At 39.5% G+C, this 72,089-nt stretch overlaps 2 protein-coding genes across 2 annotated transcripts in view; both read left to right on the forward strand.

Moving 5' to 3' along the window:
* Positions 1-14,201: 14,201 nt before the first annotated feature.
* LOC149300126 (prolactin-releasing peptide receptor-like) lies at positions 14,202-42,361 on the forward strand. The gene is made up of 2 exons (XM_089485750.1): positions 14,202-14,617; positions 41,728-42,361. The coding sequence occupies exons 1-2, from the start codon at positions 14,202-14,204 to the stop codon at positions 42,359-42,361; spliced, it is 1,050 nt and encodes a 349-aa protein (XP_089341876.1).
* Positions 42,362-71,826: 29,465 nt separating this feature from the next.
* Positions 71,827-72,089, forward strand: part of LOC149300127 (rab11 family-interacting protein 1-like) — a 22,682-nt gene continuing 22,419 nt past the window's right edge. Inside the window, exon 1 of the mRNA XM_089485562.1 lies at positions 71,827-72,089. This exon is cut by the window's right edge and continues 87 nt beyond it. Coding sequence (XP_089341688.1) covers positions 71,827-72,089 — 263 coding nt within the window.

The following is a 72,089-nucleotide window of genomic DNA, read 5'->3' on the forward strand; positions in this document are numbered from 1 at the left end:
ATTAGTAAACAAGAACACCAATCAGGAACATAAGAGGAAACATCTCAAAATAAAGGGAGGGAGGGTGGGACAAAAACACAGGGAAAGCTGGTGTAATAAAAATATAGGGCCAACACAAACTCCATATAATTGGAAAACACATATATATATATGTATGTGCGTCAAAAATAGGCAGAGTCACTTAGATGCAAACAAAGGTAAAACATTTAATACGAACAAAAATAGAAGAAGAATATAAAAAGTAGATAACAAAAATAATACAAAATAAGTCTTACAAAACCTTGGAGAGGAATTTAGTTCATGACATATGTCCTATGCATTCCTGAGGATAGAGGGAGGGAGTGTTCGGGATGTGAAGAGTCCGTGGATGGCAAGTACATCTTCCCTCTACCTCTCCTCCATGCCTCACAAATGCCTAGCTTATATGCGGTTTAGATAATGATGTCAGTCTATTGGTCTTAACCTGATTGGGTGTTCAAACATGCTTACTAACGTCTTTACACGTCCAAACCCTATTTTAGGTGGTCACTGTAAGCATATTGTAATGCCCTTTTACAGTCACAATTGTACCATGCAAGTTACTACCCTATCTGCTGTTCAGCAAATCCTTCATTCCATACTTAAGGTCAAGGAAACCCTGAAGCCTATTAATATATCTTAATGATCATTTATTTATGACCAATGGTTACATATCTTTGACTATTGCCTATACCAATAATTACATATGGTCCTTTTAAATTATTGGGGTTAGAAGCAGTGGCGTCGGCAGGGGGGGGCCAGAGGGGGCCATGGCCCCCCCTAAATCATGCTGTGCCCCCCGGTGTGCCCCCCCAATTGAAACGCCGTCTTTTTTTTTTTTTTTTTTTAATAGATCCGGAGGAGAGAGAGAGAGGCGCCGAGCGGTCGCTGAGGAATAAGTTCTCAGCGACCGTTCGGCGCCTCTCACTCTTTTCCGCGACCGCGAGGCCTCTGCCTTGGTCGCAGTGCCGGCATTTCAAGCCGAGCGCCGGTATATGATGTCATATCCGGCGCTCAGCAATGAAGCCGCGCACACTGCGGCAGAACCAGGAAGACAGAGACCTCGCGATCCCGCCGCTGGACTTCTACAAGCCCAAGGTAAGTGAACTTCAAAGGGGGGGAGGAGGGTAGAAAGTTAGGAGGGGGTTAGAGAGTGAAAAGAGGTAGATAGGAAGTGAGAAGAGGTAGATAGGGATACATTGGGAGGGAGAGAGGGGGTAGATAGGATAGATTGGGAGGGAGAGGGGGTAGTTAGGATAGATTGGGAGGGAGAGGGGGTAGTTAGGATAGATTGGGAGGGAGAGGGAGATATTAACATATATTGGCAGCAGGGGCTAATATTAATATTAATTGGCAGCAGGGTCTAGTATTTATATTCATATTGGCAGCAGGGTCTAGTATTTATATATATATCAGCAGCAGGGGCTAATATTAATATATATTGGCTGCAGGGGCTAAGTTTATATATATATTGGCTGCAGGGACTAATAATATATATTGGCAGTAGGGGCTAATATTAATATATACTGGTAGCAGGGTCAAATATTAATATATATCGGCAGCAGGGTATAATTTTTATGTATATCGGCAGCAGGGTATAATATAAGTATATATCCGCAGCAGGGGCTAATATCAATATATATCCGCAGCAGGGGTTAATATTAATATATATCAGAAGCAGGGTGTAATATTTCTATATATTGTCATCAGCAGGGGCTAATATTAAAGAATGAGAAATAACTGCCTAACGCGTGTGTGTATATGTGTGTATATATATATATATATATATATATATATAGTGTATATGTACCGTTTTATAATTGGCCCCCATACTTTGGTTCCTGGCCCCCCATGTGCCCCCCCTAAATATGAAAGCTGGAGACGCCACTGGTTAGAAGAGATGTTAAATGTGTTAGAATTAGACTTGGGCACCAGGGGGCTCTTCGTGTTCGTCTTCGGGGGAAAAAAAAATCTTCGTATTCCGCGAATATTCGCCTGTTGCTGTCTTCTCTTCGGGCGAATATTCGTGGACATTCTTCGTGTTCGGTTTTTCTTCGTTTTCCCGGTTAAGGGGTTAATACGGGGTTAAGGGGTTAATACGGGGTTAACGCAGCTCTGGCGCCAGGAGTTTAAATGTACGTATGAGCAACTCTATTGGTCGTCAGCAGGGGGCTCGTCTGCCATTGGTTGATGGCAGACGAGCCCCCTGCTGGCGACTAATAGGGTCGCTCGTACAGACTGTTAAACTCCTGGTGCCGTAACTTACCCGGCAGATCCCACTGGCCTCCCTCCCTGTTCAATTAGTTAAATGTCCAATAAAGTCGCTCGTACGGACATTTAACTAATTGAACAGGGAGGGAGACCAGTGGGATGTGCCGGGTAAGTTGCAGCATTGGGGTTTTAACCCCAATGCTGCAACTTACCCTGCAGATGCCACTGGAAATCCATAGGTTCGCTGTCAGGGGTTAACTTACAAAGACCGTGCGAGTGAGCCTATTGGTCACCTGCAGGGTCTTCCTCTGGCATCAACCAATTGGCTCATTCGCACTGCCCTGTAACCCGTGACTGCGAACCTGCGGATTTCCACTTCCGTGAACTGCCGCGATGCCGCGAAGACAAGGTAAGTTAGAAGGGGGGGGGGGAATGGTAGACGAAGACGATCACAAAGATCTTCGTGGTGTGTGTCTTCGTCTTCGCCTATGTTTTACCGCCGCCGTCTTCTCTTCGGCACGTCTTCGGAACAAACACGAAAACGCACTCTTCGTGTTCGTTTTCATGTTCGCCCGAAGACGAATGCACAAGTCTAGTTAGAATCTTTTACAGCTGGCACAACAAACTGCATGGGGGGGGGGTTACACTCCAGGACCAGAGCAAGTTTCATGTTTTTAAGTATATCTCTGTTCAACTGTAATATCTTTTAAAAACATGTTCATAAATGAAAGACATTATTTTGAATAAAATTTTAAAAAGGCACTTTTCACAGTTGTCCATGAGTGTGTGTGTGTGTATATATATATATATATATATATATATATATATTATACACATCCGGAGCTAATTAGAAAATATACCTAAAATATATTCATTAACTTGCCCTGGTTTGGAAACCACCCTTTGGTCCATCTAGCCAGTTTATCCATGTGTAAGATATTATTCTGTCCTTGGTGTCATCTTACATTAAGGATAACCATATGCCTATCCCATTCATGTTTAAATTCCCTCACTGTATTAGCTATTTCTTCTGGGAATCTGTCCCGTTTATTTACCACCCTCTCGGTAAAGTAAAACTTCCTTACATTACATATAAGCCTCTGACCCTCTAGATCCATCTTGTTCTAACAATTCTTCTCCCCACCATGCCCAGTGTTAATCCATTAGGACTAGATGAGAGACCGGCCACACAGATGCAGAGTCTACATTACCCTAAAGGCAAATAACACATTTGGCAAAGTCTCCAAAAGAGTGATTATGGAGTAAGAATGGCTCGTCCACAGCAGGTCCCCACTATAGTGAACTGAGACGTGTCCAGGAATGGGTTGACATCACATAGCCCTTCAGGAAAACTATATATATAATATAAAGTACAGGTCCTATCATTTTTTATTAATATTTATATTTAATGTGTGTCCTGTGGTCATGGAGCTTAAGTGCAACTTAAAATTATATAGAGTTAAATATTTAAAATCGGAGTATGTGGAATCACAGTAATAGTAGAAGGAGATTAACATTCATATATGGTAGAAAACTGCTTCACAGATTTCTTGTTTTTCTTAAAATTACATCTACATGCCGATCCTTTGGAACATGTCATTGAGCATGTATAATATCAGTTCTCACTTATGTCCTGGGAAAATAAATTTGCCAATTTTGCACTATAATAATAACACAGTAATACAGTAAAAAGCAATTTGCGCATGCCTGACAATAAATAATTAAATAAGTCATTAGCGGCAGATATCATTAGTGCTAGCATCAAAGCAGAAGCACATCAAGATCATAGGATCCTGAGGCAACACGGTTGAATCCCCAGAATTTTTTATTAGGGGGGACAGTCAGAGGATGACAGACAAAGCTAGAGGGACTAGCATGTAAAGCAAGTTCATTTCTTACATTCTGCAGAGTAAATTTAAGGAAAAGGCAAGAGTTACTTTGTCAGGATCCCTTTGGGATAATAACTTCTAGTAGCATGTGAGTGGAGAAGAGTATCTTAATTACATGGATTTTCCTTTTATTTCTTTAATATTTAGCACTGTTTCTTTTTTTATATGTTACTATGGATTGGAGTATGCTTGTTTAGTGTGCAGACAAATATATAAATCACATAGCAGTAAGTAAGCAACAATTAGGTGTCTCTTTCTATCAGGGGCAGATTTCCTTTTTGCCCTCTTATAATCCCTCACTCACCTGCATCTCTAGTTATGTTGGCATGCTGCACTTGTGTAGAAAGTTGACCAGCAGGGTGCCAGCAGAGTCTTAATTCTCCTACAAAGTGGCACGTGAAGGAGGGCATATGGAACCCAGGCACACTACATGTGTTATGTGACCTCATGGTAGAAGAGCAGCAGCTCTCACACAGCATGCGTGCTTCAATGAAGAGGGGGCTCTGCGTGAGATAAAAGGGAGAAAGGGGAGCCAGGAAGAGCAGCAAGCTGTATTGGAGTGAGATAGGAGAATAGAGGGGAGAGGAGTTAAGGGGCAGAGTGTGTATATGTATGTATGTGTAAGTGCATATGTATGTATGTGTAAGTGCATATGTATGTTGTTAGCATGTCTGTTGGTGTATAGTGTTGGAGTGAGTGACTTAGTGTATCATTATGGAGAGTGCTTATATGTTAGTGTATGGTGTTAGAGTGTGTCTGTGAGTGTGTGGTATTAAAGCTTGTGTGATACTCTATGGCCTTAGAGTGTGTGTTAGGGTATGGTGCTAGTGTGTGTGTGTGTATGTGAATGTGTGTCTGTCACTGTATGTTGTATGAGCATGAGTGTTAATGTATATTGAAACACAAGTTCATGTTAGCATGTAGTGCTTGAGTGTATGTATGTTAGTGTATGGTGTTAAAGCATCAGGGATGAGGCTAGTGGCATGGGGGAGATGGAGATGCTGGAGAAAGAGACAGTGTGTATATGTATGTGTATGGTGTTAGAGTAATTGTGTTTTATTGTATTGTGTTAGGATGAGTGAATATTATAGTGTATTTGTGAAATACTGCACCCAGACGGTACTACCCAGGCTTCCACAAATTTACAAGAGGATTGTTTCCCTTCTCTTTATAGTTGATATTGAAGTGATGCTTTCTTTACATAATGAATGCACACAGAGTCTTACTACATTATGAACACAAATTATGGAGATCAAAAACACTGATTGAGATCCTCTTATACTAAGTGCAGTAATTGTAGCAACCTCTTATGGTACAAGAACATAAGGCAAATGAGTTCTCGGTGAATGATTTTTCATTCTTCTGCTTTATCACCATGCTTAGAGGCCATGTAGTGCAAGCCTGCTCAGCCCCCCACATTGTCTGGCCATTCTGCCACCCAGTGTTTTTCCCATGCTCAGGCGTGCTACATTGTCTGCATGTTATGGCATGCTTGCACACCCGGTATTATATCTCTGAAGGTGATATGCAAATTATGCATTAAGAATCAAAAATCACAAAGTGGCAGCGTTCGTACTTTAATCCAAAATGGAGAGTTTTAAGAAGAATGTAGCTCACACATGCTTTAAGAACTATGCTGGAATCTCTATTATCTAAACAATGCATGTGTTGTAAAAATCCAGTGTATTATGTCAACTGGTGTCAATAAACATATTTTTTTTTTCTTTCTGCGAGAGCAGAGGCAAGTACTTCTGGCATTAAATTAAGCCTTTTATTTTTCTGCAAAAATCCAGACAGCTGCTTGTATTTATAGAGGGTAAGTGTAATTGCTTACATTGGAGAAGTTACCCTTGAATGGGGAAAGCCGTCCTGTAACCAACTCCACAGAGGGTTAAATTGTGAAAGTTCCAATATTGAACATTTTTGTGCTTTAATTCAAGCTCAAGGGGCATTTGTTTTAAAGTGGGAGGGCTTTTATCTTATGTTAATGTTGTTGATATATTGTTTAGTTAAATAAGCTAAAAATTCTTTAAAGTTGGAAGATCTAGTGGTTGATGCTTAGTGTCCAGTGTATCATGAGGTGTTCACTGTACCCATTTTAGTTGGAAGAGCTATTATTGGTATCTGGGTTACCATTAAAAAATATATATATATATACTTGGCTGGCCTAGTGACAATGTAATGAGTTTTAGTCATCAGAGTATGGAAACGTATTTAGTTCTGGAACTCTCAAGGAACAACAAGGCTTTGTTGTATGAAGAAATGCTGAAACACTGTGTGGTGGACTTTGAGCATTGGGTTGTCTAAATATGCATCTTAAAAAAATGCTTGATAAGTAAAATGTCTCATTAAGATGATTATATCCCAGTGGCAGCCATACTGGCTCCTAAATCCTCTATAACCTATCTATGACTACGGATTATGAGTTACAGTCAAACAATCATGCACCTAAGCCATAACCATGCTTTCAGAACCATAGAATTTGATGACAGATAAGAACCATTCGCCCCCATCTAGTCTACACATCTTGCCTGATGTAAATTCCTTCAGTGTTTTAGCCTCTTTCGCTTCTGCTGGGAGGCTGTTCTCAGTAAAGTAAAACTTCCATTCCAGTAATCTAATAATTTAGGAAAAGTATGGAGTTTTACTCATTACTACAGTGGTATAATTGTCTTTGCATTTTCCAGTAGCTAATGATACATCTAGTTAAACCATTAGTTGTACACATACAGTATGTATATTATCCGTTAAAAGAGAAATATGTATAACAGGCACAAATAAGCATATAGGAAATCTGCATTTATTATGACATATATGTCAGAAAAATGTATTCAAGTATAAGGTAATGGTACAGTTAAATCAAGCAAGCAAAATGTGTTAGCAACAGTGTTTGAATTTCCATGGATAATTGACCCTGTTATAAGTAGAGAACAGATTTTGGGCACAGACACAAGCTGCCATTAGCCTAAGTGACATGTTTGTCATTCGGTAATTAAGAGCTGAAATAAATGAACATGCATTAATCTACTTGAGGGGTAAACTAAGCTTTGTGTTAGCGCAGACAGCATCGTTACTATTTAATAATCTACAGTGTTTTGCTCATCCATCTGGATTCAGAGAGTTTTGTACATTATGGTACAAAGTTTGTCAAGTCCTCTTATCACTATAGTAACCAGTTGGTTAACAAATAAAATATATGCTGACCAGGGTAATAGGACAGTGCCAGACCAGTCTGAGCTATAGTGAGGACAGGGCTCCTGAGGAGCTGTGAGCATGCTGCACCGATGATAGTACTGGGATAGAATGTGTGTGTATGTGTGTATGAATATATGGTGTTTTACTGTAAACCTTCCAAGAAAAGAATACAATGATAAATCTGCTAAGGTGTATTTGCTTAGCATACTAAAGAGCACATTTAATCTTTTGTCTACATGGAAAATGCAACTTCAAATTCCAGAAGCCCCTCAAAGTTATATAATAATAATTCAGAGATGATGCCAAGATTTTAAGGTAAGAAGAACCCAGGATATTGGAACAAATAAGTTAGGTTATAGTGTCCAGACATATTGTGTATAGAGTGATACATTAGCGTTTTTCTTTACTTGCCCCACTTAACCAAATTGGAAGAACTGGATATGCATTGTCCTATGGTAACAATCGTAAAATAGGTTGTTAGGCCATGATTTTTATAACACCATTGACTGCAGTAGACATATTTTATGGTATTTAAACTAGACCAGTACATTCAGATTCACATGAATTTTTATTTTAACCAAAATTTGCCAATTTCTTTAATTCATATACAGGCCCAAAAACTAGGAAGGACTCCACTCTCTCTCTCGATGTCTTTCTACCTTCTTCGCAGATTGCTTACATGTCTCCGGCTCAGTGTCTTCTCTTGCCTCTTCTTGTTCTTCAGTCTTCGTTCTTCATCTGCTTCTCCCCAGCAGTGCGGAAGTACTCTGAGAGGCCAGAAAAATAAACACAGATTTGCAGGTGCAGAAACACTTCTCTTATCCACGAATCCATCTGCATTATTCTGTACACTTGGAGTACTTCCAAAAGTCCATGGGGACAGCCTCTCCTCATTTCTCCATTTGAGGAGAGTGTGTGTACTTTTTTGACAATTAATGTAAAATAAAAAAGTAAATCTCCAAGATGACAGACCCCCTCTGTGAAAAATCAGTTTGTACAAGCAATTACCCAGCCACAAAATGAACTAAAAAGGTGTTGTTGGTTGGTTGGGTTGGTAGCCATTTATACTGCGCAAATCAATACTTGAAACCCAAACAAAACACACAGAAACCAATAAAATGCCTTTTCTGGGGGAAAAACATAGCAATAAAGGTGGGGAGTAATAGAAAACCTAACACCTTACTTGAACAAATCTTTTTCATTTCATGAACAAAAATAGTTAGAGAATTTTGTTTTTCTAATTTGCACACCACCATTCTTGCAAGCTATTTCTATTGATCACCATTTTTACAATTACGATGTATTTTTATACTTTTGTTATTTGAGCAACAGCGATTAAACAGGGATGTCCTACTAACACCAAAATAATAATAGTATGAAAGACATGTCTTTTAGGTAAATTTTCAAGAGGATGTACAGAATATTAAATCATTTTTCACTCTCCACGCTTTCACTGCTTGGGCAGTCTAACGCTTGAACTTGTAAGTGGTTATTATATTCCCTTTGCAATGTGCTCATAAAAGGGAAAAAAGAAAAATGTCCTACTGCGTTTCTTTGATTTGGAAAAGTTTGTGGCCATATGTTTGATTAGTCTAATCCTTTGGGAAAGATTTTCAGTGGACAGTAGGTATTGAACTTTCAGCAGTATTCTGTGTGATTGACACATGTGTCTGATACTATATAGTCTGATACTATATAGTTTGTACCCCTCCATGGATTATGTCATGATTGTGTTTTTGTGTAGTATGCTAAAGCAGAATATTACTGATTGCAGACATCCTTTTTTAATTCAACGAGTTGTAAATATGAAACACACAGCCAGAAGCTAGAAATAATATGACTTAAATAAGGCAAATTAGAATAAATGTAATGAGTCCATTTGGCAGAGCTCTGCAGTAGATCTTTAATAATGTTTCCCTAATTGTAATACCTGGAAACTGTGTGAAATGAAATATCAAAAAAATGAAGTCCATAGTATTTAATAACATTGCTAACGGTATAACTAGATAATAAAGAGATTGAAAAGCATTTTATTACTCGGATTCAATATCTTGATTGCATATATGTACGTATATATACCGTATTGGCTCGGATATAGGCCGCCCCTGTATATAGGCCACACCCTAAAAGTTTGGTGCTTTTTTAAAGAAAAAGTTTTTTTCTTTAAAAAAGCACCAAAAAAACATGCTGCTACTCTGTCTCCCCCCCCCGAGATATGCTGCCACTCCCCCCTGAGATATGCTGCCACTGTCCTCCTCCCCCCCGAGATATGCTGCCACTGTCCTCCTCCTCCTCCCTCCCCGAGATATGCTGCCACTGTCCTCCTCCCCTCCCCGAGATATGCTGCCACTGCCCCCCCCCGAGATATGCTGCCACTGTCCTCCTCCCCCCCCGAGATATGCTGCCACTGTCCCCCCCCCCGAGATATGCTGTCACTGTCCTCCTCCTCCTCCCTCCCCGAGATATGCTGCCACTGCCCCCCCCCGAGATATGCTGCCACTCTGCCCCCCGACTTACCAGAGGAGACTCCCGGGTGTCTTGCGGGGCCGGCGAGGAACATCTACGCAATACGCGTATACAACTTCCGGTGCCGGCACTCAGCGGATTTGCCGGCACCGGAAGTTGTATAGGCGTATTGCGTAGATGTCCCCCGCCAGCCCCGCAAGACACCCGGGAGTCTGCTCTGGTAAGTCTTGGGGGCAGAGGTAAAACGCATCGTGCGGACAGTCACCGGCCGCGGCGATGCGGGTAAACAACCTCCGCAGCCGGTGACCGTCCGCACGATGCACTTAGAGAACCTCCCGTGCCGGCACCCCCCCCCCCCCCCGTGGAAAGTGCTGGCAGGGGAGGCTGTCTGAGCGTATCGGAGAGTAGGATGCAGGTTCCCCTGCACCTCTGCGGGGGATCTGTATCCTAACCCCGCTGCCTGCCCGGCGCCCGGGACTGCTAGACCCCGAATATAGGCCGCACCCCCACTTTAAAGACTTAAACTGGGGGGAAAAAGTGCGGCCTATATTCTAGCCAATACGGTATATATATATATATATATATATACACACTATACCCTATATACACTATATGGACAAAAGTACACCATTACACCAAAACGGAATTTTATGACATTGCATTCTAAATACATAGACAATAATATGTCCCCCCCCGTGCAGTTATAACAGCTTCTCTTTTGGGAAGGCTTTGGAGTGTTTCTGTGGGATTTTCACTCATTTATCCAGTTGAGCATTTTTGAGGTCAGGGCCTTCCCCAAACTGTTCCTATAAAGTTGGAAGCAGAATGGATTGGTCCCCTTTAGCATACCAAGACATTTGGGACAATGCTATGCTTCCAACTTCATGGAAACAGCAAATTGAAAACCCTTGTTCCATTAAAAACAGGAAAGCAGAGTAGTATATATATTGGGTTTATTTTTAAAAGAGGAACTATAGCCTTATCGGCACTAACTAGTATGTCAGTGCTGTATCTAAAGAACAAAATGTGGAATATTTGCATAGGACAGAAAATGGCTAAAGATAAAGTTAGATGTGACAGATTCAGCAGTCATTTTCAGATGTACATATTAGACTGTCTGTCAGCTTGAGTTTGCCATAACAGAAATATGTTGTAAAGAGAGAGTTGTCATAAAATAAATTCTAATATTATTAAAAAAAATTATCATAAATTACCATCATAGACAATTTTTTTATGTGTTTCTAGATTATGTCTGGCCTAATTTATATTAGTGAGTTCTGGACAATTTAAAAATGTAAAATTTCTCCTGATTTGGTCTCTTGAGTGAAGTCCCTACTGAGATTAAGTGGGGACTCAATTTAGGGACTGATTAAAAATATTGCCATGTTTCTATTTTTTTTTAATATAGTCAATAATAGTGTTACTTTTTATGTTAGTGAAGATTTTTTAGTCACTCTCTAGGTGGTTTAACTTTGAATCATAGCACGAAATCTTCCTCTGTAACTTTATCTTGAGATGGTATATGAAAGAAGAAATGATGGTGTTGGATGTATGCGCATTAAGGCATACACATGAACACTTTAAGTCAAGAACACCTACCAGCATACACACCAAAGCTGTAAGCACGTTCTGTGACTTTTTCCCTGCTGGGAACTTTATTGCTTTGAAGGTCTAAAATATGCAGTTAAGCATTCTGCACAAGGACCACAATGCTGTTGCCCTGCATATATAAATAATCCCCTGTGTATTATATATATTTTATGTTTCTTTCTTTTCTTTTTTTTTTTTTTAAGTTTAAGTGATCCTCCCCCTTTAATCCCCTTCATTAGAATTGCTTGATTAACCAAATCCACCAAAAAGGGGTGCTTACGCAACAACAAAAAAACCAAACAATATATATATATATATATATATATATATATATATATATATATATATACTGTAATTCTGTATGATCACAAAAAAGAATATAATATGTGTGAATGTGCACTCACAAATAACTGTAAGGAGAAGTATATAAATATTTCCATTTATTTCTTGGCTCTGAAAAATAGTAATAAAAATACACCAATGGCGCAGTATAGCTTTAAAACATATAAAATAATGCAATCTATTGAACATGCTCACAGACTGGTACAACATATATGTATTGTATATGTATCTGGTGGCACAACATAGATGTACATTGCACAATGTATTGTGCAAACTGGGCTTCAATTAAAAAGTCCACCGGCTGTGTAGTAAAAGTCCTCCGTAAAAGTCCAGTAATTCCTGGCTTACTCAAGAGGAAAAAGTTCAAAACGCCAATGCAGTGAAGTCTCCCTCAAATGAGAATGGTTCTTAGCCAATGGTTATTCCTTTATGGATCAGCCAGTATTTAGATTAAGTGAAAGAGAAACTGAAGTTGTTAGTGTTTTTTCCTCATAGCCAGGGTTTTTGAATTAGCAGCAAAATAAGGACCCTTTTTATATTTTAATTTAATTTTTTGGAGTCACAGTGCCTGCATTCCAAGATTGTGAACCACTGAACAGTAGAATCAATTGAAGTCTGTCCTACAGCACAGACTTTTATTACAGCTCCCATGTAGCGAACACACAGACTACTTAAAAAGGATCAGGATGTATCGTAATATCACAACATTCTGCTTCGTCACAGTATGTTTTGTTTTGGTTCTTTTGAAGACTTGTCTCTGGCTGGCTTGGTTGTCAGATGTCTGGCTTTTGGCACAAGAAATGTTGGGGAGTTGAAAAAAAAAATAAAAAAAATATGGTAGTTTCTAAAGGTAAGTCTAATGAAATCTCTTAAGGAGACAGGTCCACTTGAAATCTATACATCAAAGGAAAAGTAAACATATTTTCCTTATGAAACGAGAATCTCTTCAAAGGAAAAACAGTAATGATATCCCTTTGCTAATACACCATCATTGATTCTCTCACACCACCAGTCTTCCCACATCTAATTAAACGGTGCATACGATCAATGGAGCAGACAAACACAAAGGATGGAAATGCCAATAGTAAATCAGTTAGGATAAGAAATGTAAGACTGATCAGGCTGAGTTGAAGAGTAGGTTTTCAGATGTTAAGCCCCAGTGAGCAGATGAGTTCTTTATGACAGTGAGAAATCCCTGTACACAGTTAATACAGGCATAATTTGGGGTTTTGTTTAGCTGCTCTCATGGAAACTTGTACTGAAAGGGTAAAAATATAACTGAATGGCAAACGAGTCAGCTATATTCCCTTGCTAGCCACACAGAGGAATAAATATTATTGCTATGAATAGTAGCCCATAGGTTAAAAAGGGCTCCTTCCAAAAAGAGGTCACAATGGCTGCAGAAGAAAAACCACTTGTAGGTAGACCCTCTTGAGAACCACTGCTCTAGACTCCAAATTATGGAATGAAGACCCTAATCATCCCACTATCCCAAATTGTTGCTGTATGACAACTGTAATCATGCTCAGTCCTAAATTGGGCAAGAACAGCTGGTGCTTCAATGGTTGCCTGCGGGTAGTTCATGGAGTACTGCTGCATTTCTAAAGAGATTAGCACCTGCCATGCTCCATCAACCTCCTATTGGATGAGGATGTATGAGAAAGTCAATACAAGCTGATGTTGTAACAATTGTAGATCAGCAACTAACTGGTATACTAAACAATACTGTAAAGCGGCCTCTACTTAATACTGGTGTAATTGATGAAATGTGCATTGCTGACACTTTGCGATATGCATGTTGACTACAAGCACACATGGAGTTGGTATCAATTCATGCTTTCAGCATTAGACTCCACAGTTTATCATTCCTTACGTCCTTTCTTCTAAGAATTAAACTGGATGTGGGTGTTGAGAACAAAATGTCTGGAACTGTTATTATGAAGATCTCTTAAACACATATAATTTTCTTTTACTTTTTATTAAAATCTATTTTTTGTGTTTTCTCTAGGAATGTAATTTTAAGAAGTTGTGTCAATGAAGGAACAGGAAGGAGCACCATGAACTAAAACCGAAACTGTCTGTGTTCTCAAGATATTTTTTGAGGAGAAATGATACAGATGAAATCTACATCAGACCGGATCAGACATATCGTTTAGACAGAAGTTGGCTGTTAAATGTAAATCTTAACTGAAGCCTCCTAATAATTGATTTGACAGTCTCAATACACATGTCACCAAATTGCCACGTTATACAAATTAAAGGTTCTAACAATCTTTTACATTAAGTCCTGTTTAGATAGCACTGGTAATGCTTTTAAAAATGAGTTCTCCAGTTTTAGAAACCAACATCTTAAATATCCAACTCTAAACTGGTCTTTGCCAACTATATTATGGGAGACCTTTTTATATAGTGCAGTACTAGGCTCCAAATGAGGAGACATATTTGAAGTTAATTAACTTAACTTTAAGGCTTAGTAATAAGATCTAAATCATGGAGTCCACAGGTGGTTGGAGTTATGAGCCAGGCAATCTCACTATCTACATGGTCAACCTGAACAGCTCCAACTCAAGCTCCCAATTCACCGGTGTTCAACTCATCCAGTCATATAAACCTCTTATAATACCATGCTACACCTTGGTGGTGCTGATTGGCATCTTTGGAAACTACCTGCTTCTGTATGTCATCTGCAGGACCAAGAAGATGCATAATGTCACAAACTTCTTTATTGGAAACCTGGCATTCTCTGATATGCTGATGTGTGCCACTTGTGTACCCTTCACTTTGGCATATGCTTTTAACCCGCAGGGATGGGTCTTTGGAAAATTTATGTGTTACTTTGTGTTCCTGATGCAGCCAGTAACTGTCTATGTATCAGTTTTCACCTTAACGGCCATTGCTGTGGACAGGTAATATTTTCTTGTTTCAGTTTTTTTTCATATATTTTTAGTTTATCCTGTAAATCTGTTGCATATGATCATTCAAAATATATTGGGGTGTTTAAAGACATCTCAAAAATGGCATATTCTTGTTCATATAAAAATTACACAGCATTGAAGGGACTTGTAAACTGTACAAGTGGGTTTACCATGTCTTGGTTAATGTTTTCATATGAATACAGATATATTAACTTTATCTATACAGTTCTGTTTACCCATCAGGGGTATGCTTAATGCACCAGTTCTTATATAAAATTATAAAATTTTCGCATTATGAGGCAGACAATATATAATTGCTAATGGAATATCAAGAAACATTTGAACCTTTCAGAAAAAGATCACATATAGCACTTTTGTTAATTTGATTTAACATAAATATTTTAAAGTAATAGATTAGCATTAGCGCATAACCATTCTGAACTGTAGAGCATTTCTGTTTTGTGCCTGCTTCATTCCAACGAGTTTCTTATTTTCCTTTTGCTCGTAAGATTAATCAGACGCAGCACGCGTGTTGAATACATTTGAGTGCTTTTGTGATAGTGAGAACTAAGGCCATCTGCAAAACAGCATGATACGTGATTCAGCTTGAAAATGAGGACCACAAATAATATGAAATTTTGTTTAGTGCCCGGATGGTGATGTATCCTGTTGTTTAGATATTGTTTGTTAATCCAATGATTTATGGGAAAATGTAATAAATAGTTCTATTTTAAAATAACCAGTTTCATATAAGACACATGTAAATTAGACTAGGGAACCCCTGAAATACGGAGACCACTCATACTCCTATTCCACGCTCAGACGACAAGTGATTAGATGTCATTGTTAATGGCTTTAATTAGTGATTCCAGTTTATTAGAATCACTAGCAGACAGCCTAGGACAACAGGTCCAGAGTTCAGCAGTCCTGCTGCCAGGCCAGGCATGTATATTACGTGATCAGGCTCTCCAGTGCACCACTGCCTAATGGGCTGGTTACAATGAATATCTCCCCAGCTGTCCTATTTTCAACGTTGAGAAGTGTGCCGAGCCGACACCCCATCCATAGAGTACTGCACACAAAACTAATTGTCCTGCTGAAGCTCAGCAGTAAGGTTGGTGGCTGATGTGCTACCCTGATACGTTGTGGATCACTGGTCTTTATTCATCTTCCTTTCTTTATACCAGTGCTAAAAGGGAATTTACTCCCCTAACCCCAGTTTTCAAATTAAACTGAGAAATAATAGTAGATTTGCGATGCCTGCTCTGCACACCTACTCTACTGATCAACTTGTCCTCTTGTAAGTACTGCTTCGTAGACGAATATTGATTTAGAGCTATCAAATTACTCCTTAGTATACACTATATACAGTAGAGACTGTATATACACTATCTCACAAAAGTGAGTATACCCTCACATTTTTGTAATTATTTTATTATATCTTTTCATGAACACTGAAGAAATGATGCTCTGCTACAATGTAAAGTAGTGAGTGTACAGTCTGTATAACAGTGTAAATTTACTGCCCCCTCAAAATAACTCAACACACAGCCATTAATGTCTAAACTTTGGCAACAAAAGTGAGTCCACCCCTAAGTGGAAATGTCCAAATTATGCCCAAAGTGTCAATATTTTGTGTGGCCGCCATTGTTTACCTGCACTTCCTTAACCCTCTTGGGCATGGAGTTCACCAGAGCTTCACAGGTTGCCACTGGAGTCTTCTACCACTCCTCCATAACGACATCACGGAGCTGGTGGATGTTAGAGACCTTGACAGGCCCAGACTAGGACACTCCCACCACCATGCTTGACTGTAGGCAAGACACACTCACCTGGTTGCCGCCACACATGCTTGACATCATCTGAACTAAATAAATTTATCTTGGTCTCATCAGACCACAGGACATGGTTCCAGTAATCCATGTCCTTAGTCTTCTTGTCTTCAGCAAACTGTTTGCGGGCTTTCTTGTGCATCATCTTTAGAAGAGGCTTCCTTCTGGGACAACAGCCATGCAGACTAATTTGATGCAGTGTGCGGCGTATGGTCTGAGCACACTCTGAGACAGGCTGACCCCCCCACCACTTCAACCTCTGTAATGCTGACAGCACTCATACATCTATTTACCAAAGACAACCTCTGAATATGACGCTGTGCACCTGCACTTAACTTTTTTGGTCAACCATGGCAAGGCCTGTTCTGAGTGAACCCTGTCCTGTGAAACCGCTGTATGGTCTTGCCCTCCGTGCTGCAGCTCAGTTTCAGGGTCTTGGCAATCTTCTTATAGCCTGGGCCATTTTATGTGGAGCAACAATTGTTTTTTTCAGATCCTCAGAGAGTTATTTGCCATGAGATGCCATGTTGAACTTCCAGTGACCAGTATGAGGGAGTGTGAGAGCGATAACACCAAATTTAACACACCAGCTTCCCATTCACACCTGAGACCTTGTAACACTAACAAGTCACATGACACCGGGGAGGGGAAATGGCTAATTGCGCCAAATTTGGACAGTTTTACTTAGGGGTGTACTCACTTTTGTTGCCAAGGTTTAGACATTAATGTGTGTGTGTTGAGTTATTTTGAGGGAACAGCAAATGTACACTGTTATACAGGCTGTACACTCACTACTTTACATCGTAGTGTCATTTCTTCAGTGTTGTCACATGAAAAGATATAATACCATATTTACAAAAATGTGAGGGGTGTACTCACTTTTGTGAGATACTGTATATCTTTGAGAGGCTTGTTAAAGTAACACCGCAGCCCTGTATAGAAGTAAAACACACATGTTGTGTGCAGAGCTCTGTTATCGTTAGTACTAATGAGTTATGCCATTTAAATAAAACGTAAAATGTGTTTGAATCTATTCTCCCTGTAAATAGGTCTGATAATAAGTCTGATAATGGGTAGTGGATTAAATCATTGTGCAAAAATACTGGCCACTAAATGTATTACTACAGTATAGGATGTTAACATAAATGAGACAGAGCAAGATTTTTTTGTTAAAATAAAATATATTCAGGTATAATGGGTCCATAAGACACTGTAGAAAACCATGCAAACCTGAATGGAGAGAATCAATCCAAGAGAATGACTGTGAATAAACAAGACAAAGCTTAGCTTTCTAAAACCTCATTAAATACATTTGAGACTCGGGAATGCAGCCAGTGTCTTTTTTTTCTATGATGTGCATTTAAAGTTTATTTTTCTCAAACTGTATGAAAAAGCATTTTATCCAGAAGACAAATATTTTAGAAAAACCTTCTTTAATGCTCTGCCATTAGATGAAAAACGAGAGAGAGAGCGAGATAGCGCTGATGGAAGTAATTGCCCGTTACTTAAGAGTAAACCACAGATTCAACTATGACAGAGTTCAGATTGTTTCTGTAATGTACTAAAAGTATATCTCATCAGCCAATTATGGTTCAGTTGCCTCTCTCTCTCTCTTAATACCATTAACAATTTGGCCATTTTCTGCCTCCTTAAATTACAGTGATATTAAATACCGTACTACATTTCTCCTAATCTAAACATAAACATAAATAACATTTAGAATAACATTTTTTCAATTATGATTAGTATAGTAACCTTGGACCCCCATTTAATGGGCGCCAAAGTGGATTATCTTTAATTACCGGGACTTCTGGTATTAATTGAGAAGTGGTATAATAAATGTTCTTCTAAAAGGACAGGTGGATGAAATAAATGCTTCCGTTAAACAGAAAAGAACATGTTATTCAGAAGAGACAACTGATATAAATGCAGTAAATGTATAATGAAGTGTAACAGAACATATGCAGCAGCCATGCTATCGTTTCCATGATGTCACTGCCGTACAACATACTGTTCTTGTATAGAATATCTAACATCTGACAGATAAATGCAGAATAAATCTTGAATGTAGATCCGTCAAAGTACGACTTTTTCATCATGGCTTAGAACTTTTTTAGTCACAAATATACCTATGGATGTGATCCCTGAAAGTTATTCTAAGTAAATTGTAAACCAAGACTGGAATAGTGGTCTTGTCACTACACTATTCAGCCAACAAATGACATCATATCCTAAAGCTAAGCATCTCTGAGCCAGGGGATCAAGATCGGTGGGGTCTTGGCAGACATACCCTACAGAGTCAGTGCTGCTCAGTCGTATTACTGGATTTCCTTTCTGCAGTTCTGGAACTTTTTTATTCAACCAAAGAGAGTCACAACATAATTTAGCCTGGGATTAGAAAGGTCCAGTCAGTGGGATTCCAAAGAAAAATATTTAAGCATACGGTAGGGGAACCACAGAGAAAGTAGGTGGAAGCATGCTAAGCAACTTTTGGTCCCCACAAAGCCCCCTAAAAGCTGTGCCAAGACAAATCTGCAAACAATTTTTTACATATCATCACTAATAATTACTATGATTTATGTATTTCTATGATTTTAAAAGAAGGCCCTTCTTGTCCTCAACAAAACAATGTATAATTTGTGTGTGTACATGCAATACGGAAAAGGGGAATCATTTTTAGCATACGCTAACAATCACATTGGCTTTAGTACGTATCCAAGCTGCCGCCTACTTAGACTATCTCTGCGACCGTGGCTGCAGACTTGTGCCTGGAGAATCCTGAAACAATAACTCTGATCCTTTCAAGCACAGAACAATGTACTTCATTGTAACATGTGACTGACCGTACCCCCTGCTGCAGGACAGGGTGCCCATGGCCTTTTTAGCCTCATTGTGAACTAGACTTTACTCCATGCATAAACATTAACATGATATATCCAAGATAAGGATAATTTACCACAAATAATAGTAATTGAGTATCTTCCCTGCTAGTCTACAAAGAGGTACATTCTTCTCATAGATTATTTTCTGCTCAAAGATGCAGGCTTTTTGTGCCCTAGGGTTTAAACTGATAATGTTTGATAAATGAAGCAATAATCTGACCCTTTGCCTCTTTTTGTAGCAACTAGAAATTGGAGTATATCTCATGGAGACAATATAAGGAGTAGAGACAAGGATTAATAGAGGACACAGATGTAGGAGAAGATAAATATGTTTCTACCAACCAGGGAAATCAGCTACAGAGAAGCATTTAGCAGGACTGCCTTTTCTAACAGCAATTATAGATTAAACTGGTGACATGTTCCAGTTGAATTGTTATATAAAAAGTATACCCGTAGGAATAGTACAATACCACTAATTTGTTACGGATGCAAGGTACATTTCAGTATATATATATATATATATATATATACATATATATATATATATATATATATACATACATACATATAATGTCATGACTGCCCCTGGGTTCCCGCTGCTCCAATCCGGCTCGCAGGAGTAGTGATGGTGGGCACGCCAGCGGCAAGCTCCGTTATCCCAGCAGGAATCAGCTAGCACCAGAGCATTAAGATGCCTTGAAGGGTATCATTACCTATCGCCTACCGAATATCACAACAAATGTTGAATACAAATTACTTTGGGGAAGAGGAAATAATACATTCAGAAATCGAAAATTATTTGTCTGTAAACCATAAATGAATAATTAATTTTAGAATTACCAAGACAGGGAATAAAGATGAGCTTCTGCAGACACTATAGGTCAAAATGCCACCATGAAATACAGCTCTGTTCCACAGGTCGCTTCATTCAAGTTTCCTCTCTATAGTTTAAGGCAAATGTATCTCTCTATACATATTAATTAAACATAACGATCAGACTAACCAAGCGTTCCTGACCAGCATTTTACACATTGGTGTGGTCAAGAGAAAAGTCAAGGTTTTAAAAAAACAAAAGCTCTGTTACAATATATTATACAATTGAAAAATATATCAACTGTATGTTGCTGGTTAGCCAAATATGCCTGGGCTCCAGCTACTCATACACCCCGAGCCCTAGTGCTCCCAGTGCCCTGGGCAAACAGTGTTTTAGGTGATCTCTTAAATAGAAAGAAACATCAAGACAGAGTGGTTACCTGCTCAAACCTGTTTAGTGCTATATGCAGTCACCTAGATTGCTTATATGAAGGTCATCACTAGAAAGTAGGTTATCAACATACCCGGGAATTTCCCAGGGCACGCTACAGAGAGCTCTCCCTTTCCATGAGGGGCCTCGAGTAGCTATCCATGGAGGCTGTACCAACCATTGGTGTGGAGCCAAAGCCTTGAGTAGGTGGAGAGTAGGGGGGACTGGACAGGGAGTAAACATGGGAAAATGCTGCTGGAGAAACAAGAAACTGACCTGGATAAGTAAGGCTTTGCTGGGAGACTATTGGTGAAACCTGGAGTGTTACATCCCAAGATGTAACTTCCATTATTCTTTGTAACTGTCCCCAGTTGTGGAGGCAAAAGAGAAAAGTTCTGTGACATACGGAAGCTTCACGTCTCGGTGAAGACTAACACAGAAAACAGCCAAGTTCAGGAAATTATTCTTTAAAAAAAACCATTCTGTAAATCAGCCTGTATTGCTCAGTTTATGTAAAGCCAGTAACCTACTTTCAATCCATATGTATAGGGTAGATGAGGTCTATAAAGATGCATTTTTATCTGTTATTTTATCATATAAAATAACAGTATACAGTAGTTCTTTCAATTTGTTTAAACAGACATCTTACTAGTTCAGTAGTAGGTCTACTAATATTTCTCTCTTTAGAATACAAAAGCAGTCAATCAAAGATGATTGCTCTTATTGATTTAATATAGGTTTTGTGATGCTATGTACAATGTGTTGTGTTCTCTCTTCAACTTGAGGTAACTTTGTGACAGTAATTTGTTTAAAACAATGGATTTTCAAGTGGTATTTGCACAGAAAAAGTATATACAACACAGTGTGTTTGTGTCTTTTCAGCTAGAGAGAGAATATTTTGTCAAAGGAAATAATGTAGCAGACAGCAAAGGCCAATGGTGTATGCATCTGGAATATAGTGTTTAGTTCACAGTCCCTTGGCATTTGCTCTCACAGATTGGATAAAACACTCCAGAGATAGCTGTTCTAGTGAGACGTGGTGTAAATAATTCGCAGCAGATGGCACATTATTGCAATACTTGTCAGACCAACACCTGAGCTACACGGGAAACCCAGAGCAAATGTCTGCAAACAGAACAGAATGGATTTGTGTTTCTACTTCAGTAGCCAATACATAAACAAGAATTATTAGCATAAAGCTGACCTCGCGTGAGTGGTTTCATTTAGATTATGACGAACAGAATTGATACAAAAATATGTTTTCTTATGGTGTTGTCACTAGAAAGAGTAATAGGTAGACCAGTAGTACTAATAGCCCATGTTTTGTGGTCATAAAATACCAAAATGTTTTAGAAGGTTTTTAGAAATTTGAGTGTGGGGAGCAACTAACAGAGATTCAACCGAAGTCTGTGAAGTCTGGTTAAACTGGGCATAACTAGGAACCACGGGGCGCTGGTGCAAAAAATTGCCCCCCAACTTCAGCAGCTAGTCTGTGCCATCATTGCCCCTTGCCCCCACTTCCAACATAAACCATATTTAAACACACGTACACAAATAAACACTCAGTAACAAACACTCCACCTCACACAATTACGCATCCATGTTTATAGACACACATGTACACATGCATGCTCACACACACAAGTACACATACATGCTTACATACACACACACACACACACACACACAAGTACACACCAATGCTCACACACAGAAGTACACAGAAATGCTAAAAAAACACACACAAATACACATTCCATACATACATACTGTATGTGGATATATAGATATATAGATACACACATATATCCCACCTCCTGCTCCCACTTACCTCTCCCCGCTCCTGCAGCTTTCCCTTTGGAAATAAAGTGTGCAAGTGTTCCTGTTGCTCTGTGTCTGTACAAAATAGTTTAAAAAGGACACTTCTGATCTGGATTCAGGTAGGAAGCGCCCTTTCCAAACAATGTTGATCCGTTACGAGGAGACGGCTGCGACCTCTGTAGTTATGTCAGTGCCAAAAGGAGCTGCTTTAAGCTAGCATATAGGGAACATAGCCCTGATAAAAATATTTCCTCCATCTCCTATTAATGGGCATTCAGATCCCCCTTTGCCATGTGGAGCTTTGTGATATGCAGTTTCTTAATCCACGAAAATGTTCATGAAACATGTGGCAGCAGCTATGATAAACTCCTGCAAAGTTCAAACAAAAGGAACCAAAAAACACCCAAACAGAGCCAACCCACCTTGTCAATCAGTTATGGACACTAGACCAGCAATTGACCACTAGCACCATCAAGTTATTAGAAGAAAGAAAAAAAAAGCAGATAATTTAAATATAGGGATGTAAAATGAACATGGCAGGGGAGACACGCAGCACAAAGTAGTAAAGACATTTACCCATTAGGGTAACTATTGCATTAAAACTTCTCCTTATAAACAGTATAACAAACAAAATATTTGATCTTGACTACTCTAGATATATTTTTATTTATATTTGAGTTTCTTTGAACTGGCCCCTGAAGACACAGCAGGCAGATTGTACTAATTGGCTTCTTGGCAGATAATAACATGGTACCTCGGTGTTATAATGGGATCCATGAAGGCGTATCCGTGCCTAAACTAATAGAATCCCAGGTCCGACTCACTGGTCCTTAATGAGGCAGTTATGAGCTGAAGGATTGCCTCAACAAACCAGTTAAATAAATTAACCTCTCAAGTATAATATATCTAGTGTTCGGTGCTGTTTACAAAAGGTTTTCACTTTTTGCACACACTTTGCAATTTTGCTTTTAAATTCAAACACAGAATAGGTGACACTGCAAAAGACAAAAAATAAATTGTGTTTAGCAACATAAAAAGTGCATAAAAATATATATTTTCCAAGGCAGGTGAGGTGTCTTTTTACACTTTCAATTTTTTTTACACCAAAGTTACATTCAAAAGAGAGGAATGCAACACTACTACACATCCCCTTTCGAGTATTTGTAAGTGCCTTTTGTAATTAAAGAGTACCCCTGATGATGTAATGGTGACATCACTGGGTTTGTTTACTGATAACAAAACATGTAATATAAAAGTAATAAAACTCCCCATTAAAAGTATATCATGTGAGCAACCATGTTCACAAACTTTTCCAGTGGCCTGAATAATTATTGCTCCCTATTCAGTTATCGCTCATTATCATTAAGTTGGTTGTTAATTAGTTCAGGCAGCCATTATAACGGCGGAGTGAAGGAACAGTGGTGTAGTTTTAAATCAAATGTCTCAAAATAATTACACTACAGATAGATTCAATAAATTAATTTCCCCCTGTTATGTAGATGTATAACATGCAGCTGTGTTCCATGCGCTCCAGGTTTGTGCGCCAAGAATCCTTTATTGTGTAGAGTTGAATAAAAAGATGATTAAACCAATGAGCCACACATTAACAGGGTTTCATTGCACCATTGCATTAAACATGACAAAAAATAGACAAAAAGAGTCAGAAATAACTGAAAAGAATATTAACATTTTATTAATAGAATATAATCAATAGCGCTATTACCATCATATGCATACATTTTTTGTGTTGTCCATTTTGCAAATGCAAAAATAAATAGTTTTCCATCGATCTACCATATTTAGCAATTTGCATTAAAAATGGCCTACTTTCTTTATGGCTAATCCATGGCTAAAGTCAAAATACACACTTCCCGTTCCGTTCTCGTTTGCCCAAAAAAAACATGGCTGGCTGTAGGGTTTAAGGTTTGGTTATGCGTAAGGACCAGACTCACAAAAGTCCTGTATAAAAAAGACTTTTATTGATTATTTAAAAATAAGCTACAATACCAATTGTGTGATGTATTGTGAAGTACACACACAGTCGCCACCGCACTGTTTGGACCTGAAAATGTGTCATACCGAGAAGAACTTAATGAAACATAATTTACTCTCCATGTTCCCTGCCTTGCAATTAGAAACAAATTACATTTACTCAATTAGGCTGTGCTAGTCACAAGCTTAAATAAAATAAAACATAGTGTGAATAGATTAGATCCACGATTTAATTGAGATATACTACACAAGTATCTTCTATTATCATGAAGCATTAATAAAGTAGGTAATTTTGTTCTATTAGCTAAAGGGGCTTATAATAACTATTATTATCAGTAAAGTTTTTCAAGTGTTAATGGAATAGGCACGGAATTCTATATTTTGTGTTCTTAAGTACTATACATGAGCCCAAATGCCCTGGCATATACATAAAAAGAAACAAAGAAATTATAAAACAAACCCAGAAGACATTCAAAGAAATGTCATCCATAAGGTAATAAAATATAAAATACAAGCCTATCCAGCTTCCATTACATCCCTAGTTGCAGCAGGACAGAAGGTTCAGGATGGAGCAGCCCCAGGGCCACAATAACAGGAGCAGATCACCCTACTGTTTTTATGAAAAGCTTCTGCTCAATGGTCTGGTTGGAGATCTGTGAGATCTCTGTTGCAACCAGCCCATTTGTACTATAAGGGTTTGTGCCTAGCCACTTTTCATGGTACTTGTAATTTTGGAGGGACCTCGATAGGACATCATGTCCTGCTGCACAGGACATAAAGTGCAAGATAGAGGAGACACTGCTAGTGGGTATTTGCGGCACTGTCCTGCGTCAGGTGTGGGAAGGCTTTTTATTGTTTCTTTTTACTGAAAAGGTAGGCATTCTTTCTGACCTCGTAGAGAGTGAAGACTGTGTTAGCTTTTGGTTGAAAACTTCTTCCATTAGTTTTCCGCACATTCTGTAAACTAGTATTGTATAGTTGTGTATCAGCATGCTGTGATAGATAAATGGCAAATTTTCTGAAGAAAAAAACTTATTACAAAGAAAATATTCTATTTCTTAGAATAAAGACTCAATGCAATTCACATAGCTAGCAGAGGAATCATTTCTACGTATTGTTACTGAAAGCTTTCAAGACATGGAGTGCTTACAAAGTTAGAAAATACATCCTTCGCATTTCGATAGGACAGGATGAATCCATAAACAGATTCTGCTTAATAATTAAGGACATATTTCCTAGCCTATAACATGGACACTATGGCAAGCAGGGGTTACAGTGTTATATGAAGAGCCTTCTGGCACTTGGTCACCATAGAACACTTTTAAGAGTGGAATTCACTGGGAACATTTTTAAAACATGTTCCTGGTTTATTTTGAGCTCTTGTGTGATTATTATTATTATTATTATCATTATTACCTTGAATATTGTCCACATCTACCAGGCAAGCCAGAAGATCTGCTTTTCCCACAGAAATCTTGTAGTGCCACCACCACATAGGGCCAACAATGAACACATTTTAGCCTCTATATCCACTTTACACATGGACCTCTTGTACGCTCGGAATTGGGTGATCTCTTACACTCTCTTCCTGCACGCTGTGTCTGGCTTATACAGCATGCAGGAAGTGACATTACATCCACTTCCTGCATGCTGGATCAGTCAGCACACAGCATGGGGGAAGAGATGCACAGCACTGCTGCAGGTTAGTAGTGTGGGCAGGGGCACAGAAAGGCAGTTTGGGGCAAATATGGCACAGGCTGGCTGTTTGGGGTACTGAAAAGTTGTTTGCCGAAAAAGATGGCACAGCTGTTTGGGGGCACTGTGGGACATGTGGGTTGGTGAAGTTGTGGGCCCCGGGATAAATTTTGCACCAGGGCAATGTGTTTTCTAGTTACGCCCCTGATACCTTACAAAGGTCTAAACCCAGAACGTTTATGCATAGTTAGATTAGTAAGATTGTCTTACCCTCCTCACCTGTTGAATTTACAAGTGTTGGCCCTTCAAGAAGAGTCAAGTGAAGGAATTGAAAAGACAACTCTCCCACAAACCACTCTGTCAGATATGCATCTGGGAAAAAAACTACTTTATGTGGAATAAAATGTTTCTATGTAGGAAGTTTAGTGTGGTATATAATGAGGGTAGGCAGTTGTGCTTTTTCAATCAGAAGAATTCTGTCATTGTGTTGAAGGAAAAACATCATACTAACACACGAGTTATGTAACCAGATGTACTATTTCATCACAAACACTTAAGTGCCCCCTGAAAGCGGGCTTTGGTGAGAGGCTGTCACGACAGCGTACACATTTTATAAAAATAAAACTATAAACCTTGACCATGATCACAATCATTTTTTCTTCTGTTATTGCTCCAAGTTCATCTTGAACTGACCTGCCAGTGAAATAAATCATAGACGATCTCAGCCTCAGAAATGTCCTCTCTGGGCATCTCTGTCCAATGCAAGCTAATTAGCAGCTAGAATGCCATGTTTCTATTGCTGGAGGGACATATTAATTCACCCTCCAATTTCCATTTCTGTGACATGCCCCAGGCAGGTTATCCTTATTTGAAATCAACAAAGGTCAAAACGTAAGTGGCATGTTTTAATGAAAGACACAAGATAGGACAAGAGGCCATGCTTGAACGCTGGAGGCTGGCAACATGTGGGAAATGGACAAGATAACATACATTGCTCAATAAGTTATAAGCCTGCACATTACATGGAGGGTTTGGGTCACAGTACTTTGCATTAAGAGCCACTAGCTAAGCTACTATACAATTCGTAGGCTGATCATGTTTTAAAATCATAACAAAGAAAATGGGTAAATGGGAATAAATAAACAGGGCTCCACAACATTATAAACTAGATAATAAAACCTGCAGTAATGCAGATACATTGGATGGGATGATAATTGTTATATATCAAAAAATTGTGAACATTTGGGGCATAAACTTGAGGGTACCAAACAACCCTGAGTGAGAGTATGAAGAATTTTCACCTTTACCGCCTTATCAGCTGTAGCTCAATTGTCCCGGAATAAATACAGATCGGGACAAATATATTCCAGTCTGACCCTGAATTTGGTTTCTGCTCATTGCAAAACTTAAATGTCCTAGAAATTGGTTTAAAATAAAAGGAAAACCACTATCTGAGGGGCCAAATCAACATGGTATCCATGCTACTGTACACAATAGTGTCGCCAGCCACGGGTTCTGTATCAGTCACCTAACATTTGTAACAATTTATACATACAACCAAATGTTTTTTTAACCTAAATGGCTAATAACCGTATAATGCCAGTAAAATTGCCTCTAGGGGTTGACACGTGACACTGGTTATAAATCAATTACATTCAACAGTGTATTTTGCTTTGAAGATAGGTGGGTGTTTTGCTATTAGGTTAGCTTTGAAAAGTATTTACTGAGCTCTTCCATTTGAAAACAATGTGATGGCATACTGCATTACTGCGTTACCCAAGTCTGTCTAATTATAGAGATAATACAATATATTATTATTACATGACAAAGGGTATTGGAGTTATAAAAAGGTACATACTTTAAACAACATATTTATCAAAAGGCTGCTACAGGCTTTACAATAGACTTATTTCTGATCAGTTCTAGGTTTTATCATTTGAGATAAGTTTACCTCTGGTTCTAGAATACCAGTTCTCCTTCAGACCACAGTGGAAACATTTTAGATAACATTTAATTCAGATAATGGAATCTAATTTGTTATATCTAACAAAAAAAAGATTTGTGCAGACATATTATTATTATTATTTATTGTTTTATATAGCGCCACCAAATTCTGTATTCTCCATATTTAAAGGTAAATATTTTCTGTAACAACATGTGGGTCATGACATCACATCTTCATACCTGGGAACTCTCCGGGTTTGACCCGGAGATTGCTGGGTGAAGCACCCGAATCCTCCGGTCGCAGGAGCGGGGTCTTGACACGCCCCGCTCCCCGCCTATTTTCCCTTTAGATTGGGGGTGTTTCCCGCTGCCGTCAGTGGGAATGCCCACTGACATCAGCAGGACCTCCCGTCAACGTCAGTGGGCAGTCCTGGTCGCGTCCCGCAAGGGAAGACTCCAGGTTGCGGGAGCCCAGAAGTTCCCAGATATGCACATCACACTCTGCTTAGGCAACACATAGAGTCTACCCAACTTGCATATGTGTCATGACTGTGTTACTAGATCACAGGTATTTCACAAGTGCTGTAACCAGAACACTCATGGGAACACAGGTTAGGACATGCCATCAATGGGACACAAATTTTGCTCTCAGGATTGTCTCACACATAGTGTTATCAGTACCCTGGTCTGGATTTCCAACAAAATGCTCTAGCACATATATACATACATATATATATTTCCCCTGATATTTCATATTTTTTGTATCTGTGCATGTATGATACCTATCTACTAGCACAAAATACACAAGAAAAATAGGTTAGATGTGTCTAGGTGTCATTATATATATATATATATATATATATATATATATATATACACCGTATATATGCACAATTATTTAAACCAATGGAAACATACAATAAGCATTTCCATAGAGTGCAATTTTATGGGGTACTAAAAATAGCCATGGTTACCTGCTTTTCAGTTAAGGCATGCACCTCTTTTTTTTAATACTTACTTTTATTTTATGTTTTTTGCATATGAGCAATACAAAAAATAAGAAGTTGAACATAACTTGATTGCCCTACGAAATATGACATGACAAACTGCGGGAAATAATGCTGATTTTGGACAGTAGTACAAAGTGCGGTAAGACTAAGGTTCAAGGGAACTAAAATCCCAGTTCTTGTAACATGAAGAAAGGCATGGCCGCTGCAAATGTGAATATCGGAACTTGTGTCTTCTCCACTATGTGTTTCCATAGAAACAGAACACATTTATAGTTTCATCTAGCTGCGATCCTTGAATGCACAAAAACATATTCAAATAAATAGTAGGTTTCAAGGCAAAGTTCTTCTTTTTCTTCTCTATGAAGAGGGAATAATTGCATTAATTAGCTAACCTATAATATGTGCTTTATTGTGGCAACTTTTTTTCTAAACTATTTCCTTACTACTTTCTGTTACTTGAAACTTGTTTATACTGATTACTTATTTATGTATAAAATATGTATTATACTTTTTTAGAATTTTATTCCCTATACTTCTAAAGGGTTGGTGAGTGAATAGATTCAGACTCGCACCTACATTTCTTAGCAACAGCCCTGTAAATAATTTACTTCACTCAGCAATAATGTTTTGGGGAATAATATTTTTTTTTCTACAAGGGATGCAATGAGATCCAATTCTGGCCTCTCTCCTATAAATTTACAGGGTCATGGATTACTTTGTTGAGAGGTTTATGAGGTTTTGAAGTATGTACTTCTGATTTTAATAGTGTTTTTTGGTTTGCCTTAGTTTTGCCTTTTTTGGTGCAATGTGAATTAGTATGGCTTCTATAGAGTTAGTTGTGTCTACAGGTCTGGGATACAAAATAGAGGGGGCTTTGGTTCTTTTATTATTTCATAGGTCCAAAAGTGATCAATTGGGCAGGAGGGTTATCATTTATTTGCAGGCTGTGATGTACAGCTGCAGAATTTGCTTCATTCTTTCTGTGTTGGGGCAGCTTTGGAAGTTGGCTCACTGGGAACTCCATAGATTAATGACTAAGAAGATCGGCTGATGGTGGTCTTCATGTTTCATATTGTATCTTAGGTCCCATCTCCTGTTTGGGACATTGGTCTTGTTTTTGGTTTTAGGCTTCATGGAGTTTGTTCAGATATGATGGAGTCAATGGAAATTATCAGTGGTAAGGTGGGATATCTTAGGGCCAGGGCTTGTTGAGGTTTTATTTTTTATAGGTATAGGTCATCTGGCAATTAAGAGATTGAGAAGGTTCCTTTCCCTTTTGCATTTTTTTGTGTTGTTGGCTATTCTTGTTTTTATTAGGCTGAGAAACAGGCAGCCAACAGAAAAGTTGGGAGCAGGATTTTTTAAATCACATCACAGGTCAGGTGGATAGGTTTGAGGGGAATGCATTTAGATTCTATCCCTCATGAAGCAGTTTTCTGTGTGGCCTTAATGCGTGACTGCATAATTTGTTGCTTCACACATGGGGCAATTACCTATATGCTGCACACCTTGTCAGTATGGACAAGATGGGCACACTTCTTTAACATTTTACGCTTGTCCAGAGGATCCCTTAGATTTTACAGTGTCTGCTAACAGGGCTGTTTTCATAGAGAAAATAAAGAAAACTTTAAGCAATATTTTAAGCTACAAATATGTGACTTTTTATTGTCTATTTGTAATGATTAGATAATAGTTCTGACAAGCCTTACTTTAATATGTGTTTTGGTCATCAGGTCAAGGACATGCTTCCTTTCCGCCGTTTGTTTTCTGATAGTACATAAGCAGCGGCAGGCAGTGCGTGGGTCACGTCCCACCTAAAGAGGAAGAATCTTTTTAGAAAAAGTAATGTGCTACATGCTGCAGGTAGTGTAAATAAAGTGTGATCACGGAGCACTTTCTGATCTGAGCAACCTTAGAGATCTGTAGAAATTGATTTGTTTCTGGCAGCCAGCAGCTGTTAACTACAAAGGGGATGTTTTCAACACAGTCTGTGACAGAAATATATTGATTATTCTGTAAAGAAAAAAAAAGTTACTACCGGCTTTTCAAAACACTGCTTTTCTGTTTCATCACACATTAGTCTGAGCAAAGACACACCGAATCCGGTTTCAGTATGGAACATATTTAGAACATATGCTGTAAAATAAAATTACATAATGTGTTCGAACACAATGCTCCACTGAAACAAATTGTAACGGATTATTTCTGCATCATGAAGAAATTCAATGGTCTTTAAATGAAGTATGGCTGATAAGTGGACCTATGGAGTCATTGAGTGTGTTCCCAGATATTAGAACATGAGACTGTATTGATACATTAGGCCAGAATAGGGTGGTAAGCATTTAAAATAGTCTTCCAGGGGAAGTCGCGGAGGTCACTATAACATTTCACTATGATGAAAAAGTAAAAAAGGGACAGGCATAAACATAAAACAGCATGAAGATGATAGGATTTCATATTAGCATACAGGGTTGGAGAGTAAAGCCCACCTTGAGGCAGTTTGGAGCTATCTCCACTTTCGCAAAGCTTCATGGTTGCCGATCCACAGAGGTTTCCAGTTATGTCCACCAGGCAGAAAAATGTGCGGATTAGAACAGCCCAGCAGACCTTATCTGTTGTGAAATGCTGTGTTTGGATGCCTCTTTTCCACAAGCTAACATGTGCCAATCCCATTGTTGAAAAGTGCCACAAACCATGCCATTTGATCGACAAGAGATTATGTGACGCAACAAAATCCTAGTTTGCATTTGGCTGGAAGCGGTTGTAGTTGATGGCAGCATTCCTGTAAATATGCATGAATGTTTGAAAATCCAATTAAAGATTCTGTTTGTGTCTGGTTTACAGCCGATCTCCCCTTGCAGTTAGATTTGAAATCTAAGGAGTTTTGGGATGTGCTTAGGACCCCTTCATTAATAAATCAGGTGAGATTAAGCAGCTATGAATTAATGAGCAGACAGACACGGCCTTCTGACAGAGTAAGGTCAGTGGTCCTTGCACATTTTCATTAACCTGTGTTACTTCTCACCGCCTCCCAATCATATATTCTGCTCACTTCTAAGATGTGAGCTCTGAGGTCTCTCTGAACAGACTATATCAAAAGTACACAGGAGGAGGACTGCTTATCAAATATTCCACCGGCTCCTATCTCAGCGAAGGCATCGGAAGTCATTATAGGAACAATGTGCTGTTGGTTAGCTTTGTAGACAGCTGAGGTCCACTTGATAAGTCGAATTGCAGCTTTCGTTAGCTCTCCGTACACGTTATTGCCTATGTGTACTGCAGGGTTTAAGGGATTCTGAAGACATATTTTGCAAACCAAATAAGCACCTGTGTATTACACTGTAAAAAAAGGAACAGGGGACCATCACAACTGTTACATTAAAAGTGTTGAAGACAAATATGAGCTTTCTCTCTCAACTTTTAAAATTACTCCCAACTCTTTCATTTGGGATACTGGTAATATTGTGCGGCTCTTCATGGGCATAGTACAAAATGGCATCCCATGCAATGAACCATAGCAACGACATGGGATGCTGGAAAAAAAACCTCTACATTTGCTTCTATGTGTATGGAGCTGCCTCTGAAATGACCATTTCATCGCCTTGCCTATTGTGTACCCGAATGCGGTCTTATCACTTGACCCTGATGATTCCCCAAAACATGAAGTAATACAGTATTTTTTCTTATTTTTGAATTTTCTTTGTTGTATTATCTGTATGAAAAGAACATACATAAAACTGTGAAAAACGTGTGGTGAAATCCCCTAATCATTAAAGGGTGGGAGGTTGTGTTTGGTCCTGCTCACTCTGCACCCTTTTCAATTATTGTAGAGGATAAGGCTGCCCTCTTGAGCCTCTTAATCCCACCCTACCACTTCTGAATAAAGGCTGCTCCATTTATCTACCACGCTCTCTCGGTTAAATAAAACTTTATTACATTAACCTCTGACCTCTAGTTTTACATCATGACATCTTCTTCTAACATTTCTCCTCCTTTGATATACATGTCTCTCCTGTATTTTGTTTAAATCCCTTTATGTATTTAAACACTTCTATCACGTCTCCCATTCCTCTTCTCTCCTTTCCTCCAGGCTACACATATTGAGATCTCGTATATTTTCCTGAAAATTTCTATCCAGCAAAACAATTTACCATATGGGACATACATGGGACACAGCATGAGTGTAAATATGTTTTAAAAATTATTAAATAAATTATATGATAATAAAATCAAATACAAGCTGTCTGTGGCTTATAATGTTACTGTTGGTCCTTAACTCTTTGCTACATCAAATATTTATCTATATATTTATAGATCTATAAATCTATAGATCTATTTTTTGGGTGCAGAGCAAGCCTTTGTACATTTTACCTGATTTCCGCATTTTGTCCGGCTTCAATGCTCCTTATAAATAACCCAATTTCCTTAGTAGGAAAACCAACAACTGAAATGCTTGGTTGCTACTATATTCCCATATTTGTTAGCTCCTCGGTAAAACAACCTGAAAATCAGGGTCCGTTTTCTTTTTATTATGTGGAATTCTACCCGTTCCAACACATTACTTATAGCATTGGGATATCATTTAACACTGACGTGAATGCATTGGGGGTTATATATATATCAAACAACTCTAGAAAGCAGAGCAATTAGCAGGAATAAAATTTCATCGATTGCTATGGTGATTGTACCTCGTCTACCACGTTGCGACAGAATTGCTATTTATAAATAACCCCTATTATCTCAACATGTTAAATTGGTCCCTGATTAATTAAATAGGATAAAGCCTTTTCGAAAAAATAATTCTGCCCACATCTCCCGCATCAGTTGAATGCATAAGAGTGGCAACAGATTTGAAAAGGAAGAACAGTCATAAAGAGAGCGTAAGAATATAAACAAAATAGCAAATGTAATATTTAAATGAGTTGCTAGGTAATAGATCTCCGCGGACCGCTCAGAGCCATTAAATCGTCTCTGCATGGAGCGCCTCTGTTTGAAAGAAGTAAACATATTTGTTTCCTAAACTCTTGTTTTTATAAAAACACAGGCACTGGTCTCACATTTGTGAATTCTTTCCATGCTGTAAACAAGTTAGTTAAGATATTCAGTTCCCTGTATCCAGAAAATAATTACTTTCTGTGGTGATGCCGATGACACGATTTCAAAGTCAGGGCAATACTAAAGAAACAGACTCAGGATAAAGAAACCAGAAGATCTGTATCGACAAGTAGCTGCCAGGGATAACCGCCAGTTGGCACACTAATGGATACAGCTTGCCTGAATACAAGTTCTAAGACTGCCTGAGCACAGGTAGGTTGCTGAACTAATGAACCGATGAATAAAATAAGCCTACCTGGACACAGGTTCATTGAATTGTTCATAAGACAAGTGTCAGGCTGCTTGGAGCCGCTACCGGCATCTTAACTGCAAGCCGGAGCAAGGTCTCTGTGCAGAGTGACCTTACCTGATGGCCATCATCTGCCCGGTCCATTTGGAAAGCTTGAGGATGAGTGATGCCTGCCTCAGGGAAATTCAGGCTAGGTGCCAGATTTAACAAATCCAGAACTACTATGTAGAGGTACCCTGGTGTGGTCCTGCTATTTGTTGTTGCTGAATCAGTTCCTGAAGTTTTGTTTTGGCTCCTGGCCATGCCTTTCGGTTTTGTACCTTGCTGACCTGATCTGTGTACCATACCTGGCTATCCTGACTATCCGCTCTGTGTAGCTACATTGGCTTCATTTGACTACCCATTTAGTGTACCGTACTTGGCATAGGCTAACTAACTTTTCTGCATACCTGACCTGGCATCCTGTGGTATCTGTCCTGGAATCTACCTACAGCATTATCTACACAGATATCCAGCAACTCCTGCAGTGCTTTGCTACCCATACAATGAGTCTCCTCACTGTTGGGATCATTAAAATCCCTGTCCACATATCTTGGGGCTCAACCCTTGGCTAGGTGTTTCAGAGTGAAGAGCTAATGTGGCGTGCACTACTGGCAATCATGACACCAAGCACACCAACTAAATAAACATGGGGGTCTGTGCCAACATACTTCCTTGGGTGCCAAACAGCCCCAAAACAAATGGATTATGCAGGTCTGTGTCATGGGAGTCACCAATCTTGCACACTGAATCTTTCTGGGCCAGTTGAAGGAGATCACTGATCTCACCAACCAGTCCAGCTGATGTAATGTAGTATCACCTGGGCATGTTGTACCCCTGAAGTATTATCTAATATCTACCATACCAGTCTAATCAGATACTAATTAAATCATACTCAAACTCCACATGGTGTACATGTGTATTTTAACACTCCTGACATATGAACAGGTCCAGGTGCAAAGCACTCTTGGCACAGTCCAAAACCCTGTCCTGGATGCCTTAAATTATTATAGGTTTCCGTCCCTTTACGTTACATTAAATTAATCCAAGGCTGTCCCATTAAATACAGCAGCATTATGACACATTCACAAGTCTAATGTCCATGACCATCACCCATGGATCATAGCAACGCCCGTCTCAAAGAATCCCATAATGATTTAATGAAACCTAAAATAAGATTGCTGATGAAAAAGATATTAAAGTAATATCAGAACTACCTGGAGATATTAAAGTATTATGTAGGAACATTCACGTCAGGTGAAAAAGAACTACAGCGTAATCCGACTCAATTTGTATTTAAAATTGGCCTTACCCAAATCCCACCAGGAATTATTATGAATTTATGTATCATTTGTAATATGCATTTTACTTTTCATTTAGTAGCACTGCAGTTCTTTCATCTATATATTGATATTTTGGATTGTACAGTTGAAGAGGTGATCGGGAACTGAATCCTGCCTGTGAAAAGTCAAAAGGGATTATTAGTCCTGAAGCCAAAAGAAGAATGTATTGTGCCTTATATATTAGCATAGGTGTAAATGTATTGTGTGTATAGGGGATTATTGAAAAATATAACACAATAGGAAGTCATTGTGTTTGTGTTAATTGCATATGTGATGTTTGACAAAATTCTTTGATCTCATAAATCATGGGTAACAAATCTAGACCAGAAGGCGCTTTAGTCCTAGAATTGTAGAAAGGAAATGTGTGTATAGTCACAACACAATGCAGCCTAGCATTGAAAGCCTTTCCATTGCATGCCCAGGAATTATGTTTAAGGAGACAGGAAGGGCATCATAGACAATTGGGTCTATTCACTAAGAAGTTGAGTGGTAAGTAGAATTAAGGGTTAACTGAATTGACCAGATCTGACTCCAGTTATATGCCCTATTAGCCAAGGGGCAGTGATAACCCCCCCTTTTTCCCAAATCCCTGTGTCCGGTGGGATGAGAGGTACTTAAGTACTTATAAGAGGCATGGACTTATATATTATATATATTTACCTTAATGAAAACGGTATGTTTTTGTTGGGGGAGAGCTGTCTCTCATAAGCTCTTTAGAAGATTTATTGCCACATAAAAACTACTGATTCATTCATATTAAACTTATTAAACCCAGCTGGTAAATTAACTGTATAGTTATTATTTTATTTTAGCAAAATCCTAAAATAAAGGTAAAGTAAAATAAATCATAACTCAGTATTATAAAAAGCTCTATAGTAGAATTATTTTTTTTTAAATTCTACTGATATCCAAATTGCTACCAGGCAAGCAAGTTGAACCTTAAAGAAGATTACCTTTATCCATCCGTGAAATATATTAAAGTGTTTCCAAGAGTTCAATATAAACCCCTATTTTTTCATAGTGGTATGTTATTTTCTAATTAATGAAGTGTTTTGTTGCTCTGCTGCCAGGAATATATTTTCCTGGTTCAGTAAATAGCCAGCTCGGTAGACCATGATCTACCAACGACACATGTGGCTCTACTTGTTACAAGGTCTCAGCTAGCATTGCAGATATCTTAGTTTATATCAGCGGCAGGGTAATAATGCTGCTGTGTTTTTATTCCGTTTAAGCATACTGCTGCCTTAATATAGCAGTTTCATTTAATTAATAAGATTTTTGATATTTTTTTGTATAATGAGGCCGCAGCAGCAAATAAATAAAACAGTAAAATAACCTCTTGTATCCTTGGCTGGGACATAAAACCCTCTGTCTCTTGTTTCTAAGAGCTCAAAATGTTTGCTGGATATTACTGTGTCACAGCGCAGTACAGCCCTAAATGTCACAATAATATGTACAGAAACTGTGCAAATGTGTTTACAAAATCAATCATGCAAATAAAGCCCATTATTCATCTTCTAAATACCTAACCCAATCAGATAAATGTCTACCGATTGGTCACAATGGTACGCTAAGTCTGCCCCGTATCCACACCCTCTAAACAACTGAAATGGGGTGTATGGTGTTGCAACTGGAGGTTCCAATTGGTTGGGTAAGGAATCCAACAACCAGAGCAAAATTGCATGCATAAGAAGTGTAGATGGTCCTGCAGAATGTCCTACATATGTGTGTGGGGGGGGGGTGTGGGGGGGTGTGGATAGAGCTAGATTACGCACCCTGAGATCAAACTGGCCCAGAGGTCTGGTAATCATATGTAATACCCACAGCATCCAGTGCAATTCTGTAAATTCCAAGATTAACCAAAAAAGGCAACCTAGGCTACTGCCTAGCATGCTTGGCAGTATACTTTGGGCTCTAGTATGGTACCCTACTAACAACTCAGGTGCGTTTTAATCTTGCTTTCCTGTTCACTCCTCTGCCTGTTGCCGTTTTTCATTAATTCATTATTAACATCATTTCATTAGGTTTAAATGACCATTTGTAATTCATTAATCATGGCCTCTAAGTGGCTGCCCACGACGATCCATTCCTGATGGAGAAGAAAGCAACGTAATACAGTATTTTTGGAGTACATTTACTATAACGAATGCAACAATGAAACAGGCCCTGCTGGCACTTGAAGAGTTCACTCAAATGACTTTTATTTATTTTCTATTGTGTGTATAAAGCTTCCTAATTCAATAAATCTGCAACTACAGGGCAAACAGAAGTGGTTTTAAGGTAATAACAACTTGCTTTTCTGCCAGGGTAGCAGCTGGGTAATTATCGCGGTGGTCCGACACCCACACAATCTGATTTGAAAGAAACTCCAATTTGTTCTAAATGAAGTAGTTGTGCCATTTACAGGGGACAAATCCGTGTTTCCGTTGTGCTGTTAGCCCACAGCTAATACCGTATTGTGTAAAGGGTCAATAGTGGTACCATCATGAAAACATTAATACTGAATGGCTGCATTCAAAGTATGTTGAGTCCAATAAAACCATTAGCTAAAATAAAAGTTACTTTTATATAACATCTGCTCGCAAGTGATATACAAGAAAAAAAGGGGCATCAATTCGCGGGTTAAAAATATAATTTTGCCCCTTTATAAATCAATGGTAAGACCACACCTTGAATATGCCGTGCAACTTTGGGCACCTATTCTAAATAAGGATATCATAGCATTGGAAAAGGTGCAGAGGCGGGCTACAAATTAATAAAAGGAATGGAGCACTATAGTTAGGAAGAAACGTTAATTAATTTAAATCTGTTTAGTTTAGATAAACGGTGCCTCAGAGGGGATATGATAACATTATATAAATATATTCGGTGTCCAATACAAACCATTGTGTGGAAATCTGTTCATAAACAGGACTATGCATGGGACACGTGGTCATGCGTTCAGATTGGAAGAAAGGAGATTTAGTCTAAGGCAGAGGAAAGGGTTTTTTACAGTAAGGACAATAAGGATGTGGAATTCTCTGCCTGCAGAGGTAGTTTTATCGGAGACAGTAGAGACATTTAAACAACAATTGGATGTATACTTGCAAAAACTTAAATTTAGGGATATAATCTTTAACCCCTTCGTGACAAAGGCTGATTTTACTTTTTGTACCCTTCGTGACAATGGCCGTTTTAACATTTCTGCACTGCTCATGTTTAGCTGTAATTTTCTTCTTTCCCGTTTACTGAACCCACACACATTAGATATTGTTTTTTTCAGGACAAGAAGGGCTTTCTTTAGATGACATTGTTTTGATTGTATCATATTATTTACTATTAAAAAAAGTATAAAATATGGTGAAAAATTTTGAAAAACTGACTAACTTTTAGTTGAAAAATCTTTTACTCATCTATAAAAGGTAATGAAATTTACCCCATCAAATCATATATTTTTGAAAACTAGACAGCCCAGGGTATTCCAAAAGCTAGTATTTTAACCCTTTCCAAGCACTAATTCTACCATCAGCCTTTGTCAAACTTTATGGTAGTAATTTTTTTTGCATTTGTTTTTTCACACACATTTTACTTCAGGTATGAATAAACCGGTTCTGGTATATGTCACAATCATAAAACACCTCAATATGTGTTTAGCAACATATCCTGAGTACAGCGATACCTCACATGAATGATTTTGCCTGGCTGTTTGGGGGCAAAAGGGCCACATTTGGGGCATGCGCATTTTTCAATGTTGAACTTTGGCATTTGGGGATCCACTGCCCATGCCCTATTTGGTACATATTTGAGCCGGGCCATTTCAGTGTGCCCAACAAAACCATATATTTTTGAAAACTAGACACCCCAGGGTATTTTCAATGCTGGTATTTTAACTCTTTGAATGCACACATTTTACCACCAGAATGTTTTCAAACTTTGCAGTAGTATTCTTTTGTGTGTATTTTTCCTCCACACACCTATGTAATGTATGAATTTACAGCTCCTGGTATATGCCGCTGTCACACGACACCCCAATATGTGTTCAGCAACATCTCCTGAGTACAGTGATACCCCACATGCATGGGTTTGTCATTTTTGGGGGGAACTAAAAGGCCACATTTGGTACATGTGCATTTTTCTAACTGGAAATTAGATGTGTGGCCATCCTTCCCCCCGTGTTATTTGGGACATTGTTGAACCCGGCCAATTCAATTTACCCCATCAAATCATACATTTTTTTAAAGTAGACACCCCATGGGCATTTAATATGCCAGTATTTTAACTCTTTCCATGCGAGAATTGTTTTAAGCTAATATGCTAATTTTAGGACTTGCTCACAAAAATATATTTTTTATATATATATTTGATTTTTTTTGCCTTTTTTTAAAAAAAAAATTAACATTTTTTTTCAACTTGAAGGTTCCCCTGATAGTGACATCAGTGGGAAATTATTTTTACATTTTACTATTTTTTTCTAACTATTATTAATTTTATTTTTTAATTTATTTTTACTAATCACACTGTGATTAGAAAGCTGGGCTCCATTGACTTGCATGGTTGAATGCAAGTAGAGCCAGAGTTCTCTAGAGGGTCTGGAGACCGTCTAGCGAACTTTTTCGTCTTTATTGTTTTTTTTCCCGTGCCGCCGCCATCTTGCTGATGGTGAAGATCACCGGCAGCTGCGGCTGTGACCGCTCTCCGGAGCGGTCACAGTCCATCCAGAGGTAAGTGTTTGGTGTCGCTGGATGCCTCCTGATTGAGGCATTCCAGCGACACCATTTAAGTTTAGGAGGTGATCGTTGATCGCCTCCTAAACGCTTTTAAAACACAATGTATGGCGGATGTTGACGCCCCGGGGAGGGGCCAGAGATGGCCCCTAGTGCTGATAGTGGCGTTGCTGAATGCCTCGAGGTCGAGGCATTACAGCAACGCCGTTTGGGTGCAGAAAGCGAAAGTAGATCGCTTTCTGCACCCGTTTAAAGACATGCCGGTCCTGGCACGTCATTTGTCGTTAATGACTTGATTTTCCGTGACGTGCCCGGAGCGGCAATTGCCATCAAGGGGTTAAATTATGTAGAAACAGCTTCTTGATCCAAGGAGAGATCGGACTGCCATTCAAGAAGGAATTTTTTTCCCTGTTTGTGTATAATTGGAAAGATCCACAACTGGGGTTTTTTTGCCTTCTTTTGGATCAACAGTAAGAAATAAAAAGATATGGGAAAGGCTGAACTTGATGGACACATGTCTTTTTTCAGTCTATCTAACTATGTAACTATGTAAGAAACGGGTACACGTGTGTGCAGCTTTAATGTATAACAGATAAATGCAGTGTTTATTATACACTATAAGAAGGAGATATGTTGAGAAATATGTCTCATAATAAATAAATACACACATCATTAAGATCCATGCTAGTGTCATACCTATACCTGGGGGCTTCCCAGATGGACTATCGACAGCTCTCCTTCTGGGCTGGGAGTAGTAAGAAAATCAGGCAGGCGGTCATAATGGCCAAATGCTGCTCCCCTGCCCAAAAGTGACCAAGAGGCACTTCACCCTGAGACACCAGGTCAAATCCCAGATGATTGTGGAGACAGCTTGCCTTTACTAGGCACTTTACTAAGTTGGCTCCTAAAAACATTGCTGGAAAATATTTCATATATGGCACCTAGGAAAATCATGTTTATTGCTAAATATCTTAAATGAATTAACAAAATATGTACATTTTATGTTAATTTACTACAATATATAGAAACATTTACATAATCACATTATTCTTATTCTTCTTATTATTATTATTATTACTAGTAGCACTCATTTTTGAATTGTATTGCATATGTGGGTGGTTTAATAACCTCTGTTGGTTACTGCCGTTATCTTTGGCTGCAACATTACTTATCAGAGGTTCTCAGAAGATTGTTAAGAAGGTAAATTGTGAAATAGTAATATCTTTGATTGACAGTATTCCCTTTTGTTTCAGATACTATGCAACAGTCCACCCTTTGAAGAAAAGGATATCTGTTACTACTTGCGTCTATGTCTTGGGAGGGATCTGGCTTCTTTCCTGTGCCTTGGTTGGACCAGCTATTGCACATACCTATCACATAGAGTTCCAGCAGGAAGGATTTACAATTTGTGAAGAATTTTGGGTGGGTAAAGAGACAGAGAGACTGGCCTATGCGTACAGCACCCTTATAATTACCTACATCCTCCCCTTATCAGCTGTATCCTTGTCCTATATCTGCATTTCTGTCAAGCTGAAGAACAGAGTCGTTCCTGGTCACCCCACGCAGAGCCAAGCTGAGACTGACAGGTTGCGCAAGCGAAAGATATTTAGACTTATTGTCCTGGTGGTGACAGCTTTTGGGATCTGCTGGCTTCCCATTCACGTTTTCAACATCATCAGGGACATTGACATCAACCTCATCAACAAGCACTACTTCCTCCTTATTCAGCTTCTGTGCCACTGGTTTGCCATGAGTTCCTCTTGCTGCAACCCTTTCCTGTATGCTTGGCTACATGACCGATTCCGCAGTGAGTTGAAGAAGATGTTCACGTTTAAGCGTAAAATCATTCCCACTAACAACTGCGTGGCTGTCAGCGTGATGCTTTAAGGGGTCTACTGAACTACAGGAAGCCCTAAGCAACAAATTATATGTATAGAGCCTTTAAAATGACCGATATCATATCAAATGGATCATCCAAAGGACATAAAATTCAACTGTTTTGTATTTTGTTTACAACTTAAAAAGTTTGACACAAGTGATTGTTGTCAGACATGTCTCAAAAATGCCTTATTGTAGCTTATCTAACCTCCCTGTGATGCATGGTCCTTCAGGTTTGAAGGAGCATGGAGATCTTCTTGGTAGGAGTCATTGCAGCAAATCTAATGATGATTATTCTTATGTATTGCTGCTCACTCAAAACACAATGATTGTCTGACTTTCCAAGCTGTGCCAGTTACACAGATCACATTAAACCTGAGCTGGGCTTTTTGGATTAAACCTGCATCAAGCCCATAACCCTCAGCATGTTTTAAGGTATTGTTCACCAGCAACCCCAAGACAACCAATGATGATATCAGAAATATATCAGAAGTATATCACATCTAACAACAACCCACTCTCTCCTAGAGTTTCCCATTTTGTTTTTTTTTTCTTGGCAGTGTTTATGTATACAGTGAGAGTTAGATGTGGCTTGATCATTTTATTGTGTATTGTCATTCAAAAACAGCGCATTTTCACCTTTTTGTTAACCCTTACTTAATTCTGAGGTCTAAAATCTTTTTCTCCACAGTCTACAGCAATCCTGTTAATGGATTTATAATGTATCATAATCATATAGGTTTCTTGTTCTCACTAAAATTCATTATCGATTAGCTAACCATCACCTAGTAATCGTTGTTACAATCATCTTTCCAGCATGGCCATTTTTTTACTGTGTAAGAGGACATTTAAAGATAGCAATCACTTTGCTTAACAGTTCAGTGTAATGTGAGCTCAACTACATCATACCACAATGGTTTTAACACTACCCAAAACATGGACTTGTTGAACCAAGAGCACCTTATGCCTTATTCTGGAGTGCAACTTCCAACACTCTCAAGTGATGATGATGGAAGTTGCATTAAGGTGATGAGGTTCCCAGTTAACGTAGGCCATCTTATTAACACATGCATGTGCAGATCTATGTTAAAACTCATTGTTGTCTTTTTAATAAGGGATCTTCTAATACTCATAAGTTGATGTTAAACGATAACCAGAGTTGTGCTTGGGATGATCACTGTTCTACAATAGGTGAAGAGTCATAAAATCATGTTTATACCACCTCACAAGCCATGTGTAAATGCCTGTGGGGGCTCCTCTGGCATCGAAGATAATATATGGTCTTGAAATGAAAAGGGATTACACGTTCTAGCTGGTGTAATATATTGTGTATCACTGTGTATCACTGTATTCATTTTCTGGAGGTCAAGAAACAATCAGAAGTGCATTTTTAGGTTAAGGGATTTGAGTATTTCAGGGGACAGAAATAAAATGTTTGGATATCTTGATATGTCACACTAAAGCACTGTCTGGTTTGGAGAACGTTACATTACAGTAAAATGACACGCCTTATACATCTCTGTATAAATATTATTGTAGTCTGTATACATATTTTGATATAAAGTGCCTAATAAACCTAACTTACTGGATCACATATAAGCCTGAGTAGCATTTCTTTCTATCAAATATAATATGCCCCTGCATCATCTAATTTGTTTAATAATTGGGTTGGGCAAGAGGAATGGAAAGCTTTATTTATGAAGAAAGGCTAGAGAAGTGGAATTTACACTGGAAAAGGTTTCTTTGAGGGAACATGTTATCCTTATACAGATATATATACAGACACTTTCTGATGATCTGTTCATTTATAGGACTGTGTAATGAACAATCGGTCATCCATTCAGACTTAAAGGGGATTTTTACTTAAAACAGCAATATTGTTTTTTTGCCTTCTGCACAATCAACAGGTTGAACGTGATGGACCTGTTTAAACCTAAATTACTATGTTACAAGTGACTCCTTATGGGAAATCCCTCTTCAGTGGTATGTGTATGAGCAAAGCTTATTCTGGTCTAGGCCAATTAGGCCTAGGGCAGCAAGTCCAAGGGGGCAGTAGCAGATCACCCTACTGTATATACACCATGGAGCCTCTTAACAAACAGCTCCAGGACATCACAGTGGCCATGGTGGGAGACATGCCCAGGCCAAGTCTAAATATGTTGCTAAGTATGAGTTTAAGGATCAGCATGCTAATTTATTTGTTTTCTAAACATTCTATATCACTAGCACATAAAAAATAAAGAATACATTGTTGCATTTTTGTATTTTCATGTTTTAATGCACATTGAACTCCATTTTCAATGACTCCAGTGTATTTTACTACATGAAAATTGTAGCATTTATTCTTTAGTTATTGAAGTTTTGAAAGCTTCCCTGGCTGCCTCTACTAAAATCAGAAAACATTAGCATGGAAGCTTCTTTGCACATGTTTAGTAGCACCAACCCAGCAGGCAATCACATAGCGTTTGTGTGACTGGCTACTGCTAACCCCATTTATTTTTATGGAAAGCTCTCTTTGGAGATCTACTGAGTGTGTACTATGGTATGCTCCCTGCTTCCAGTAGAGGAAGTCTGATAAAGTAAGGGCAACCAGACAGGATTTATGAAGAAAGGAAATAGACAAAGTCCTAGACAAAGTCCTAACCACAGGCTACAAAACTTCACAGGTCACATTTATTGTCTTCAAAAATTCTAGAAACTATTGTATCAAGTTGGGGGAATATATAATACACAGAGCAGATCCTGGGCACAGAGCAAGGTTTAATGCGCCATATTAACTCTTGTGCTCTGTTATGTTTTTAGCAAATAGCCGGCAGATCACATGAGTGAACATTCCATCTGGCTGTAGTTCTGTTGAGCGTACACCACATGTGCCTCCGTTTCAAGCTAGGTAGAAAATAACAAATTACGTTTTCATAACACAGCCTTCAGTTCACAATATACTGCCACAAACCTTTTTATTTAAGCTCATTTGTATGTAAAATTGTCATGACAAATCAGTTTTAAGCAGATGTGTTATGATACTGAAAATATTGGTAAAGGTTTGGTCCTAGACCAGGGGTGTAACTAGAAACCACAGGGCCCTGGTGTGAAACTTGCCTTGGGGTTCCCCAATTTCAACAACTGGCCTGTGCCATTATTGCCCCCAAACAACTTGTCTCTGTTTTCTTTGCCCCCCCCCATTCCAACATGCACTCTGGCACACATATGTAAACACATGTACACAAAAAACACACACACTTACTCATACTCACTAACACACTTACACATCCATGCTCACACAACTACACACCAATGCTCACACATACACAATTACACATCCATGCTCACACAGACACAATTACACATCCATTCTCAAACACACACAAACACACATCCATGCTCACACAGACACAATTACATTTCCATGCTCACACACACAATTACACATCCATGCTCTCACACACACAATTTCACATCCATGCTCACACACAAGTACACATCCATGCCCACACACAAGTACACATCTATGCTCACACACACATATATACAAACACACATACATACATACTCCCTCCTGCCCACTCCTGCAGCTCCCTGTCTGGCTGCTCGCACACTGTGCAATCGGCCTTGGTTTCACCGCAGGGTTACGTGACGTAATGTGACCCCGGTACATTTATGTCTCCCCGTGCCACCTGGAATGGTGCAGTCCAGGTTGGAAGGGCCCTTTCTAAACTATATTGAATCAGCATAAGAAGACGTGAACAGGAGTTGCCCCAGTCCCCCTAGCGGGACAGGCCCCGTCACAAATATAACCGCTGTGACCCTTGTAGATACGCCACTGTCCTAGATGGGTTACAGAGTGTAACCATGAATGAGTTGACTGACAGAGAGGTGACTGATGCTTCAATATCCCTGGGTACTAAGGTATAGTAAAATGGTTCCTAAAGCTCAATGAGGAGACTGAACAGAATCAAGTATCAGAAGGTTCAATTTATGTATGTATTATGCTAGACAAGAATAGAATTACATTTGAGGGTCTTTTCAGAATCAATGCACCTTTCCTAATAAGCATTTGGAGATCAATGGTGGAGATACAGTAAGGTAACCAAGTGCCCCATTAAACAAGGGACATTTGTGTTTTGGGGCCAAACTATATCTGGAACAAAATGGTTCATGGGAATTAGAGCATGGCATGAAACAAAGTTGTAGTTTGCTGGTGGCATCAAGAGGACACAATTGTGCCACCACCTGTGTGTTTTGTGTGCCATCACGCCAACCTACAATCTACTAACTGTATAGTAGACATTCATTTGCAAGCAAAAGGTACAGATGATTCTTTTCCTGCTAGGCATATTAATTTGAGCAGGATGGTTTCCCCTCATACATTTATACCACAATGACCTAGGTCACCTAAAGTTTGAAACAGAACACATGGTGATCTGGAGATAACTATTTTAGACATCATCATGGATTATTGTAGCTCCAAGAAGATAGGTTGCGTAAGTATGTACAAGAGTCAATTACCGGTATATCAGAAGGAGTTGTATGATTTATAGATGTAATTTTCTTAGTAACAGAAAAATAAAAAGTACTTGACTATTTAAATTACATCTGGCTTACACACCAAATTGTTGAGAGGCATACGTAGAACCCTTATTCTTTAAGATTCTAACCCATTTTCTAATTACAGTTACTCACTACCAGGGTACCTTTATAGATAGACACTTGAATGTTCTTTTTGGAACTTCGCTTTGCTTCTCTTTTAGATTTTCCTTAATCGAATGAAATAGTTTGTGCTTTGCCTTAAATGCAGGCATTATAAACATTTTACTCATTTTAATCACTTGTTATATGGTATCATATGGTCAGTGTCCCAGTCAGGGCTGGCCCAAGGCAAAATTTTAAAATGCCGCCCCCCCCCCTTTTCTACCCTTCCTCTCCCTCCGTCCCTGCCGCCCCCCCTTGTACTTACCTTTCAGCAGTCCTGCGGCGAGTTTCCCTGTTCGGTCTCGTTGCCGGCTTGTAATGCTGAGCGCCGGAAATCTTCCGGCACTCAGCATTACAAGCCGGCACCGAGACCGAACAGGAAGACTCGCCACAGAGGAGAGAGAGGGGCGCCGAGCGGGTACTGACAGCTTGGTAAGCGAAAACCACTCGGCGCCCCTTTCTCTCTCTTTCGCTTTAAAAAAAAAAAAGGGCTTGGGGCGGCAAAGTGCCGCCCTTTCAAAAGTGCCGCCTGGAGCGGTTGCCCCACTCGGCTCCATTGTCGGGCCGGCCCTGGTCCCAGTGTGATGTTATTTAGAATGTTCCCAGCAATGGTTATTATATAATTACTAATTACAATAGATGGTAACTGCTGAATTCACAATTCCTAAATATCAAATATAATATACCGTAATATAAACATAAATTATTTTTCACTGGTATTTACATGGTTTGATTGTATAGCTTAATACAAATTTTGGCAGAATCATGCAGTTTATAACCAAGATGTATCAGATTTATGATACACAGAAACATAACTCCCAGCAGCCTCGGTTTTTACTGGACAGTGCTTATTTTCAGTTACTGTCTAGCTGGTTTTGCTTTTTTTCATGGGCCAGGGTAGTGATAAATCTACGGAGGGACATGCTCATAGCTAGGAACTTATGGCCTCCAGCTACCCAGAGCCTACCCATGCGGGACGTGGCCAGGACTGCTCACTGGTGTCGGTGGGTTGTGTGGCTGACATCCTGGGAAAAACTCTAATTTAAAAGGAAAAATGGGTGAGGAGTGGGGCGTATCAGGACCCCACTCCTGCGACCTGGAGAATTTGAGTCTCAAACCGCAGAACCAGAGAAGGGGGGCTTCTCTCAGAGTTCTCTGGGCGACACCCGTAGAGTTCCCAGGTATGGACATGCTGTTGTAGCAGATACCTCCACTGCTGCTCTTACTTTGCCTCCTCATGCCGCTAGAGCCACAAGGTGGCTATTCAGGGAAGTTGTCCACCCACCCCAGTCACCTCTTGCCCAAAACATTGTGCCCTGATTTGGACTCCTGAAATGTTGGGGGGGGGGGGGTGTAGTAAACATAGGTATGTGTGTAATGGCCCAACATATTTTCCTACAGGCAATCCTTAATGCAATTCTTTCACATAACTAGTTCTAGTGCCTTGCTTCTCCACAGAACACTTTCCCAGACTTTTATTAAGTATTTTGTTATCTGGTCTGAGATAAAAATTACTGCTGCTTCATTTAATTTAAATAGAGTTGCTCTCATTTACCCTCCTGCTATGCTCACTACTTGCGTTTAGCTTTGATAAGCCTACAATTTACCTGATTCACAGTTAAAGTCCCCTCCAGTTCAAAACCACTTACACTGATTGCTCTGTTCCACTGAAAAGCATTACTTCTCCACATATGTCAAGCACCTACTCTCCCTGCCTTGCAGACTTGTCTAAAAATTCTCCTCTTGAAAAAAAAGCACTACAGTTGTTTGCCTACCAGATGCACTTAGATTACGTAATCCATACCATTGAAGATTGCTCCAACACATATCACCCACATCATTTCCCTGCCTACATCAGAAATGACCAGCTCCCATTTATTGAGAGTCAAGGTCATATATATCAACTAAAATGCTTAGATGTTTAGTGTCCTAATTAGTCTAGTATACTGTATGTGGTATGTGTGAGAGCAGTAGTTAACAACAGTCAACTACTTGTGCAGCGTGCAATGTCTTCCTTACCTTTCTCAAATGAGACAGACATATATATGAAGTGGAGGAGTCTACCTGTGAATCGATGACTCACATGAAGAGTGAGATCTTGAAAGATCAAATTCTGGGAGATTCAATTCCCTTAGAAAGGCAGGGACATCAGGCAGGGCTCTCAAAAAGGCTGAAGTCTCACGCTAACGTTCAAAAGAAAAGTCACACCTGTAGAGAATCGCAGCAGAATGTAGGTCTTCAGTGGGTAGTGGTTTTGGAAAGTAGCCCAGGACACATCTGGAAACGGGTATTTTACTCCCTTTGTAATCTAGTTCATCTGCAATGCAAACTCTGCAGAGGATAGCATACATAGCATAACCATGCACACAAAAGATCACATCTCATATCGAAAATTCTGGAGGTCCTATAGACCTTAAGGCTCTGTGTATCTTATCAAGCTTTGTTCTTGGGGCTCTGCAGGATTGCATTGAAGAGGGTTACAATTACCATCTAAAGCTCACCTAGGGGGATGGCCTTGGGTAAGCACTGCATACAGAGGTTATTGTGACCTTCCTAATTAACCAGGTCTTCTAAATACCTGTGTAATGTATACAGGTAGGGAAGCGCAGGGTTAAACGATGTGAAATGGATGAATCTCTGGTAAGTGGTGATATGAATGGATGAAGATAAAATCAGCCTCTCTACGCGTTTCACCAGGTGTTGTCCTGGCTTCCTCAGGAGACAAATTTGCTGACCAAAAACAATCAATAATAGTAGTCTATTAGTCTATCCATTCATATCACCACTTACCAGAGGATTCCTTGTGGACTGCCTTTGCTTTCATGATGTTGTAGCTCATTTTGTGAGCCATCACCTCTTGTAAGTTGTTCCAATAAACAAGGGCCACACTTTTTACTTACTTTACTGTGCCATAGTATTATTTCTTTTATACAGATCATTGGAAAGGACTGCATTTTAGATTGTCCTGGATACAATTTTTTTCACATCGTTTAACCCTGCGCTTCCCTACCTGTATACATTACACTTGTTTCAATAGTACTGTGAGGAGTACTAAGGAGGAGCTGCAGGTACGCATGTTGTTATAATTCATAGAAGTGTCACATTTCACATACACACCTCGTTTGTAATACTTTATTCCTTCTAAATACCTGCCCAGCAACTCAGTCTGCTTCGTGTACTTGGCAAGTTTGACCGTGAGACAAGAAATGTGAGAATCGTGTGTTTCCATGTCCGCTTCAATAGTGGGGACTATCACACAGCTGCTGGATGTCGATTGTATTGAATGGATAAAAGATTTAGGTGATAAGTTGGATATTGTTATAGTTATCTACATATCATAAAATAAGGGGAGTGCCAAGGTATATTGTTGGGTAAATTCAAGATACCACCAATAGAGACCTCCTCATTTAGATACATGCCACCACAATCCCTTCAAGAGTCCTTTCAAGATGTCCTGATGAAAGTCAGTAATGACTGAAACGTCGACTTGACTTTGAATAAAATGAAATTGTCTATTTAAAGACCTGGAGTGCTGACCATCTTTTTGAAAGTGTTTTATATATATATATATATATATATATATATATATATATATATATATATATATATATATATACGGTATGTGTATATATATATATATATATATATATCCCTTGACTATGTTTGCATTCCAATATAACTAGATAATGATTGAAGTAAATCAATTTAATGTTCCACGAAGATGATGTGATTGCAATTTACAGACACATATCCCATATGCTTATTGCAATCAATATTAGATCAACATTAGAACTCTCTGATGATAATTTCTGAATATAGATTATCTTTATGACCAGTACAATGCTTTCAAGATCCATAGTAATGAATATATGTAGTTTCTTGGGGCTCTCTTAATAATCTCAAGTCTCTCTTGCTTGATGAATAAATGTATTAACATATCCATATAGATGCCAAAACCATGTAATATCGAATGCACCCTTTGGCAAGAAATAGAAAAAAGCAGCATACAATCGAAACCTTCAGCCAACTAAGAATTAAATAGATCTCAGTCCATACCAAATCCTGTATATTCTTTGAATCACTCACTAAAACTAATATGATAACAAGAAGAAAACTAAAAGTGAATAATAATAATGAAAATGATAGTACTGTGGTCAGCTGTTAAAAAAGTGTATCTACTGCCACTTATATGATCAGTGAATATAATAAAAAAGGCTTTTATTTCATGAATAAAATGTAGGAAAAGTTGTACTATTTTTTTTTTTTTAACAGTTTTACAGGTTGTAAATGTCAACAATGTCTCACAATCCATACAGCCCCCTAGTGTACATAAAATACAAACAATTCACAATAAAATATAGCACAAAATTACATCAGTGTCATTACACCATAAATAGTGCCCAAAGTTTGGAAGGGTATACTTATATTCCGAGTACAGACTATCCAAATGTTCATAGGGCGCATACATAAAATTAGAACAAAACATACAAGATCATAGTGTTCTCCGCAGTAAATATAAATATCTACATATATAAACACAAACACCCCCCACCCCCATTAATAAACTCCCTAGAGCAATTTCAGTAAGCAGAAAGGTCGATAATGCCTTGGAAATTATAATCCCAGAAAGGAAATGCTTTGTGACGACATCGGTGTGTGCGACGCGTTTCGCCCGACCACAAAGCTTTCTCAGGTGCTTTTTTCCATTCCTCGTGTCCGTCCTTATTTTATAAACTTCGCAACATAGAGAAAGTACGCATTCTAACCCTTACACTGTAATAGAGAGAAAAAGTGAGAGGTTTATTTATCATGGAACAGCAATTACAAAACACTGCTGCTTTTTCCAAGAAACAACCGAGAGTGTATTATGGATTGCAACAACTTTTTTTGAGGTGATACTTCGTCTCCTGAAAGCCGTGCAAGGATAATAAGTTACAGATTCGTCTTAGAGTTCTTCGAGAACCGCGCGATATTATTGCTCTCGGACACTAGCGGCATTTGCTTGTCAGTTTTGTGGTTTTGTACATACTAATCAATCGCTGCAGGTCTGATTTGGAGCTTCACCTTTTATAACCAGTAAAGGATAAAATAAATTATGGAGTGCATCCGTGAATTGATTCATTTATTACGGTTCTGGCATCCTTTGTATAGACAAAGGATGAAAACGGAGATTTACTTATATAGTAGTCCATTTAAGTAATTATTAGTATTAGTTTTATAATTTCAGGTAAAAATGAATAATGCAATGCTGATTAAGTTTCCTTTTGTACATCTGTACATCTCACAACATTCAATAGGGCCATAGACTGGCCAACAAGGCTTCTTGAGATCATTTTATGCTACTGAAAGGGTAGGCAGGCTTCCACTCCCCATAGACAGTTATGGCTTTTATGTATGTGTTTCTACACATAAGCATTTGAATATTTTTTTCTCCTTTCTTTATTCAGTTTTGATTGTTCTCATTAATTTGGACAAAATCAGTGGCGAGTGTCCATAACCTTGAATCATCCAGGAAGCACAATCACTGTTTATTAAAGGTAGGTCAGAGATGACCTTGATGAAGTGAATAATAATCCAGCTTTGCCATAACCTCGTTGACACTGGGCAGAGTGCATGGAATAACAATGAAACCTGTGAAGGCAACTTTCAAGCTTTATTAATTACCATATTTAAGTTTTCATTTATGCAGGAACATAAAATAGCTTTCAAGTCAATTAAGATGTCTGTTACCATCAAATGTATGCTATGGTGCTTTCCTGAACATATGCATGTGGAAGAGAGTGTGTGTGTGTGTGTGTGTGTGTGTGTGTGTGTGTGTGTGTGTGTGTGTGTGTGTGTGTGTGTGTGTGTGTGTGTGTGTGTGTGTGTGTGTGTGTGTGTGTGTGTGTGTGTGTGTGTGTGTGTGTGTGTGTGTGTGTGTGTGTGTGTGTGTGTGTGTGTGTGTGTGTGTGTGTGTGGAGTAGCCTCCAAAATGCTTCACCCAATGCTCTGTGTGCCCTGGCCACCTGATAATATGTAAGAGAAAGATCTCCTATGTGCTGTCATTGCTCATCTCATCAGCTGAGGCCATGTGCTTCTCACTCCTCGGAGCGAGGATCTCTCATTTAGACTCTAGTAGAGAGATCTAGTTAAGAACACCCTCTATGATTCTAGGCAAGAAGTACGTTACTTGTAACTGCTGCCTTCTCAAAAATTTAAGGGCATTGAAAAAAATATATTTTTTAACTAAAAGAGGTAGCCCTACGCCACCCCACTCTGGGAACAGGGCTCAATGTTGGTCTCCGCCTGGATGCGTACCTAAATTCGAAAGAAACCACACTGCTAGGACCAGTTATTGTCATTGGTACTCCTGTGTAGGTTATAATAATTTTAGCCTAAAATCCTTGTTTTTAAGATAATCGGTATTGCTCTGAATCTCTAATCCAGGTTTTACAAGATTAGACATATTGCCCATGTCTATAGCATGTATTATGCATCCTTTTCTTAAAGGAACTCATTTAATATATTTGTGTTCATAATTTAAATGATATTTTAATAATTACGTGTATAAGTGGTTTAATCTGAGTTTACTAAAAACATTAATAGTTTTTTTAACCTGATCATACTAATAATGTTCTTAGATGTTCTATGACATTATGAAAACAATGCTTGATCCCCTGCTTTTTTTAATAAATATGCAATTTGTGATAGATAGATAGATAGATAGATAGATAGATAGATAGATAGATAGATAGATAGATAGATAGATTTTTAGTTTTTTTCTTAAAAGAGACTTGTAAAGATTATGGTTAAACAAAAACATTGCACCACATGGCACCACATAACTCTTTTGTCCTTGATGTTCATGGGTAGAAAATATTTTTGGTCATGAAATAGTTAATTTACAACTCATTGTAAAAACGACAAAAAGGGAATTCTGTCTCATAAACTATTCATACATGAATCGAGCCATGAAGTCGACTACTTTCACAAAGACCCATACCCTGTTCTACAGCACAGTACGGCTATTTTCCCCACACTCTGTAGATTTCATCAGGCTACCATCGCTAGGTTAATCTTTCTCTGTTGGATCCTGATGGAGAGAACAAGTTTACACCCAGACAAATAACATCCCGTAGAGCTATTTCTGTTTATATGTGTATTTATAGGGTTTTGGACTGCTATGGACAAAACAGAACAATTAACAGCAAGCCTTTGGCTTTCATATATCAGACGTTCAAGTAACAAAAAGAAACACAGAAAGCGGAATAGGACTTGGTGTTGCCATGGCAACGCTCAAAGATACGGGAAGCTCGGTAATGAGGATTAGCCTCAGTCTGAGAAATGGACGGGACGATCAGTTTCATGTAACAGCAGAGTTTGTCTAACATAACTGCCCAGCGGTTTTTAAATAAAAAATTGTACACGTATAAACAAGTCAACAAGCAAATAACTGTCTCATTGGAAGAGCACAAAAACAGGAGCTCTCACTAAATAATCACGATGGGCAGATTGTTGTTTCAGACCTCAATGCACATATTTTGACCCAAAGAGCAAAGAAATAATTTTAGAAGAAAAAACAACAAAAATAATAAATGGCGGTATCACCTGCCCCTCCTTTAAGGAAAGCCGCTAGAATTTCAGTTGGACTCTTGTGGATTCTGTAGTGTTTGTATATGGGTGATTATTAGATAAACAGCTTGCTGAGAAGGGCTGACGTGGCAAGGTTTTTATTTTATATCAGTTGGCAACGCCATTGATGGGTTCACTAACATCTGGGACACAATTCACTAGAATCTTATTTGGATTTGTTATAGTTCTCTAATCTTATATTTTACAGATCAGTACAGCTTCACTTCCCATTAACTTATCCGGTTTAGATAATATACATTTGTTTTTTAGCCAGGGCCAGACTAGGGATTAAAATTGGCCCCGTCACTTTAAGACCAAACGAGGGACTGATAGGGGTTTGAATCCCTTACATTGGGAATCCCTTAATGGTTCTTATCTGCTGTGAAATTCTGTTTCTATGTATAACATACCTTATGTGAATTTGAAACAAAAGCATACAAAAAATGTCCCATTTTGCTTTCTGTAGGCAAAATGTACGGAAATTTCACTTATTGTCACTTATTTATTTAATTAAAAAAACAGCATTTTTCCCACTTTAGTGTAAATGGATACAGCCAATAATAATGATAACAAAGAAAAGGAAACGGGGGATCAGGTGATTGTGGGGCAATCCAGGCCAGATAATAGGGAGCCATTGACTGCTTTCCAGGTCTTCTCAAAGTTGCTAGCACCTAGGACAATTGTACCACCTTTTGCATACCCCTCTAGTGTTGAACGGGTTAATAATAATGATAATAAGGAAAGTACAGAAGGTCTCTATGAAACATGAGAATAAAGATATACCTGCTGTAGGAATTTAAAGTGCCACTTAGGTTTCAGTATGAACTGCTGCCTGATGCACACTCCTAAGGTTATTGAAGTACCTGTGTATCTACCACCATTGATCACAAGGACTGCTTGCAGAGGGTCAGGATAACCTGATTGCAAAACACATGCAGCGTATGTTATGTCATCCCTAATGAATTTTAAGACTGAGGCATTGTGAGATAGGGATTTGTGGGGAAAAGAAGTAGAAAAAAATAGCATAGTGCTCTTTGTGGATTTATGATGTGGATTTATGATGTGAGAATTTGGTTAGTAGCCTATTATTAGTTAATAATACAAATATATCTGCTAATATTGAAGCACAGTGACAATTATGAATCAAGAAATGTATTGTGATCATCTTTTTTTTCATAGGTCCATAATGATAATGTGCATTTATTTTATACATAGATAGTGTGCTCTTGACGTTTTATGGTAGTAATAAACATTTTTGGTCACTTATTTTGTATTCCAGTATGAGGAAACAATTTTATTTCCAGATAAATGGGAGATTTCTCGACTAACTAGCCAAACAATAAAGCATTCAAGAAACAGACGTACAACACAGAAACATAGACTTTGACAACACATAAGGACTGATTTACTTTCTATCCTAAAGACTCAAACCTTAATTGGTTCCTTGTCTTTTTATATTCAAGTTTAAAATCCCTCACTGTATTAACCTCCACTTCTGCTGGGGGTTTATCTGCTTGTCTACCACTCTCTCACTAAAGTAAAATATTCTCCCACTATCTGTATCACTAGGCAATGCAAGACCCTGGCTGTTTAGTCTGACACCTCTTTTGGTCCTGAATAATCTGGAATCTATAGATTTGGGCCTGGACATATTTTTGTATGGTACTGGAATTCTTGCTTTTGTCCGAAGCCTACCCCTAACTGGTACCACATAATTAAAGCCTGCAACCCTGAGCAAGGGAGGTTTTGCACATGCCCATGCCACCACCAGAAGGCTCAATAGACTAAAAACCCAGAAATGGCAGCCCCTTTTGCCCAGAGAGTCTCTGCCACCAATGGCAAGCTTCCAAATCAAAAATACGGGATGATAAGTTATGTTATGATGGGAATGATTGTGGTGTAACATGGAGTAATAATGGCAGGGCATGAAAATGATGGTGAGGAGGAATATGATGATTGGATGATAATGATTGTGGAGGGAGATTGGAATGAATTAGGATGTTGGGATATGATAATTGTCAGGGGCAGCACTATACTAGCACATACATACATATAGCAACTACATTACACGTTTATTCATACACACAGCCACTCTAGCTCCCTAAGCTCCCGCTATACAGTTTTTATGCTGGTATTGGTGCCAGTGGAAGTTTGGAACTCTTCAGCTATGGAAGCAGCAGAGCGTTGGCAGCTTTTACACATCATGGGCCTCTGGACAGGGTGAGTTCCCGCTGTGACTTTACGTGGTCTTCGGCTTTGAGTTATTGCCGTTCCTAAACTCTTCCACTTTCCAATAATACCACTTAAAGTTGACTGTAGAATATCTAGCAGGGATGAAATTCATGAACTGACTTATTGCAAAGGCGACATCCTATCACAGTATCACGCTTGAATTCACTGAGCATGAAAACAACCCATTTTTTCACAAATGTTTGTAAATGCAGACTGCATGGCTAGGTGCTTGATTTTATACACCTGTGACAAAGGGCCTGATTTAGTAACCTATATTCAATAATTAAGAAGTGTGTCCCAATACCTTTGTCCATGTGTATGTATAGGGTCATTCAAAGTCAAGACTTTGTGTCTTCATGTTGGTGAATGTTTGGTGAAGAATTAGAATAAAGGACTTGCAGGCACATAAATACTGGAAAATACCAAAAATGCGCCGGAATGATGAGTATTATACTATGTTGTTTCTGTGGTGTAAAAAAAAGTCTATTTATACAGTTTGTGGATTTCCTACCATGAGAGTGAGATCTTTCCTTGGGCAATAAACATAAACTTCAAAGCTATATGAAACACACGCATTTGTTTTATGTTCCATTCAGTAAGATTTTTCTAAACCTTCAGATATCTTTGAAATGTAGCTTTTATCTCTGTAGATTGGAGATGGATGCCCTAATACGTATTTATGCCATTTTGTCTTTTCATTACAGTTTGCTTAGATCATTAGCTAAAGCTTGCTATATGATTAATTATACTTTAACTATTATGTTAAAAAAGTTTGAATTGCACTCTGGTTTTGCAACTTACTGATTTTCACCCACACACACAAAACAAATATGTAATTAACTTAAATATATGTCTGGGTGGATGCATTGCCCTTTCCATGCTTGAGGAATCAAAAGATGTTTGAAAATAATACTATTTCAGATATAAAAATGTAAAATGATATACTCCTGAGGTCCTTCAAACTTAGTCATCTTGTTAAAAATGATTGCGAACCTTTTTCATTTGATGGTAGCGAATATTCCAGTGGCTTTCTATCAGCTGCCACATCAAAATATTGTTAATTTTGTGCTTTAGTATCCCCATCATTATTTGAATATATTTTTTCACTAAGGTTTATGTACATTGTTTTTATTTTGTGCAGAGATCCTACTTCTGGTTCCTCTCAAAAGGAAATTTGCTCTCAGTGGAGGCTTCAAGTGGTTTAGGACAGGGTACGTAGTGATGCACAAATGCACTCAAAATATACAAACAGTAATATTGCAGCTGCTCAATTTGTTGTAAATTAAGGCATGTGCATTAGCTTTCAGACTTTGTCTGACCCAAAGGTTCTTGGTAGACTTGTGCATTCGTCTTCGGGCGAACATGAAAACGAACATGAAGAGTGCGTTTTCGTGTTCGTTCCGAAGACACGCCGAAGAGAAGACGGCGGCGGTAAAACGTAGGCGAAGACGAAGACACACACCACGAAGATCTCCGTGATCGTCTTCGTCTACCACTCTCCCCCCCCCCCTACTAACTTACCTTGGCATCGCGGCATCGCGGCAGTTCCCGGAAGTGGAAATCCGCAGGTTCGCCGTCACGGGTTACAGGGGAGTGCGAATGAGCCTATTGGTCACCTACAGGGACCCTGCAGGTGACCAATAGGCTCACTCGCACGGCCTTTGTAACCCCTGACAGCGAACCTATGGATTTCCCGTTAACCCCTTTGATGCTGCGTTAGATAACGGGAGCGGAAATACGTAGGTTAAAGGGCCGTGCAAGCGACCAATAGGCTCACTCACACGGCCCCTTAACCCCTTAAGGTACAACAAGTGCACCAGGAGCCTAAAAGTCTGTACGTGCGACTAACAGAGTCGCTCGTACAGACTTTTAAAACCCCAATGCTGCAACTTACCCTGCAGATCCCACTGGTCTCCCTGTTCTATCAGTTAAATGTCCGTACAAGCAACTTTATTGGTCGTTTGTACGGACGTTTAACTGATAGAACAGGGAGACCAATGGCATCTGCCGGACAAGTTACGGCACCAGGAGTTGTAACAGTCTGTACAAGCGACCCAATTGGTCGCCAGCAGGGGGCTCGTCTGCCATCAACCATTGTCGGACGAGCCCCCTGCTGACGACCAATAGAGTTGCTCATACGGACATTTAAACTCCTGGCGCCAGAGCTGCTGCGGTACGCGTTAACCCCGTATTAACCCCTTAACCGGGAAAAACGAAGATAAAACGGACATGAAGAATGTCCACGAATATTCGCCCGAAGAGAAGACAGGACCAGGCGAATATTCGCGGAATACGAAGATTTTTTTCCCCCGAAGACGAGCACGAAGACGAACACGAAGAGCCCCCTGGTGCCCAAGTCTAGTTCTTGGTTATCTGGGTAAACCAGGATTTTGTGTCCTCCCCAGCAACCGCCTAAGAATTTTCTATACTTCTTGGTCGGGTTGTCCAAGTGTCAATTGTAGCTTTGGGTTGCAGCCCCAAAATAATGTCTGTGATCTATCCGGCATGTCTCCTGCAAGAAGTGATATTTAACTATCATTATACAGGGCCAGCTCAGCCTTGTTGTAAGATTTTTGTTATGGCAGTGTTCTTTTGCACAGGCTTTGCTGGAAAATGAACTCAAATATGCTGTGGAGAGAAAGTTCATCTCCTACTACTTTTTCCAGAAACTCACACAGAGCATGCCATTGAAGAAGCATGGCGCCTAATGTGCTGTGTTTAGGACGCTAGAAACCCCTTGATGCGAGACTGTGGCAGGCTAAACCTCAGCTTACAAAAGACTACTCCGTCACTGACAGTTTCAAAGAGGAAGACTAACTTCCACACCACCTCTCATCTGATCCTTTCAATACCAATCCCAGGTGTCATTCATGCGATAATACCATGTTTTTTGCACCCCTGGAACCATTTACTTTGTCTTACTGTTCTTTATAATATGTTACAGACTAATCGATGCTGTGATGAAACACTACTTGCAAATGTATGAGTGTTTTGATGTTGAAGGTGTATTGTGTTCATATGTTAATATTATTGACCACACAACACCCAATGCCAATATATACTTGGTAAAGCTGTCAATGTTTGTGTTGTAGATGAAAATCACCAGGTTCCCTTTTTTCACAGTGTATGGAAAGTAGTGAGATGGACTGTTGAACATCAATTTACCTTTAATTTACAGTTTAGTGAATGAGACCCTCTTTGCCCATAAATCTTTAGATCTTTGGTATCGTTACCAAGATATTGATCTAAAATAGGATTAGTGTGAGAGGACGGAAAGTGGATATTTTTACTCAAATCACATTACATCATTATTTAAAAGCTCTGTGTGTAGGATTTTTGTTTTTTTTCTTTGCAAAATAGACAGTTAGTAAGAGACAACTGAGGCAAAGTACACGGTGGGAGAAAAGAACTAATATCTGTCAAGTATAAGGCTGGCCTCATTAAGAATTGTCCGTCGTGCTGGATCCAGCTTGCTTGCAGTCTTTTGACCCACGGGCTTTATGGCTTATGTTTCCTGTGGGTTCCATCTCAGAACTGTAAAACCATATGAACTGGTATCGCCAATAAAGATATGTGAATAAAGGAGTTCCTGTGGCAGATTTTCAGCCATATCTTTTACAGCCAGTGGCGTCGCTACAGGGGGGCAATTGCCCCCCCTAGGTTATTCCTTGCCCCCCCTGTTGCCCCCCCGCCTAATTTGGAACCAGATTGAATCCGGGACAGTGCACCTCACTGAACGGGGCTGTCATCACCCACGAAGGTTATTGAGCCGCGCTGGCCAGCTGACTCAAATCTATTTCAGATTGACTGGGGTGTATTCTTAAAATGCCGCCCCTGTCAATTTGAAAATGAATTGAGTCAGCCGGCGCCGCTCAATAACATTCGTGGGCGGCGTCAGCACGGCTCAATTACCTTTGTGGGGTGGTGCCAGCCCCGTTCAGTGAAGTGGGTGGAGAAAGTTGGCAGTGGGAATTCAGCAGAGTCCACTGTCAGGCCGCGTGTCTTCAGTCAGGTAAGTTGCCAACTGGGGGCATGGTTGGCAGTGGCAGGCTGGGACAAAGATGGCTATGGGAAACTGGTGAGAAACTCTGTCCCCGGTTTCCCATAGGCATCTTTGTCACTAAATAGCTCCCCATGGTCCCATGTTCAGTGACAAAGATGCCTATGGGAAACTGGGGACAGAGTTTGCCTTTGCCCCCAGTTTCCCATAGGCATCTTTGTCACTAAATAGCTCCCCATGGTCCCATGTTTAGTGACAGAGATGCCTATGGGAAACTGGGGGCAAAGGCAAACTCTGTCCCCAGTTTCCCATAGGCATCTTTGTCAGTAAATAGCTTACCATGGTCCCATGTTAAGTGACAAAGATGCCTATGGGAAACTGGGGGCAAAGGCAAACTCTGTCCCCAGTTTCCCATAGGCATCTTTGTCACTAAATAGCTCCCCATGGTCCCATGTTTAGTGGCAAAGATGCCTATGGGAAACTGGGGGCAAAGGCAAACTCTGTCCCCAGTTTCCCATAGGCATCTTTGTCAGTAAATAGCTTACCATGGTCCCATGTTTAGTGACAAAGATGCCTATGGGAAACTGGGGGCAAAGGAAAACACTGCCCCTAGTTTCCCATAGGCATCTTTGGTCCCATGTTTAGTGACAAAGATGCCTATGGGAAACTGGGACAGAGTTTGCCTTTGCCCCCAGTTTCCCTTATGCATTCCAGGTATGCTGGAAAAATGCAATAACTCAATTATGCAACCATTGTGAATAATATGATATTGTAGAATGAAGCTATTTACACAAAACCATGTTGAATCCATTGCCTTATGTCCAGCTGAGCTTTCTGTGTGGGGGTTTATCTATACCTTTAATGCTGTGTTTTTATGTGAATTCCAATTGATCTATACCCACAAAGCTGTGCTTTTGTTTTATTCTATAGATTAATATCTGCTATGCTATGTTTCCATACATTATTTATGTATACCTGCAAATACAGGGTTTGTATGTCATATTTAGTTGATCATTACCTGCAGTGCTGTTTCCATGTATTTATTTGAGTTTACATGTGATTTGCAGTTGATCTATACCTGCAATGCTATGTTTCCATACATTATAATTGTATACCTGCAGGATTTGTATGTCTGATTCTGTTTATTTGATCTATACCCTCAATGCTGAGTTCACAAGTGAATTTCAATTGATCTATACATGCAAAGCTGGGCTTGTATGTTAATGTGTGGATCTATACCTGCTATAGGCAGCAGGGTCTAATATATATATATATCTATATATATATATCGGCGGCAGGGCCTAATATTAATATATATAATAAATAATATAGTAAAGAAACTGCCAGTTCAGCTGTTATTCTGAAATCATATTTCAATTTCAAGTGAAAAGTACTTATTATGATAGTTAAAAATGCATGTCTAACGCATATATGTGATGGGACCATCACATAAATCAAAAATAAAGGGAGGGGCTCGCTGGGGGCATTAATACAAATAGTGCTGGCTGGAGGAGATCATACAAGGGTGTGGGGGCACCACATTAATCTATACTAAAAAGGGTGCTGGCTGAGGCATCAATACACAAGGGGCAAAAACACTAAGAGGGGTATCAACAACAATGCAGTGTGGAATTTCCATCCTGGTGTAGATGTCTGTGTCATAGATTGTGTCCTGCTGTTTGTGTATTTTGGTTATCAGTGTAGCAGAGCCTGTCCTGGTGTGTGTGTGTATGGGTGTTGGTGTGGCAGAGCCTGTCCTGGTGTGTGTTTGGGTGTCGGTGTGGCAGAGCCTGTCCTGGTGTGTGTCTGGGTGTCAGTGTGGCATAGCCTGTCCTGGTGTGTCTTTCTGGGTGTTGGTGTGGTAGAGCCTGTCCTGGTGTGTGTTTGGGTGTCATTGTGGCAGAGCCTGTCCTGGTATGTGTGTTTGGGTGTCAGAGTCTTTCCTGGTGTGTGTTTGGGTGTCATTGTGGCAGAGATTGTCCTGGTGTGTGTGTGTTTGGGTGTCGGTGTGGCAGAGCCTGTCCTGGGGTGTGTGTTTGGGAGTTGGTGTGGTAGAGACTGTCCTGGTGTGTTTGTCTAGGTGGCGGTATGGCAGAGCTATATCCAGAGATAAAACGCCCTCCTGAATTTGTAGTGACTTCAAGGGACAAAACTTTCAAGGCCCAGAAATCATTTAGCGGAAAAGTTAAGGTATTGTGTTATTTATTTGTGGCTTCAGGCTTCCCATGTTGAAGCAAAACAAAAGTATCGTTACCTTTGGGAATATTATATATATTATATGATTTTTTCAGTGGTATGATTTAATGGTGGAAATTATTAATGCCCCCCCAGTTTTGTGGTATCTTTTGTGCCCCCCCTATATATTGTTTCTAGAGTCGCCACTGTTTACAGCCCAAATAGGAGATTCTAAAATATGCAACAAGTGGAGTTTGACAGCAGAACCAGCTGCTTTCTGTTGGTGTGGGATTCAGAAGCCATGAAAATCTATTAGCTGTATAGGGATCTAGACTGCATTCTTAATAAGGAGCAGGGGGGATTATAAAGTCAAATCAAACATACTGATTTAACTCTGATCATTAAAAAAACCCATAACAGCCTTAAATAAATATGGGACCAGAGTTCAATAGAATCAATGTTTTAGTATTGTAATGATTGAAGAATTTCATGCATCTTTAGACCCATGCTATACATAGATTTTACAATAATTTTGTATAATTGTGTATAAACACAAAATGCTTTGTAGAAAAGTAGGTGATCTATTCATGATTCATTTTGTCCAGATATTTCCAGGAAAATATGCAACTCAAAATCACATTGCCAGGCAGATTTATTTCAAAACTATTGCCAGCCATTAGGAAGTCCCTGAGCAATGTATGAAGGCTCCCAGGAAAAAAAAATAGGAAATGAAATTAAAAGGTAAAAGGAATAAAATAATTAAAATAATCTTTATAAAAACACTTCAGCAACCAAAGTACTGGGAGCAGTTGTGTGGTAACCCCAGCGTGATCTGTAATCATAGAGGGGCTTTGGGTACGCTTCCCTCAGTGAGCCTCTGTCTTTTCCATACCAGCTCCAGAGCCCCCGCAATCCCTGGTGCAGCTGCACAACCTCCACCACTATTGCATCAGGGATTAAGAAGATTTTGGAGCTGGTATGAGTACATATGACAAGGTCATGGGACCCACTGAGGGAGATTTGCACTGGGACCCTCTATGATTTACGACAGCTCTGAGGTTACCAAACCTATGGGGGATTCCTCCTCTGGAGGGTAAACCATTTAGCTGGTTTATAGCGCCTGTGAAATTGAGAATTTTATTGTATAATTTGTATTAGAATCAGCTTGTTCACAAAATAGCTGCAGAAAGGAGGGCTGGGCAGAGAGTCCATAGTAGGTCAGACAAAATTGTTTTACCTGCAGGGACTAGGCTCTGCTTAGAAAGTGTGAACTACCTCGCTAATTAACATCATCTCCTTGAGTTTTGGTCTTGCATACACAGTATAGCCAGAATTTGCATTAAAGCACTGGAGAAGTATGCCTAGGGTACCTTACTGATAATCTGGTACTGCATGTGACAAATCGTATGGCTCATTAAAATGTACACCAAAAACCTGTTTAGTAATGTCTTTGAAAACCCAACATTTATTACTGGCTAGTGAAAGGCTAGCAAAACGCTTACTTGGAGAACAATACTGCCACCTAGTGGTCTTACAAAATACCTGTTGCTCTGGTGTTTTCCAGAAAGTTCTGCTAACTATAAAAACAGACAAATTGTGACTACATTCTATAGCTAGGCAAGCTAGCATTGGTACGAGCTGGGTTCATGTACCACATCTGGCTCGTCCTCATCTCTTGGCGATGCAGGCGACCTGGATCCTCCTGTGTTATGCCCCAAATTTACCGGTGCTTCTGAGTCCCCGGTGCTTAGTCCGGGCAGCGGACAAGTTTTAACCCCTTAACGACAATTGCCGGTCTTGGCACGACACGGAAAAGCATGTGCTTTACGACAATTGACGTGCCAGGACCGGCACGTCTTTAAACGGGTGCAGAAAGCGATCTGTTTTCGCTTTCTGCACCCAAAAAACGTTGCTGAATGCCTCGACCTCGAGGCATTCAGCAACGCCGCGATCGGAACGAAGGGGCCATCTCTGGCCCCTCCACGGGGCGTCAACATCCGCCATACTTTGTATGGCGGCGGACGCCCGTTTTAAAAGCGTTTAGGAGGCGATCGACGATCGCCTCCTAAACTTAAATGGTGTCGCTGGAATGCCTCGATCAGGAGGCATCCAGCGACACCAAACACTTACCTTTCGATGGGCTGTGACCGCTCCGGAGAGCGGTCACAGCCGCAGCTGCCGATGATCTTCGCCATCAAGCAAGATGGCCGCTGCCCTGTAACAGGAACCAACAAATTTTAAAAGTTCGCTAGATGGTCCAGACCATCTAGAGAACTTTGGCTCCACTTGCAGGTTGAATACAGGTACTGCATTCACCATGCAAGTCAATGGAACCCAGCTTTTTAATCACAGTGTGATTAGTAAAAATAAATTAAAAAATAAAATAAAATTAATAATAATTAGAAAAAAAATAGTAAAAAACTAGTAAAATGTAAAAATCATTTCCCACTGATGTCACTATCAGGGGAACCTCCAAGTTGAAAAAAAATGTTAAATTTTTTTTTTTTTAAAGACAAAAAAAAAAAATATATATATATATATAAAAAATATATTTTTGTGAGCAAGTCCTAAAATTAGCATATTAGCTTAAAACAATTCTCGCATGGAAAGAGTTAAAATACTGGCATATTAAATGCCCGTGGGGTGTCTACTTTTAAAAAAGGTATGATTTGATGGGGTAAATTGAATTGGCCAGGTTCAACAACATCCCAATTAACACCGGGGGAAGGATGGCCACACACCTAATTTCCAATTAGAAAAATGCACACGTACCAAATGTGGCCTTTTAGTTCCCACAAAAATGACAAACCCATGCATGTGGGATATCACTGCACTCAGGAGATGTTGCTGAACACATTATGGGGTGTCGTGTGACAGCGGCATATACCAGGAGCTGTAAATTCATACATAAAGTAGGTGTGTGTGGGGAAAAATACACACACAAAAATACTACTGCAAACTTTGAAAACATGCTGGTGGTAAAATGTGTGCATGCAAAGAGTTAAAATACCAGCATTTAAAATACCCTGTGGTGTCTAGTTTTGAAAAATATATGGCTTTATTGGGCACACTGAAATGGCCCGGCTCAAAGATGTACCAAATAGGGCATGGGCAGTGGATCCCCAAATGCCAAAGTTCAACATTGAAAAATGTGCATGCCCCAAATGTGGCCCTTTTGCCCCCAAACGGCCAGGCAAAATCATTCATGTGAGGTATCGCTGTACTCAGGAGATGTTGCTGAACACATATTGGGGTGTTTTGTGATAGTGACATATACGAGAACTTTTTAAGTCATACCTGAAGTAAAATGTGTGTGGAAAACCAAATGCAAAAAAATGACTACCACAAAGTTTGACAAAGACTGGTGGTAGATATGGTGCATGGAAAGAGTTAAAATACTAGCATTTGAAATACCCTGGGCTGTCTAGTTTTCAAAAATATATGATTTGATGGGGTAAATTGCATTGGCCGGGTTCAAAGATACCCGAAATGGCACATGGGGGGAAGAATTACCAGATTTGGAAAAAATGGCTTTGAAATAGCAAAACGCTACCTGTACTTATTGCCCCATAATGTGCAGAAAAAAGCAAAAAAACATAAAAACATTGGGTATTTCTAAACTCAGGACAAATAGTAGAATCTATTTAGCAGGTTTTTTCATTACCTTTTATAGATGAGTAAAAGATTTTTCAACTAAAAGTTTGAAACAGTCATTTTTTTCTAAATTTTTCACCATATTTTATACTTTTTTTAGTAGTAAATAATATGATACAATCAAAACAATGTCATCTAAAGAAAGCCCTTCTTGTCCTGAAAAAAACAATATCTAATGTGTGTGGGTTCAGTAAACGGGAAAGAAGAAAATTACAGCTAAACACAAGCAGCGCAGAAATGTTAAAAAGGCCATTGTCACGAAGGGTACAAAAAGTAAAATCAGCCTTTGTCACGAAGGGGTTAAAGGATCTGCTGCTAATGTTTTGGTGCCAGATACCACAACACACCTTCAGAGGTCTAGTGGGGTCCATGCCTCAATGGGTCAGGGCTGTTTCGGCGGCAAAAGGGGGACCTACACAATATTAGGCAGGTGTTGATAATTTTAAGGCTGATCGTTGTATATCCCATCTTTGAAAATGATGGATTTTTACTATATTTTTAAGGGCATTCTCCTACATCACTAAATTATTTTTAAACTGGGGGAAATTTATGCAGAAATATATTTTATTTGGCTTTTTTTTGAGTTTGCATTTTCTAACAAGGGTGAGAGACACTTGTTAACTTTGTGCAGCTGGTAGGGTGATTTCAGGTGCAGCAACGTTTATTGTTTAGAAGTTGACAAAGGCTAAGAGTTAAACACAGAATAAAATACAAGCGCAATGAAAGATAAAAACAGCAGAGGGAGTCAGTTATACACAATACTTTGATGTACTAAAATCATGCATTTTAATGACCCTGATACTCATGCTTCTATCCCTTCCGCAATACTTGATATAAAGATTTGTTATGAGTTATGTGTATAAGTAGGCCATAAGTTACCTACTAATTAAACTGCAAGGTTTAGCTAGTTATGTGTAGTTATATAGGGAATTTTTAAAATTTACCTGTAATCAGTAAGACTTTTCTAAGGTAATTAGGTTTATTTCGGTAAGATTTGAGGGTTAGTGTGGAATTTTAACTTTGGTGGTATATTGATGGATAACAGAAAAAAGCTACATTGTTAGCATTAGAATATTTGTAACTGTAAAGATATTTTGTTATTAGACTCTCATGACTCATATTACTGATAACCAGGAGAGGGCATCAGAACCCACTGTATGACGCCAAATACCAGCCCATATCAGGTATAATTCTGAGAAAGAGGGACCTCTATCTGGTTACACACCAGAAATTGAATTGCATTACAAATGTGTGTGTATATATATATATATATATATATATATATATATATATATGGCCCAATCATGCTGGTAGAGTGATCACATACCTGTCATGGCATGGAAATACTAATTTAAAAATACAATATGGTCATAATGAAGCAGACTACTTATATATCCACAATTGTGTTAAAAAATGATGATAGGACATAGATATACCGTATTGGCTCGGATATAGGCCGCCCCCGTATATAGGCCGCACCCTAAAAGTTTGGTGCTTTTTTAAAGAAAAAGTTTTTTTCTTTAAAAAAGCACCAAAAAAACATGCTGCCACTCTGTCCCCCCCCCCCCCGATATGCTGCCACTGTCCTCCCCCCCGAGATATGCTACCACTGTCCTCCTCCCCCCCCGAGATATGCTACCACTGTCCCCCCCCCCGAGATATGCTGCCACTGTCCTCCTCCCTCCCCGAGATATGCTGCCACTGTCCTCCCTCCCCGAGATATGCTACCACTGTCCTCCCCCCCCCCCCGAGATATGCTGCCACTGTCCTCCTCTGCCCCCCCCCGACTTACCGGAGCAGACTCCCGGGTGTCTTGCGGGGCCGGCGGGGGACATCTACGCAATACGCGTATACAACTTCCGGTGCCGGCTGGTATTGCGTAGATGTCCCCCGCCGGCCCCGCAAGACACCCGGGAGTCTGCTCCGGTAAGTCGGGGGGGGGGGGGGTAGAGGTAAAATGCATCGTGCGGACGGTCCGCACGATGCGCTTAGACAACCTCCCGTGCCGGCACCCCCCCCATGGGAAGTGCTGGCCGGGGAGGCTGTCTGAGCGTATCGGGGAGTAGGATGCAGGTCCCCTGCACTGCATGTCCCGGGCATCTGGCGCTAGACCCCGAATATAGGCCGCACCCCCACTTTAAAGACTTAAAGTGGGGGGAAAAAGTGCGGCCTATATTCGAGCCAATATGGTAAGTCCCTTCTCCACTTTGCAGACAGAAGTAAATGCTTGTCCAATGAAGTATAATAGTCTCCTTGTTATTATCGTATTTGCTCGAATATAAGACAAGGTTTTTTTCAGAGCAAATCCTCTAGTCTGACTATAAGACTAAAATCCAGATCAGCAATGTTGCAGGGGACCAGGATCTTCTCACTGGCAGCCCGTGGTCGTCTGCACAATGCGCATAGACAACCGCCACTGCTGCCTGGCACTTCTGGTGGCACCAAGATTTATAACATCCTTGAACATCCACAGGCTACTCACAAGCATTGCTGCCTTGCGCTGCTAAGTTACCTAGACCATACAGGAAAAGGGGAAACATTGCTTAGGGCTTGAATAAAAATAAAAAAGGTATCATGTTTACAGTTATTAATTGCTGCAAATGCATTCAGATTTATTTTGTTTAGAGACTGTGGCCTGTACAGTACAAAAAAAGAAGATTGCTTCTCACTGGCATAGAGACAAAAAGAAGTTGTGCCAAAACATTGCTAGTCCCACTCCAGGGTGAAGCTAGAGTTAAAAGGCAGCTGGCTTACCTCTAATGCAGCCATACCTCATAATAAGAAAAAAACACGGCAACAATTTCTACTTGTTTTGATAAGAATTCTACAAGATTGCAAGTGTGTGTGCGGGGGAATCTACATTTGAAATTTTGAATTACAATTAGTTTCGGGGATTTTGTTTTCAGACGATGTACAGACAATGAGATTGTACAGAGGGGAATTTCCACCTTTTTTTCTGGTTTGTTTTCTTCAAGTGTCATATTTGTATTGTAAGTAGGGTAAAATGTGTGCTAAGTAGATTATTGTTACTTGAAGCAGAAAAGAAAGACAGCTTAAACATTTTGGTGTTCGTTAGTTCCTGTTTTCCTGATGTGATTTACCTGCAGTAGATCCAGTGCTCGTTACAGTTGCGTGTCTCCTTTCCTAGCCGGACCTTGGCCACAAAGGACCAGTACTAGCCACAACCGACAACAGAACAGCTGTATATGAGACCACAGTATTTTTGCAAACAAAGACAAATTTTGCTATTCTTGCAACAATATATGAAATCTACTGTTACTCTATGTTTGAAATAAAGGCTCCAGGAACAGCGTATGACGTTAAGGAAACCATTAGTTTGAAAACCGTAATTGGCATCTTTTCATATTTGCCCTATGACTACTAAGACAGGTTAATGTCCCAGGCATATTAGGCTTTCCCAAATTCAAGCAAGTAAATGAAAAAACTTTTAAGGTGTTTAATTTTTTTGTTTGCACTAACTTTTGGGTAAAAATCTGGGTAAATACGAAAAAAAAAAAAATCACCTTTTATATATCATAAAAACATGGGTATGGTTTCAAAAGAAAGCCCTACTTGTCCTGGAACCCCCCCCCCCCCCCCCCCGACAATATATATATTATATGTGTAGGAACACTAAGCGAGATGTATCTTATTTTTCCCTTTTACTTTTCTGAATGTGTGCTGGAAAACATCCTTTTAGACACAAGCCCTTTCTTTACCAGAAAAATGACACAAACGTCCATCTGTCCTTGTTATGGGACGTAGCCGAGGTGGGCCCTCGACTTTATACATTTTACAAAACATACCTTCTGTGGCTGATACCTGTAGGGAAGCCCCTTATGAGGAGCAGGGCTCAGGTTGACTTTGGGGGGCCGCCATTAACAACAATATCAAATAACTACTGGCAGAGAATACGCAGACAAGATAAGAGCTCAATGCTTTTTGTTCTTGATGACTTCCTAGCAACCAGGGGCGTTGCTAGGGTGTAAACCGATCTGGTGTAAAGCCCAACAAGAACCCTGAAATATGCAGAAAAAATGTACCTACTTTCTCTGGAAATTCTTTCTGTCTGTGTGCGTGTCATGGTACATATTTGGTACATATTGTCACGTGCAGCATTTTTTGTAACTAAAGTGGAATATTTTTTTTTAAATGTCCTTCCTGTACACAACAGTGACTGACTTTTAATTGTGTAGAAAACTCAAACTTATCAACATTTTCAGAAAAGATTGACACGAGGTAGGTAAAGGTGTATTGAGTGCCAAAATGATGATAGAGAATATATGACTGTAGTTATATATATATATATATATATATATATAGCAAGATATGTGTGAGGGAATAATAGGCTAAAGCGGTAGGGACACAGGTAGTTCAGGGCCCTAAAAACCTTCACATAGCCTGGGACAAGCCCTGACAATCACATAAGAGTGAATCGTCCCCAAGGCATTACTTGAGAGCCCTGCTAAGTTATATTTACTATTTATTCTTTCGGGTCATTTTGAAAGTAATCATTATCACACCAGTAGCCAATAGGCGAGAAAGGAAGAGACATACGCAAGATTCTGCGTTCCAGCACTCGTTTCCGGGTGTGCACCTGTTCGTCAAACTACCTGTTACAGCCACGCCGACACGTACCTCCATACGTCAATAATATAAAAAGTAACAAAATAAAAAAAAAAACAGGTTCTGTGTTAGCGCGGCTGTGATTGGACCACATCCGTATGACAAAGTCTTGTAACCTGCGGTCTGATAGAGGAGCTGCAAGCCATAAAACAGACAAGGCGCAGGTTACACAGACTTACCGGGCTGCGCACCATTGATAAGTAGCCCTCGAAAATCCTAGCAACAAGTAAATACCTTACTCTTATAGGCCGGGGTCAGGCCACGTGATGTGCTAGGTAGCGGTTCCATAGCGCCCGCTCTGTTTCCAGTACATGAGTACAGTCTCTCCCTGGTTGTCAGGGAGAGCACACAAGGGAGTGGGGGTTACGTCTCCTGCTAGCACCGCCTACCTGTTGAGCAGCGATACAGTTGCCGCCCCGCCCTCCATATACCCAGGGCGAGTCGGCAGGTAGATACGCACTTCGAGGTAGAAGTCCCGCCGACCAAGATGTCTCTAGCCCAGCAGTCTCAGACCTGGTTTCCCACTCACGTCCAGGTTACCGTGTTACAGGCTAAAGCGCTCAGGTCAAAGGGTAAGGCCAGCACCAACGATGCCTACGCCATCATTCAGCTAGGCAAGGAAAAGTACTCCACCACGGTAGCCGAGAAGGCAGTTGCTCCTGTGTGGAAAGAGGAGGCCACCTTTGAAGTTCCGCTACTTCACAATGACAACCAAGAGCGGTGCACGGTTCGGGTCATCGTCATGCACAG

This window comes from Sceloporus occidentalis, unplaced genomic scaffold (assembly GCF_023333645.1).
Source record: "Sceloporus occidentalis isolate IW3139 unplaced genomic scaffold, rSceOcc1.0.p SCAF_26, whole genome shotgun sequence".
Lineage (NCBI taxonomy): Eukaryota > Metazoa > Chordata > Lepidosauria > Squamata > Phrynosomatidae > Sceloporus > Sceloporus occidentalis.

What these genes read in the sequence shown, in the direction of transcription:
- LOC149300126 (XM_089485750.1), top strand. Translation starts at nt 14,202, where the DNA reads ATGGAGTCCACAGGTGGTTGGAGTTATGAGCCAGGCAATCTCACTATC. An exon ending in ACGGCCATTGCTGTGGACAG is followed by an intron (nt 14,618 to 41,727) that starts GTAATATTTTCT and finishes CTTTTGTTTCAG; the next exon opens with ATACTATGCAACAGTCCACC.